The sequence below is a fragment of the Pseudophryne corroboree genome, chromosome 3, assembly GCF_028390025.1.
Source record: "Pseudophryne corroboree isolate aPseCor3 chromosome 3, aPseCor3.hap2, whole genome shotgun sequence".
Taxonomy (NCBI): domain Eukaryota; kingdom Metazoa; phylum Chordata; class Amphibia; order Anura; family Myobatrachidae; genus Pseudophryne; species Pseudophryne corroboree.
Window position 1 is genome coordinate 534,978,071 of NC_086446.1, and position 72,089 is coordinate 535,050,159.

General features: G+C 43.9%; 1 protein-coding gene and 1 pseudogene across 2 annotated transcripts; one reads left to right on the forward strand and one right to left on the reverse strand.

Moving 5' to 3' along the window:
• Positions 1 to 21,103: 21,103 nt before the first annotated feature.
• LOC134897850 (5S ribosomal RNA) lies at positions 21,104 to 21,222 on the reverse strand (annotated as a pseudogene).
• Positions 21,223 to 28,217: 6,995 nt separating this feature from the next.
• On the forward strand, positions 28,218 to 54,000 carry SSTR2 (somatostatin receptor 2). 2 transcript variants are annotated; one of them, XM_063961156.1, is made up of 2 exons: positions 28,218 to 28,659; positions 50,743 to 54,000. In XM_063961156.1, the coding sequence occupies exon 2, from the start codon at positions 50,824 to 50,826 to the stop codon at positions 51,928 to 51,930; it is 1,107 nt and encodes a 368-aa protein (XP_063817226.1). In that variant the 5' UTR covers positions 28,218 to 28,659; positions 50,743 to 50,823; the 3' UTR covers positions 51,931 to 54,000. The 2 variants fall into 2 exon arrangements, with proteins under 2 accessions (XP_063817226.1, XP_063817228.1); XM_063961158.1 differs by lacking the exon at positions 28,218 to 28,659 and adding an exon at positions 33,942 to 34,020.
• Positions 54,001 to 72,089: the final 18,089 nt, after the last annotated feature.

Sequence of the window (72,089 nt, forward strand, 5' to 3'; positions counted from 1 at the left end):
ATATGTGGATATCACCTGTCGACTATGTGTGTCATTAACTGAAGGTTGTAGAGATGAAGATAAGACACATATCTAAAATACATTCACATAACATTTACATAAACATTCTTGGGTAGGGCTGATGTCTTTTCCGGATGGGTGTATCTAGGCAGAGGGGGAGACAAAGGAAAAACGGATGAAAGAAACAGGCCATGGAATTCATTTGCAATCCTTATCATAACTGTCTCTATGGATGGGTCGTAAATTAAATCTGCTGCTATAACAATGCCCTCGCTCTTTAAACTCATTAAATTTGTGCCGTGCTTGCGCCGCATCAGAATTCGAACACACCTAAATATCAAGCCAATAATTATGACGACTCCCAGGATACAAAGGAGAAACTTTCCTACACTCAAAATAACATTTTGAGCCCACTCTCCTAATCCTGAGAACCAATTTTGTGGGTTCAACCATGAGACCCAGCCGGTCAACTCATTACCCACAGCGGTTAGGGTAAGGTTGTGTCTCCTCCGGAACTCCCACTTCAACTGCAAGATATCGTCCATCTTTTGATCGATGATCTCCGTGGGGTCGTCAGTGCTGTTCGTGATATATGTACAGCACTTCACACCATATTGAGTTGCTAAAGTGACACAGTACCCACCCGTCACAGCTGTGATATAATTAAGGACCATCCTGTGCTGAATCAGTTCCGTCTTGTAAGCTTGTAACTCCCTTCCCGTATACCTGAAGGTGTCGTCATACATCTCAGTGATATTATCTATCAAGTTCGCTAGCGCATGGATATACCTATAGTTTATAATTCCTCTGGCAGTACGGGTGATGTCTAATGCGAGAAGGAATTGAATCCCGGTGGATTCGTGGATCAAATCAGAGGCTACATGCTCTGTCCTCTCTATGAGGTGTCTCTTGATGATGTGTTCATAGTGAGTATGAGTATAAGGAGCCTGAGCACTGCGGTGAACATCTTTCATCTTATCATGGGTTATGGTCATGACCTCTTGCAACACTCTTCCAACATAACACAATCCCTCTGAGTTCGGGGCAAGCCACTTATACGCCTTCCTCCCACATATGAAATAGGCATCATCGGGGAGAACATAGGGGACAGAATATGACATTACCATATTACAAACTTTCCAAGTGAAAAACCCAATCCCTAGTTCTCCCATCTGCTCAGTACAAGTATCAGGCTGGATGATATGAGCACAGTACTCTGGTGATACTTCTCCAACCCACATGGTCTTGCTTCCTCAAGTATACCTATACCGAAAATACCTTCCACTGTTGGCTATTTGGCGTACAAGTTCAGAGTCTATGGGTATCCTATCAGCTCTGTGCGAAAAGGCCATTGTCTGTTTATTCCACGTCACTTCCCAATTTCCCGGTTTTCGGTAATTGGAAATATTGAAACATAATAAGGATCTATCTACATGATACTGGTGGAGCTTCAAACTAGGGGGCCTAGAAATATTGAATTTCTTGTCCACCGGTCTCCCACCCCGTAATTCGAGTACCTCATCTATTGCTAAAGGGTACGGTACTAATCCTGACTTGCTCTGACCTTGAGGTAATTGTGAGCACACCCAGCATTCTGTCTGGTTTAAGACCTTTACCCACTAGTGAGTGGTAATCACTCAATGGATGATGGTCCATGTTGATATTAAGGCTGGACTGACATCTCTGGATGCACCCATCCTCGACTATGTTCTCACAATTCCTACAAATGCAATTTTCCTCAGCCAATAACCCTTCACAGTGCCTCCGAGCTCCCTGACTACCAGATCGCTTTCTGATACTCGCCTTTGCTTGAGTGATGTGTTGCTCTTGAGATTCTACAAATCCATCCTCGCCATCAGAACCCATTCCAGATCCTTTCTCGACCTCTCTGGGACCCTCACCGAAACAGACTGTCCTGGTCAACAACAGGATTAACAGGAAAACCCGCAGTCTCTTAGGGTAAGTCCATCTTGTTAAGGGAAGAGAAGGGAAACAAGTAGGGGGAGAAAGAGAAGGAGAGAAGGAGGGTAGTGGGGGATGGAGAAAATAAAAAAAAACTGGTGCGACAACCGCCTCTGGTCTTGTTGATCTCCGCGCTCAGGTGCCGTCTCAACAGTACTGCCTCTCAGCTTTCCCGAAACAGACACTCCAGTGATACGATGTTCTCTACACTCTGCTCTTTGTCACGGGTTCTCTCCGGGTCAGCGACCTTTCTGTAGGGAACATAAATCTTGCATTTCAATGTGTTTAACTGTTGTGTATTATCAGTTGTGTGAAGTAAACCATCTGTGGAAAGTGAAAAGAGAGGGGAAATAATAAAAAGAAAATTTGTCAGATTCGCGTTCACCATCAGGCTGTCACACCATCATGTATATCGGTATCTATGCACAGTCTCCCTTCACCAGTATTCCCACCCTTTGTGCATGACCAGGCACACTGATACTGGTGTCCCTATGCTGGTGAGATATACTGGGTTTGGGCAGAACTCTGAAAAGACCGAGTAGGCATGTGACGTTTGAACTGTAATCCTGTCGGTGAACGTAAGAGATGAAGAGGAAACTTTGAAGACAAATCACAGAGTTTAGTAACAGATAAGTTTGTAGAGGCAAAGAAGATTTTACAATGTTTGACATCAGGATTGGGCACTACGGGGAATGATTCCCTAATCGGTCTGTTCCCCTAAAAAAAATTCTATGTGTGTTATATCTCTACTGGGACTATCCCAGCCATCAATCCAGTGTCTTGTCCATTCTAAGTTCATAGGGAACCCGGTATCTTTGAGATAATTTCCTCTACCTGTGATGTACATGCATCTAGATCAATGAAATGCAACATTAGTCATCGTGGGTATCTAACATATTTTGTGCTTCCTGGGTGGGAGCACTCTATATGTATAACATCTCTAACAAATCTCCTGTTAAGTTACTTAGAGGTCACTTCTGCTAGAGAGAGAAGCAGAAGTTTAGAGGCCTCCTCCTAACCCCAGTAAGTTCTATAAAAAGGGTAAAGTTGCATTTATTCTGTTCTTCCTATTAACCAAATCTGTTTTTTCTATATGTCTCGTGATTCCTTACTATATGTCCCTTGATCCCGATTATGTGAGTAGTAGTGTGGTTCGTATTCTCTGTCTAGGGTTCTATCTTGGTTATGCGCTCTACCAATCCTACAGTCTTTGGCAAAATGCCCTTCCTTCCTACAAATGTAGCATGTTCTAGGTCTGTTCCAAACAACAGGGGACCGGGTTTTCGGCTGATGGGGTTTTGCCGCAAGGGCCTGTATACTTACCGTCATCAGTTTTCCCCCCTGTGACTCCCTGTGTTTAATGATGTTCCTATCATGCTCGACAGCGGACTCTCTAAATGCAGCCACTGAGATACCTCTCCAGTTTGGTAGAGAGGTCTGTACCCTTGTTCTGAGTGCCTCCTTCAACCCGTCCATTAATACTGAAACAGCTACCTCCCTATGATGTGCATTGTCTCTAATATCCTCGATCCCAGTGTATCTAGTCATTTCCTGCAGTGCTCGATGGAAATATTCGGATGCCGTTTCACCTTCCTTTTGTCTTCTGGAAAAGATTTTATTCCATTTGACAACAGTAGGGAAATATATTCCTAATTGCAAATTGATTTGTCGTACCTTCTCCTGAGTGTACTCATCAGTGATAGGTACTTCTTCGTCTAAATTGCAATCAGTTATGAACTTCGCGGGGTCAATATTGGAGGGTAAACATACCCGTAGCACTGTTCGCCAATCTTTGTTTGTGGGTTCGGTGGCGTTACCTAACTCTTTAATGAACCTCTGGCTTGCGACTAGATCCTTTCTGGGATTGGGAAATTCTGACATAATTGACCTCAATTCTGTCCGGGACCAGGGACAATGCATGGCAATGTTCCTGATGGTAGTGACTCCCTGAGCGTCAGTCTTCCCATTGGGGACTGCAATCACCCTGACAGGATTTTATTCAATTACATCCTTCTGGGTTGATTCTACAATGTGGGGTGCTATGGTTTCTGCATAATGTACGGTACCATACTTACCTGTGGACACGACCTCACTTATCCCTCCGCTAGGGGGCCTGACTACTGCTCTTGTTGGTTGGGCCGTGCCCACCTGAGTGTCTTGTATGGTGGCTGCTAGAGAGAGTGCCAATATCGTGCTGGGCTCATCTTCTTGTTCGCAATCCTGGGGAAAATTTAAAACCGGGTACAACTGGCAAGGGTTAGGGTTAGTACATTTTGCAATTACACTCTTATTCTGTACCAATGTATCATTGCCTGTAGCCATTTTCTCCCCAACAATATATGGTGGTGGTGCCGTCGCCATTGTTTTCCCGCTAGGTTTGGAACCTGCTGCGCGAGCTAATTCCTTTTGCATATCCCCCTCCTGTTGCCATACATTTAAACAGTCTGTATGTTTAATCCTTTGTTTCTTGAATTTTATCAGACATATCCTTAACCTTAAGTTCTGTAATACCTCTGGTTCAAAGCTGCCCACTCTAGGGAATGGTACCCTATCATTGTTGGTCATACATTTCCACTCATTGCATAAACCTTCTGTGTGTGATCCATATTTTTCACACATGATAAACCTTGCTGAGCCTTTTGGCCACAATTCTGCCTGAACCCTGTCTAAACGTCTCTTACTTGAGCAACTGGCTCCCATATTTGTGGGTCTCTTCTAATACCTTTAAAAAATTCCCACAAACACCAAAATACTCAATATAAGTAGACGGTGGAAGTATACCTGAGCGCCTTCCACTCGCTCGCGCCCACGCTGGCCAATACAACGATACACTGTTGATAGCGGATCGCAATGTACCCAACTTAGGGCTCCTATCAGACCTTACACCGTAATTTCTTTCGGTGGAAGTTCTGTTTGGAATATTTTCCTGAGAGAGGCAGTGAAAATTTCCTTTTCGGTATCTTTCAACTGGAATTGTTTGTAGGGTGAAAAACAGAGAAATTAGATAACTATCCTTCACCCTTTCCAGTGAAGCCCACCAGGGAGATTTCCCAAAGTTATCAAAGAAAAACCCCTTTGTCTATACAATCACATCTGCGCATGCTCTTCCACAGCAAATGTGACACAATAATATCACGTTGCGCTATGCAGAACAAATGGACATGTGATGCAATAGCACAGCCTATAGATACTAGTTATCTATATGCCCTATGATTGTTGTAGACCACCTAGTAGACCACCTAGAGTTGTATGGGATACCACTCAGTCCACCAAGACCAGCTAGTCCACTTTTTTTTTAATAACGCAGGGTTGCGAACCCTACGCCACCGGGTCTCTACTAACCCAGTGTGTACACCTAGACCACCTAGCAGTCCACCTAGTCCACCTAGTTCTTAGGTTCAGTATCCACTCACTCCTGCACTCGCTCACTCAGATACACTTTATTTTTCTGTACAGAAAATTATCATTCAGACAAGCAGCTTTACTCCCAGAGGCAATACAGTAAATAAGGGTTTTATACTAAACTTTGGAAACTGGGCAATCTTGTGTTATTGTGGCGTGGCTACTATCCCACCTTTAAACTATATGAACTACCGTGTGGTTTTATTATGCGCACACAATGCTACGCAAGCTTGCGTAATTACGCAACCGTGCGTACCTTTATGCCACGTGTGCGGCCTTGCGCTACGTGCACGTTTTGTGTACGCTGTACTCACGTTCCGTACCACGTGTACCACTGTGCGGACGCAATAAAACAACTCACACAATTTCTATAAATGTGAGCAATATTAAATATAATCGCTCACTTAACACGCCACACAGTTAGTTTTCTGTTTAAACCTTTATAACTAGGCCAGACTGCGTTTGTGTTTTACACTTACTTCCTTAATATTTATATTATGAATCTAGTAATATGAATGTTATGGCAACAATGTGGGAGAGTATGCACAGAGTATGGGTGTACGCTTTTGTTGTGTACGCATTTGGCGCCAAAAATAAATTCACAGATTTTAAATAGCTTTTTTCCTGCTTACCTTACGAGTTCTTACCAGCATCCCTACAAACCATACAGAGCAGACACCATCTAATGAGCAATAAAGAAGGGTTTTCAGTGCATCCACCGACCAAGAAAAGGATACGTAGGATCCCTGTCCACCCTTATGCTGATAGATTATGTCTGGTTGTGACCTGTTAAGCAGTAAAAAATGTGGAAAATTGGACGATGCCCCCAATTGATAATGCTGATTATCTTTACAGGAATAAAAGCTATACCTTAAACACACTGTAAATACACTTTAAACATCTAGCCGCTGCGGCCGCTATACTTAATTCACACTCTACGCACCTTTTACGCTATTAGCGTACAGAGTCCCGTACAGTGTACGGACTTTGCGTACACACGCCGCGCTGACGGTACAAAGTACTCACAGCGTGTACACACCCATAGATACACTTTAAACCTTCTACAGCAATGCAAGGCAATAATAATAATACACTTTAAACCTTAGCAGGGCAATGAGCACACGACACCAATTGTGATTTTACCGCTGGGTTCCGACACCACAGTGGATTATTTCTCAAACGAGGTTTACAATACAAATTATACACTACAATACAAGACAATATATAACAGAATAATGGCTACAGGTCAATGTACATACGTGAGTATATTCGTGTGCGCTTCCCGGTCCGGTCCTCCGTCATCAAATAGATAACGTTGTGAGTCTTGTGTGTGGCCGGGCTGCAGCAGGCTTTATTTATACAATTCTTCCAAAAGCTATACAATGGATACTGTAATCCCTTTGTCCATTGGACACAGGAATGCACTTTTACAGTACAGGAGAGGTCATAGGTTGATTTGAAAAGGTAGGCGATGTCTTTCTCAACTGCTCTTGTGGGTGGTCTCCTCTGGATTCCCGCCGCATACATAATATACAGAAAATACAGTTTATATCTATATTCTGCTTCTGCACATAACTATCCGCAGGAACATGCGATCTTCCGCAGACCAACACCGGAATGTTACCCTTAAAATACTCTACAGCTGGATACCAAATACCACCTTATAACCTTAGTCTGTCCCCTCTTATCCTGTAAAGGTGAATCCCTTTGTTCTGCAACCATTTAAACAGCTATAACTTTCTGATGTGGTGCAAGGAGACTATGTGTACAATGTGCACTATTTGGATTAAATATGTAATGTGTTTTGATGGCTCTCCATGCGTACATAAACTCTGCCGTAAATACCCATACCACGCGCCGATGCGCAGGACCGCGGGAGCGACCATACACAAATTGCGAATATGTGCACGCACGGCAGAACAAGTGCATGCGCAGTGGGCATGTGTGTGCAGTTTGTACGTGCTGTGTGTTCTGCAATATTTTTCGACTTTGACAGTAGTGTCTGCCAACAGGTTATGGGACCTTGCTACAAGTATGCCCGGACACCAGCATGTGCATGTGAAGAGTGAGGATATCAAGAATACAGCTGCAGCAACACGGAATAAGAGGATCTGAGTGAGTATGGAAAATCCTTTTTTTCAAATGGGTGAAAATGTACAGTGCATGGGCCAGTATGAGCTTTGCCAAGTTAGAAGATTCAGAAAATTGCACCACAGGTTTGTAAATGAGATATAATTAAAGCGGGAGAAGCTGTGTAAAGTAACCAATCACTCAGGTTATAATCCTAACACATATGAATTGGAAAGAGCCATGGGAACAATAGGCTTAGCCGTGGAACAGCATGTATACTGTATTATTCACTGGAAGGTAACTGCATGTTATACTGTATGTGGAGGGCGTCTTACGAAGACAAAAGTCTAATGAGATGAATCAACTTGAGATGTACTTTATATGGCACAAAGGTCAATGCATGCAAGAATATGAAAGAATATAGATATAATGTTGTCTCTCTCTCAGCAATTGACTTCAGCAGGCGTACAAGTAGATGAGGAGGAGGCTGCAATGGCGATACTGCAAAACCTTAATACCAGAATACGATTCCTTGGTAGTGGCTTTGGACAATTGTGTTACAAAGTTATCTATGGAGACTGTACGGGACAAGCTACTGCAGTTTCAAGAGCTCATACCTGTAAAGACTAATACTGAAAATTATATTCTTCTGATGAAAAGCACTAAACCGAAAAAGCCAAAATATAAATGTTTCAAGTGTCACAAGTTGGAACAAAGGCCTTAAAGTGCAGATTGAGTGAACCGAGTGGCACCTCATCAAATAAGCATGATAGAAGGAATGACTCAGCACTGCATGTTGAAGACAGTCACCCAACTGGATACCCCTCTAACAGTCCAAGTTTTAGTGATATATGCATGCTTGAGCACAGTTGGTATAATTAAAATAACTGATGTATTAATTAAGTTACCTGTGCTCAAGTATGGTTATCCTTTTAAATCAGTTTATATGGTTTCCATAAAATTGTCCATCAAATAAGCATGATAGAAGGAATGACTCAGCACTGAATGTTGAAGACAGTCACGGCAAATATTTTTGTACATGGACTCAGGAGGCATGACGCACTTTAGCTGTAATGAGAGTTAGTTCAAGTCCCCATGAAATTCAGAATAATTACTGTAAACGTACAAATTAAAGTCAAAACAGTTGTCACAGACATAAAAGTTGTACTATTAGTGCCTGATCTAGAAACCAATCTGATTGCCATCAGTGTACTGGAGACGTGATACAAAGTCCAGTTCACAGAGGGTCAGTGTGTTGTGTACAACAAAAGAAGATCTGTAATTGTGGCAACAACCCAGTGTCACAACTGTATATACTGGACACTTAAGAGTGTTGTGTGATGACAGCTTCTGACTTCAAACAGTCCATGGAGCTGTGGCATAGAAGACTGGGTCACTAGTGTAAGACAGTGTACAGAAGCAGCTAGTTGGCATGGTGACAGTGATTTCAATGAACAATCCTAAAAGAACAGAGTGTGAAAGTTGCATGAAAGGAAATCAAACACATTGCACCTTTGCCAAGTCAGCATCCAGAGCTAAAGCACCACTGGTATTAGTGCTTACATACATATGTTGACCAATGAAAGTGTAATTCACAAGTGGAAATCGATAATTCATGACACTCATTGATGATGCTACGTGGATGACACACGTTTACTTCCTGAGAAATAAAAGTAAAGTTACAAGCAAGATCATAGAGTTCAAGAGTCTCGTACAAAATCAGATGGGCCTGAAGACTAATGTATAGAGTAAAGAGTTCCAACAATGCTGGAGAATATGAAAGTAAAGATCTAGCCATCTGCATAAAAAATGGCACACAGCACCAACCAACTTTTAGCTACACACCAGAACAAAACAGCGTGAGTGAAAGGGCAAATTGAACATGTGTCTTTTCCTGTTGCTGTGTCTCCTCCTTTGCTCCCTCCTATTTTCTCTTTTTCTCCTGTTTCCCTTTTTAGTCTCTCCCAATGCTGGTGACACCTGAGGGGCTCCACCTGCTTGGCTGGAACATAAGGGGTCTCAACAACAAAATAGGATTTTAATACCTACCGGTAAATCCTTTTCTCCTAGTCCCTAGAGGATGCTGGGGACTCCAAAAGGACCATGGGGTATAGACGGGATCCGCAGGAGACATGGGCACACTAAAAAGATTTTTACTGGGTGTGAACTGGCTCCTCCCTCTATGCCCCTCCCCCAGACCTCAGTTATTGGAACTGTGCCCAGGAGAGACGGACATTTCGAGGAATGGATTTTTGTTAAACTAAGGGCGAGAAATATACTAGCCCACACCACAAACATACCGTACAACCGGATTAGCAGGAAACCAGATAACAGTATGAAGTAACCACAGCAACAAGCTGAATATAACTGATACACAAACCTTGTGTAAATGAAAATAACCAGTAGCAATACACCTGCAAGGAACAGTCCGCACTGGGATGGACGCCCAGCATCCTCTACGGACTAGGAGAAAAGGATTTACCGGTAGGTATTAAAATCCTATTTTCTCTTACGTCCTAGAGGATGCTGGGGACTCCAAAGGACCATGGGGTCTATACCAAAGCTCCAGACCGGGCGGGAGAGTGCGGACGACTCTGCAGCACCGATTGAGCAAACATGAGGTCCTCATCAGCCAGGGTATCAAACTTGTAGAACTTAGCAAAAGTGTTTGAACCCGACCATGTAGCTGCTCGGCAAAGTTGAAGTGCCGAGACCGCTCGGGCAGCCGCCCAAGATGAGCCCACCTTCCTGGTATAATTGGCCTTTACTGACTTCGGCAACGGTAACCCAGCCGAAGAATGAGTGTACTGAATCATATCACAAATCCAGCGTGCAATAGTCTGCATAGAAGCAGGATTTCCAATCTTGTTGGAAGCATACAGGACAAACAGAGCCACTGTTTTCCAAGTAAGAGCCGTTCTGGCGACATAAATTTTCAAAGCTCTTACAACATCAAGAGATTTTGGGACTGCCACAGCATCCGTAGCCACCGGTACCACAATAGGTTGATTTATGTGAAACGAAGATTCCGCTCTATCCACATGAAAAATCAAATATGGGCTCTTGTGAGACAAAGCCGCCAACTTGGACACTCGTCTGGCAGACGCCAAAGCCAAAAGCATGACCACTTTCCAAGTGAGAAACTTTAACTCAACCTTACGCAAAGGTTCAAACCAGTGAGACATAAGAAACTGCAACACCACATCAAGATCCCATGGTGCCACGGGTGGCACAAATGGAGGATGGATATGCAGCACTCCCTTCACGAAAGTCTGAACCTCAGGAAGGACGGGCAATTATTTTTGAAAGAAAATAGATAAAGCCGAAATCTGCACTTTGATGGAACCCAACTTCAGGGCTGCATCCACGCCTGCCTGCAAAAAATGGAGGAAACGACCAAAGTAAAAGTCCTCCACAGGAGCTGCTTTGGTTTCACACCACGACACATACTTTCTCCAAATACGGTGATAATGCTTCGCCGTGACCTCCTTCCTAGCCTTAAGGAGAGTGGGGATGACCTCCCCGGGAATACCCTTCCGATCTAGGATTTGACGTTTAACTTCCACGCCATCAAACGCAGCCGCGGTAAGTCCAGAAACACGCAGGGCCCCTGCAGTAACAGGTCCTCTCTTAGAGGAAGTGGCCAGGGATCTTCCACTAGTAATTCCTGAAGATCCGGATACCAGGCCCTCCGTGGCCAATCTGGAGCGACGAGAATAGCCTGAACCCTTGTTCGTCTTATGATCCTCAACACCTTTGGATTGAGAGGAAGCGGATGGAACACATACACCGACTGAAACACCCATGGAGTAACCAGGGCGTCCACCGCACAGGCTTGGGGGTCCCTCGACCTGGAACAATACTTTGGAAGCTTCTTGTTGAGGCGAGACGCCATCATGTCTATCAGAGGAATTCACCAACACCTTGTCACTTCTGCAAATACCTCTTGATGAAGAGCCCACTCTCCTGGATGGAGATCGTGTCTGCTGAAGAAGTCTGCTTCCCAGTTGTCCACGCCCGGGAGGAAGACTACTGACAGAGCGCTCACGTGCTGTTCTGCCCAGCGGAGAATTCTTGTGGCTTCCACCATTGCCGCCCTGCTCCTTGTTCCGCCTTGGCGGTTTACGTACGCCACCGCTGTTATGTTGTCCGACTGGATCAGGACAGGGAGACCCTGAAGAAGGTTCTTCGCTTGTAGGAGGCCGTTGTAAATGGATCTTAACTTGAGAACATTTATGTGGAGACAAGATTCCTGGCTTGACCATTTTCCCTGGAAACTTCTTCCTTGCGTGACTACACCCCAGCGTCGGAGACTTGCATCTGTGGTCAGCAGGACCCAGTCCTGGATTCCGAATCGGTGTCCCTCTAGAAGGTGAGAGCCTTGCAGCCACCACAGGAGAGAAATCTTGGCCCTGGAAGATAGACTTATTTTCCGGTGCATGTGCAGGTGAGACCCGGACCATTTGTTCAGCAGATCCCACTGAAACACTTGGGCATGAAACCTGCCAAACGGAATGGCTTCGTAAGTCGCAACCATCTTCCCTAGCACTCGAGTGCATTGATGAATCGACACTCTTGTCGGTCTTAGAAGCTCCTTGACCATGGTCTGTATTTCCAGAGCTTTGTCCTCCAGAAGAAACACTCTCTGTAGCTCCGTGTCTAGGATCATGCCCAGGAAGGGCAGCCGAGTTGTCGGGATCAACTGGGACTTTGGCAAATTTAGAATCCAACCGTGATGTCGCAGAACCGACAGGGAGAGTTCCACATTTACTTAGCAATTGTTCTTTTGATCTCGCCTTTGTCAGGAGATCGTCCAAGTATGGGATAATTGTGACTCCTTGCTTGCGAAGGAGTACCATAATTTCTGCCATAACCTTGGTGAAAACCCTCGGGGCCGTGGAAAGCCCAAACGGCAACGTCTGAAATTGGTAATGACAATCCTGCACCGCAAATCTCAGAAAGGCCTGATGAGGAGGATATATCGGGACGTGTAAGTAGGCATCCTTTATGTCGACTGACGCCATAAAATCCCCCCCTTCTAAGCTGGAGATCACAGCTCGAAGAGATTTCATCTTGAACTTGAAAGTTTTCAAGTATGGATTGAGGGATTTTAGGTTCAGAATCGGTCTGACCAAGCCGTCCGGCTTAGGCACCAGAAAGAGGCTCAAATAGAACTCTTCCCCCCGCTGGGATGGGGGAACCGGCACAATGACCCTCGGTTGACACAGCTTTTGTATCACAGCATTTACTACTACTCTTTCTGGAAGAGAAACTGGTAGGGCCGACTTGAAAAAGCGGCGGGGGGGCATCTCCTGAAACTCCAGTTTGTACCCTTGGGACACTATGTCTAAAACCCAAGGATCCAGGGCCGATTGAAACCAGACCTGACTGAAGATTCAGAGATGGCCCCCCACCGGCACGGACTCCCGCAGGAGAGCGCCAGCGTCATGCGGTGGACTTGGTAGAGGCGGGGGAGGACTTTTGGTCCTGGGCGCCTGATACTGCAGGCGACCTTTTTCCCCTTCCTTTACCCTTTGAAGCGAAGAAGGACGAGCCCTTTCCTCTTTTGTATTTTTTAGGACGAAAGATCTGCATCTACTGATGGGGCACCTTTTTCTGTTGTGTGGGAACATAAGGAAGAAAAGATGACTTACCCGCAGTAGCGGTAGACACCAGGTCAGCAAGGCGGTCACCAAACAAGACACTACCTTTAAAGGGGAGAGCTTTCATATTTTTCTTGGAGTCGGCATCAGCATTCCATTGATGAATCCACAACGCCCTCCTGGCCGAGACCGCCATGGCATTGGCTCTTGATCCCAAGAGGCCAACATCCCTCGACGCATCCTTTAGGTAATCTGCAGCGTCCTTAATATAACCAAGAGTCAAAAGAATGTTATCCTTATCAAGGGTATCCACATTAGAAACCAAATTATCAGCCCACTTAGCAATAGCACTACTCACCCATACCGACGCCACAGCAGGTCTGAGCAATGCACCAGTATTGACGAAAATGGCCTTCAATGACGTCTCCAGCTTGCGATCTGCTGGATCCTTGAGAGCAGCCGTGTCAGGAGACGGAAGCGCCACCTTCTTGGACAATCGGGACAGAGCCCTGTCGACATTGGGAGACGACTCCCATTTCTCCCTGTCATCAGAGGGGAAAGGATATGCCATAAAAATTCTCTTGGGAATCTGCCACCTTTTGTCCGGCGACTCCCAAGCCTTTTAACAAAGAGCATTCATTTCATATGAGGGGGGAAACTTCACCTCAGGCTTTTTTCCCTCAAATAGGCAAACCCTTGTGTCTGGAACAGCAGTTTCCTCAGAGATATGTAAAACATCCTTAATAGCCACAATCATGTACTGAATACTCCTAACTACCCTTGGGTGTAAAGTAGTCTCATTGAAATCGACATCGGAATCAGAGTCCGTGTCGGTATCTGTATCTACCATCTGGGTAAATTAGTGTTTTTGTGACCCCGAGGGGGTCTGTACATGAGCCAAAGCATCCTCCATGGATTTCCTCCATGTTTGTGTCTGAGAATCAGATTTATCCAGCCTCTTAGACAATAAAGCCACATTTGCATTCAGTGTACTCAACATATTCACCCAATCAGCAGTCGGCTGTGCCGACAGAGTCATTCCCAAATCCTTTTCTGCGCCCCCAGTAACTTCCTCTGGGGAGGAACACTCAGCCTCAGACATGTCGACACGTAGCACCGACACACCCCCACTTACACTGGCCAAATCAAGGGGACAGACCCACAGGGAAACCTGCAGAGAGAAACACAGAGGGAATATGCCAGCTCACACCCCAGCGCCCATATACTACAAAGCAATAATATATGTGGTTAGCGCTGCCATCTAATCATAAAAAGCACCAAAATGCCTGTGCCCCCCCCCCTCCCCCCCCCCCCCGATTTGCTCCCTTTTACTTGGAAGGAGCTTGGAGGTCCGGGCCAGCGTCTCTGCAGCGACTGTGGAGAGAGAGAAACTGGCGCTGGTGAGCTGTGCGGCTAAGCCCGCCCCTTCCCGGTGCGCTGTAGTCCCACTAAAATTTGAAATTTTTATACTGGCGGGGGTATAGTATACGGTGCCCGGGCACCGAATATGCCTTCTCCCAGTTAAATCTGACCCCAGTAACTGCTGCCCAAGGCGCTCCCCCCCAGCGCCCTGCACCCTGTAAGTGCCGTTGGTGAAGTGTGTGGGAGCATGGAGCGCAGTGCTACCGCTGCGCTGTACCATTACTGAAGTCTTCTGCTGTCTGATGTCTTCTGTTCTTCTAATACTCACCCGGCTTCTTTCTTCTGGCTTCTGTGAGGGGGGTGACGGCGCGGCTCCGGGAACAAGCAGCTAGGCGGACCAAGTGATCGAACCCTCTGGCGCTAATGGTGTCCAGTAGCCTAAGAAGCAGAGCCCTTAACTAAGAAGAAGTAGGTCTGACTTCTCTCCGATCAGTTCCACGATGCAGGGAGCCTGTAGCCAGCATGTCTCCCTGAAAATAAAAAACCTAACAAATGTATTTTCCAGAGAAACTCAGTAGAGCTCCCCTAGTGTGTGTCCAGTCACTCCTGGGCACAAAGTCTAACTGAGGTCTGGGGGAGGGGCATAGAGGGAGGAGCCAGTTCACACCCAGTAAAAGTATTTTTAGTGTGCCCATGTCTTCTACGGATCCCGTCTATACCCCATGGTCCTTTTGGAGTCCCCAGCATCCTCTAGGATGTAAGAGAAAATAAAGAGAGCGCTGGTCTTATCGCAAGTAAAGTATAAAGCGGATATTGTATGCTTTTCAGAGAACCATCTTACTGGCGGCAGGACGTTAGCTTTGAAAAAAACGTGGGTGGGATGGTTAGGGAGTAGTGCTAATTAAAAAATCTGTAAACTTCCACATATACCACAGTCAAATAAATCAATATGGCCGCTTCATTTTCCTTAGGGCCTTTGTTAATTCTACCCTTTTGAACATTCTCGCAATATATGTCCCCCCCCCCCCTTATAATAATGATGTTTTGAGACAGGCTGTATCGTTTATTACATTGACACCATCCACTTCCACTATTTGTATTGGTGACTATAATAACGTAATGGACTTAATTTTAGATAGTTGGAGAGAAATCCCCCACGCTGATCTCTCTTCCTCTTCCCCGACCTCCTTCTCTAAACTGGTGTCAGAACTTGGACTAATTGATGTCCGGTTCCCCCAGGAATGCCAATACTCTTTTAATTCGGCCACCTATAATACATTTTCCCATATTGAGTTGGCTCTTTTATCCTCGGATCTGGTCCCTAAGGGGGTTCAAGTTAGCTACTTACCTAGAGGGATTTCTGACCACTCACCTGTTTTATTAATACTAGATCATCTGGCTCCTCAGGATGTTAAATTCTGGAAACTTAACCCATTCTGGCTATCGTTAGTGGGAGATGGGGCTGACATGCTTGCTGATTGGCGAGATTTTCAGGTCCATAATGCTTCTTGCACTGCCCCTACTGTTAAACACAACACAGCTTGTATTCATGGTTCCCTTATTAAAAAAGTGGCAGCTATTAAGCGATCTAGTAGAGAGGAGGAGAGTTGTCTTGAATGAACCTGTTGTCCAGTGGCGGAACTACCACCAGTGCAAGCAGTGTCTTGCACTGGGGCCTGCAAGCTGTGAAGGGGCCCAAAGCCAGCGGCATGTAATGAGTCAAACTGACTCATTACATGCCGCCTGCCGCTGTCTGCTGCCGCCGGAGAGGAGGAGAGCACAGGGACGCAGCCATGGGGGGAAGGAAGAGGAAGGAGGGGGACTTCGGAGCCGCAGCAGCGCTATGTAATTGGTGGAGGCGCCACTGCAGCTGTCCCTCTCCTTCCACATAGGCTGGCCACCGCCGCTGTGAATGCTGGGATGCGCTTCCCTCACCACAGCGGCGGCGGCCAGCCTATGTGGAAGGAGAGGGACAGCTGCAGCGGTGCCTCCACCAATTACATTGTGCTGCTGTGGCTTCCTCCTCCTCCTCCCTCCTCCTCCTTCAACCGAAGAGCCTGTGAGCCAGCGGAGACAGTAAGTATCATCTGTTCTTTCTGTCTGTCTTTCTACTGTATCTATCTATCTATCTGCCATAATGTGTAAAAAGGGGACGCTGTCTGCCGTAATGTGTAAAAAGGGGATGCTGTCTGCCGTAATGTGTAAAAAGGGGACGTTGTCTGCTGTAAAAGTGTAAAAAGGGGACGATGTCTGCCGTAATGTGTAAAAAAAGGGATGCTGTCTGCCGTAAAAGTGTAAAAAAGGGGACGCTGTAGGCCATAAAAGTGTAAAAAGGGGACGCTATCTGCCGTAATGTGTAAAAAAGGGGACGCTGTCTGCCGTAATGTGTAAAAAAGGGGACGCTGTCTGCCGTAATGTGTAAAATAGGGGACGCTGTCTGACGAAAAAGTGTAAAAAGGGGGACTGTCTGCCGTAATGTGTAGGGGACGCTGTCTGCTGTAATGTGTAAAAAAGGGGACGCTGACTTCTGTAAAAGTGTAAAAAGGGGGACTGTCTGCGTAATGTGTAGAGGACGCTGTCTGACGTAAAAGTGTAAAAAGGGGGACTGTCTGCGGTAATGTGTAAAAAGGGGATGCTGTCTGCCGTAATGTGTAAAAAAAGGGGACGCTGTCTGCTGTAAAAGTGTAAAAAGGGGACGCTGTCTGCCGTAATGTGTAAAAAGGGGACGGTCTGCCGTAATGTGTAAAAGGTGGACTCTGCCGTAATGTGTAAAAAGGGGACGCTGGCTGCCGTAATGTATAAAAAAGGGGACGCTGTCTGCCGTAATGTGTAAAAAGGGTGGACTGTCTGCCATAATGTGTAAAAAAGGGGACACTGCTGTAATGTGTAAAAAGGGAACGCTGTCTGCCGTAATGTGTAAAAGGTGGACTCTGTCTGCCGTAATGTGTATAAAGGGGATGCTGTCTGCCGTAATGTGTAAAAGGTAGACTTTGCCGTAATGTGTAAAAAGGGGACGCTGTCTGCCGTAATGTGGCCACACCCCTTCCCCATGAAGCCACGTCACTATATGTTTTGCGCGTGCCTACGGCGCGCACTGCCCCTATTTTGCATAAAGGGGGGCGCTGATGCCGTTTCTTGCATACAGCGCTAAAATGTCTAGTTACGGCACTGTTGCTAGGTATCCATTTCCCTGGCCCTGAGCAGGTCACCCTCACCAGATCCTCTGCAGCACAGTGCCCCCATCGCATCCAAATAATCACCCCCCTCTCCACATCCTAAATCTCGAACACATCCACATCCTAAACCTGAACGGTATAAATATATATATATATAGAGAAAGCAATTCAGAGGGGGCACTCACCAGACTTCTTTATATTTTACCAAATGTTCATTTATTGAAGATAATACTTTACATGATCAGCAATTCCTCAAGCGCTTTCGGTCACACAATTTGACGCTAAGTCGCCAGCCATTAGATCATCACTAAGGAAGCACTGGCCTATCTTAAATTCAGATCCGAAATTTAAGAAAGTTTTGGAACATCCACCTATGCTAGCATTTAGACGTGGCCGAAACCTGAAACAGCTGTTGATGCACCCTACAAGACAGACTGGTGACTCGGCAAAGAATTGGTTACACAAAACAAGAAAAGGCTGCGTCAAATGTTTGGGTTGTGTGACATGTCGCTCAATGCTGGTCGGAGATAAGTTCCCACATCCGTTGAGTGGAAAACCAATTACCATCCGTTACCGGTTACACTGTCGGATGGACCATGTTGTCTATATGTTACTATGCCCATGTGGACTGCCATATGTGGGAATGACCACCTGTTCATTCAGGGAGCGAATGGCTAACCACCGCAGCTCAATTCATCAAGCGCTACAAACAGGCAGTACCGACAAACCGGTGGCCTTACACTTCCTGAAGGAAGGACACCAAGTGGCATCTTTAAAGTGCAGAATCATAGATTGGGTCCCCATCCCCACTAGAGGGGGAGATCGCTCACTCCTCCTTAGAAAACTTGAAGCAAGATGGATACACAGACTTGGTTCCGTAACACCGAATGGTCTGAATGAGTCCAACCCGCTTAATATATTTTTACGTTAGATTCTACTCTTAGGCCTTTTTTGCCCGATGCATGCTTTTTTATTGCTTTTTCTTTTGTAAAAAAATTTTTTATATATATTTTTTGGTGTTATTATACACAGTGTCAGTATTATAATGAATATTCCCACAACAGGGACACTGTATTGTGCTTATATAGATATATAAAAAACACTAAAAAATCTGTTTGGTTTTAATCATGCATGTTTGATTTGATCCCCTTGGTACAGTTTGAAATCTAGAAGGGTGCATTATATTACGGATTAGTAGCCCAGGAACGGGTGTATAAATTAATTAATAATAGCGGTGTCCGTGTTTTTACTGTACCTTGAGGATCTGGACAAATATGCATGTTGTCTGTCTGTTGTTGATGTGTTTATGTGATTTTATAATAGGAATCCTCTATTCTGCACTGCCTGGCTCTAGTACCCTACGGGTGCATGTCATATGCACTGTATCACTTATAGACGCTATAACTTTAATTATACCCAGTGGATTGATTTGGAATCAAATTCTGATGTGGCTCAGTGGTGTCCGATAAAACGGAACTTCACTTCCTGTTTGCGTTCCATAGGCACACTTCCGGCCGTGCGACATGTGCGTTTCACAGACCGGAAGTGGCCGCTCCAGAGTCCCGGCGGTGCACGATGTGCTATGGTGGCATCCTTTGATGCTCCAGACCAAGCGGACATGAGCCTATTCACCTGTGTCTTGTGTTGGGGGTGAGTTTAGTTTGTTGCATCTTTTTCCCTTATAGGGTTGGGTAATTACACAGTGGAGAAACCTTGTGTCGCTCTCTGATGACATCATATTCGGTTTTGGCGCTATTTTCAAGTGATTGGGGTATTTAGGGCCAGTCAGGCAGAACCAGTGTTGCTGCTGGATGTCTGGATTCATTGTTCACGGTTGGTGGAATTGGTGATCTTTATACAGTACCTCCTGAGGAAGGCCCTTGTTTTGGGCCGAAAGCGCTTGAGGAATTGCTGATCATGTAAAGTATTATCTTCAATAAATGAACATTTGGTAAAATATAAAGAAGTCTGGTGAGTGCCCCCTCTGAATTGCTTTCTCTATATTTGGATGCCTCGGTATCCGGGTTGACACCCCAGCGTATGCATAATTGGAAGATGTGAGTGCAATCATACATTGGATATATATATATATATATATATATATATATATATATATAAACCAGGAATATGGGCACAAGCGACCAATGGTGTCTATAGTGAAGGAATATAAAAGATTTTTTTATATAAAAAATGCATATTTATTTTACACGATATAAAAAAATAGTAATACACTTTTGTTTAAGAAAAATGCTCAAGCATAAAAATTCATATAAAATGGAAAAGGTTAAGGCTAAAAAGAAAAATAAATATAAAAGTACAAGGTACGCATCGATTTGTAGTATATGTGTATAAAGTGCTTATCTTAGGTACAGGAGGTTGGTCTGGGAAAGGTCATGGAATGCCCAACGCGTTTCGGCCTTCAGGACTTCATCAAGGGTAGTGTGGCATTGGGACAGGGCTCATATTTATACCTCTGTCAATTAGAAGACTATGTATGACATCACTTCCTCCCACAGTGATGCTTAGGGAAAACAATAATCTTAGTATGTTTCATATTTGAATAAAGTGGATGTGTGTGATATAAGTGTCTAAAACAAAGCTGATTCTTATCACCAAGTTACAAAACGAGTGGTTTGGTGAGTGTAATAGAGTGTTTGTTCACGAATGTGCTGGCAACATGTGCTTCCGCCCCACTTCCTGTGGTGTGGCGGGCTCTTCTGCGCTTGCGCCCGCTCTTGTATTCAGACTCAGGTGCCGGAAGTGGCTTCACGGGCCCATCTGCGCTTGCGCCCGCTCCCGCGTTTGATGTCAGGTCCCGGAAGCCGCGTCACTTTCGCCGGACGCCACGTCATCTCGTCACGTGTGGGAACCCGGAAGCCCTGTATGCCGTGGAACGCATTCTGGAGTCGGAACTCATCTCTGTCAAGCCGCGCGTCACTTCCTTTGGGAATTCCATTCAGCAGATGATATCCGGAGTTTAATACAGTCTTGAGACGCACGTGAACCGCAAATGGTGTTTCTGACAGCATTCTTTCAATAGTGGGTCCCAATGTTAAATCACTGTTTCTTTTAGGATTAGTGTCTGTGACTTCTTCATTTGAACAATATATGAATATATAGTTTGGTGTTATGCCAGTCTTTGTCCCAGAAGACATATGGAGGAAATTAAAAAATATATACATTACCAGAGAATCATGGACATCTTTAAAAAAGACTATTTATAACCAGATATGTATTAATTTCAATTAGAAATATTGCAAAAAGTTACATAAGTAATAAATATTAATAAAAATTAATACAAATTAAAGTGCCTGTGCTAAGTCTCTCGTGTCTCTTATTATTATTAATTTATGAGAGAGTGTGAGTGATACGTTGATGTTTCTTGTGAGTAGTGCATCGAATTATATCCATTCATCATGAGAAAGAGGTGAAGCCCAAGGGTGTTTAGGGGATGTGTGAGTGAATGGTGATAAAGTATTTGGTTTACAGCTGTTTCACTGGTTTAGGAACTCTCATGTGCATGCACTGTTTCTACAGCACCTAGTCTTCTCCGGAGGTCACCCTCCTTGATACTGGCCAGGCCCATAAAATGCTTAGCTTCCACGATCGGACGAGAGTGGGTGTTCCATTTTGGTATGGCTGTAGTCTACTTAGCACCAGTTCACCAGAGGTTTTTCACAACTGAAATATAACCTAGAAATGAGAATAAAACACCATTCCCAAACACCACAGTGTTTATTAAAGGGGGAGGGGGGGGTGGTGGTGGTGGCGGAAATCAATATTTAAAGAAAAGGAGAGATTTCGTAGCTTTCATTGAAATCAGCCGGATGCATCGTCCTCAATTGGAATATCCAAAACATTTCCCTTCTGGATAGCAGATTCGCCAGGTCGCCACTTCTTTCGCCGAGTGCAACATGTTCTATGGCCTTGTATGTTAAGGCCTCAGGATTAGAGTTATGGTGTGACAGGAAATGTTTGGAAACTGCATGTGTTTCCACCTTATTTTTAATGTCCGAACATGTTCTTGGATCCTTGTCTCTTCGTCTTCCCAATGTATTTTTTACCACAATCACATTCCAGAAGGTAAATCACGGAGGTTGAATTGCAGTTCATGTATTCTTTGATCTTGAATTCCTTCACATCACCTGTTGCAGAGAAAGTCTTCCGATTTGGGTGTAAATACTTGCAGATATTACAGTGTCCACACTTGTAACTACCTACACACCTGACGAGGGGTTCTTTCTTGTTGGTCACAAATCTCAGCATGCTTGGTGCCACTAAGTCCTTGAGATTTTTGGACTTCTTAAAAATGATTTCAGGTTGCGGTGGTAGTATGTCTTTTAAAACAGGGTCCATCAGTAAGATGTTCCAATGGGTTTTCATTGATTGTCGGATGATTTTCTGTAAGTCGTAATGAAAGCAGTGGAGTCTTTTTCGTTTCCCTGTTCTTGTACATTAGAAGGTCGTTTCTCTCCAAGATTCTTGTCTTAGTGATCGCCTCGTCGAGAATGTTGGTGGGATACTTCTTATCCAGGAATCTGTTTCTGTATTTCTCAAGTTGGTCATTACATTCCTCTATTTTGCTGCAATTCCTTCTAATTCTATGGAACTGGGAATAGGGGATATTATTTTTACACTGTTTTAGGTGATTACTCCTGTAGTCCAAGTAGCTGTTGGTGTCTACTGGTTTGATGTAATTCCTTGTGACGATTTTGTTTTCTTTCCCCACAAGAATGAGATCCAAGAATTCAATTTGTACCTTGTCCACTTTTGAAGTGAATGTGAGATTCAGATCGTTATGTGCCAGATATTTCGTAAAAAAGTCATTAAAATCTTCCATTGTACCATCCCAGATCATCAGAATATCATCAATGTACCGCTTATAAAACACAATAAAATTCTTAAAAGGGTGATCATTGTAAATGTAAGTTTCTTCCCATCTTCCCATAAATAGATTTGTGAAACGCGGCGCAAAAATAGTTCCCATAGCGGTTCCGCAGCTTTGTAAGTAAAAATTGTCCAGAAATGTAAAATAATTGTGGGTTAAAATGAAGAACATGATGTCACAGATGAATTGTCTATGGGAGTCAGTCAGGGAAGGGTCATTGTCCAGATATTCTTTACATGCTGCTACACCCTTTGAATGTTCAATGCATGTATAAAGTGCTTGTACATCGATTGTGACCCACAGATATGTTGATTTCCATTCTATGTCGTTTACCAAATTGAGTACCGCGGTTGTATCCTTAAGATATTATGGTAACTGGTTCACATATTTCCTGAGAAAACGTCTGCATATTCAGAGAGATTTGAAGTGAGAGAGTCTATGCCGGCTACTATTGGTCTGCCTGGTGGATTTGTGATTGATTTGTGGATTTTTGGTAAAAAGTAAAATATAGGGGTAACGGGGTAGGACTGCATTAAAAACTGGTACTCCTCCTTTGTTAAAATGCTGGTACGTAGTCCATTTAAAAGTAATGATCGTAGATCCTCTAGAAAGTCCTCTTTTGGATCTTTCTGTAGGATTTTGTAAGAATTAGTGTCGCCCAGTAATCTCTTGGCTTCTATTACATACTTCTCTCGATCCATGATCACTAGACCCCCCCCCCCCCTTTATCAGCTTGTTTGATAATGATCTCTGTATTCTTTTGTAGTTTCTTTAAGGCCTCGCGCTCTTTATTGGAAAGATTCTTTTCCAGGATGGGTTCTGTTTCTGAATCACAGATGTCCTTTTTTACTAAGTCATAAAAGATGCTAAGATGGTTCCCCTTGGACTCCAACGGGTAGTACTTTGATGGTGGTTTTAGGCCCGACTTTGATTGAGTGGATGTGTTGTCATAATTTCTGAGAATGGCGTCTTCTTTCTTTAAAAAATGTCGTTTCAATGTTAATTTTCGTACGAACTTGTTAAGGTCTATGAAGGTTTCAAACTTATTTATGCCGCTGGTTGGGGCAAAGGATAGACCTTTATTTAGCAAGGAAATTTCCGGTTGTGAGAGAGTGTGTTGTGAGAGGTTGAAGATGTCCTTGGTTAATGGTTTTGGTGTTGAAATGTCCGCTTTTTGAGTTCTGTTCCTCCTGCCGCCCCTCCTTCCTCTTCTTCTATAAACCGTCTTTTTAGGGGGGAGGCATGTCTGATATCTTCCTTTATCTGGTTCTTCATATTGTCCTTTGGCCTTGTGCCTGTACTTGGGGATAAAAAATCATTATCACTCTGGGATCCCCTTCCTTGTAGTAACGAGAACCGGTTTTTAGTTGTTGTTCTAAATTTTAAATCATATATATATATTATACCGGTGCATGCAAAGAATCCCTAATTTGGAGTTGAGGGTGAGGGGCTGGACTTGGACGGGATGAGGGGGGGGGGGGCCCAAAGCATTTTGTTGCACCTGGGCCCACTGCTCGCTAGTTCCGCCACTGCTGCTGTCAATTAGAGGCTGAATACATTATGCTCAAGTCCCCCTCTGTGCATGACCGTTGGGATGTGGCCAGAAAGGAATGGGCGATGTTTTTGTTAGATAAGTCCAAACGTAGGCTGTTATTCTCCAAACACACTCTGTATTCACAGGCTGAGGTGGGGGGCAGCTATCTTGCCTTTCTCTCCAAGGAGGATAGGGGCAGTATATCTGTTCAACAAATATATGATTCTCAGGGAGATTTGAAACACTCATGCCCTGATAATAATGAGGTGTTCTTTGCCTATTATTCCTCATTGTATACTTCTAGAGTATCCTATACAGCGGATCAATTGGGTGATTACCTCTCCCACATTCATTTGCCGCAATTGTCTGCAGAATCTATTGAATTATTGGACTCCCCATTTATGGTTGAGGAACTGGACGCTGCTATAGCGTTATTCCCGAACAACAAGGCCCCTGGGTTTGACAGAATACCCATCGAACTATACAAACAGTTCAGAGACTTTTATGCCCCATATCTAGTTGAGTTATTTAATGCCCTTTTTGAATACGGTTCTTTGCCCCCCTCAATGTCTGAGGCCATTATAATTGTAATTCTTAAGCTGGGTAAGGACCCCACCTCCCCAGACTCCTACCGCCCTATCTCCTTACTCTCCACAGATGTTAAGATTTTGGCCATTGTTCTAGCCGTCCATTTGAATACTGTAATCACATCTATTATCTACAGCAACCAGACGGGTTTTATTCTGGGGAAGTCTACGGTATAAAACCTCCACAGACTCTTTTGCCATTTGCAGAGAGGTGACCGACCCAAGTCGGGGGCAGTGGTGGTGTCCTTGGATGCTGCCAAGGCCTTTGACTCGGTGGAGTGGGTATATCTATGGAAAGTACTTAATAAATTTGCATTCAGTCCTAAATTTTTTCGGTGGGTTCAGTTGCTATATTCTTCCCTGGCTGCTCATGTCTCAGTCAATGGCCATGTGTCGAGACCCTTTTCACTGGAGAGGGGTACAAGGCAGGGTTGCCCATTTTCTCCGGCCCTGTTTGCCCTTGCCATTGAACCTCTAGCTAGCTGCATACGTATGTCTTCAGACACTGAGGTTATTAAAGTTGGGGACCATATTGAGGCTGTCGCACTTTATGCTGATGACCTGCTTTTGTTCCTTAATGACTCTGAGAACTCATTACTCTCTATGCTACAGGTCATCAATCACTTCGGAACCTATTCTGGCCTACAAATGAACTGGAGCAAGTCCAATATTTACCCAATATCTGGTACACTCCCCGATGTGCCGGGCTCTCGTTGTCCGTTGCAGTGGACTCTGCAATTTAAATATTTGGGAGTTTGGATCTCTCCGCGCCATCAGGACTATGTTGCACTGAATGTGGAACCTTTAACGAATGACTTTAAAAAGAAAACTCATTTGTGGAAGAAACTCCCTCTTACTGTTATGGACCGTATTAACTTAATCAAAATGTCTATTCAACCCAGTTATCTATACTTATTGCAACATTCACCTGTATATATACCCAAATATTTTCCACCATTGACAGTGTTATATCCTTTTTTATTTGGGATGGTAAAGCGCCGGGGGTAGCCATGAAAGCCTTGGTCAGGTCGAGGTTAGATGGAGGGCTGGGTCTTTACAATATGCAAGTATATTACTTGGCCTCTCAACTGGTCCATCTTTCTGGTTGATCCTGGGTACAGGTGGCAATACGCTGGCGGGGTTCTATGCCGAGTGGGTGGAGTCTCCTCTCTCCTTACTCCAATTTCTACTGTCTGGTTCTGTTATTTCTGGTCTCCCTCCTATCCTTCGACAGGCTCTCTTGATATGGCGTATGACGCACACCTTTTTTGACTGGCATGACCTTGATGCAGATACACCCTTGTGGTTCAACGCTTCATATAAAGACTACTTCCTTTGTCCCCGGATAATTTATGGTTAAAGGTGGGAATTACAACAGTCACTTAGCTCTATGATAATGGTAACTTTAAATATTTTGACCAGATACGCCATGACTATGATGTTGCTAATTCTGCCTTCTTTCGCTACCTTCAGCTGTGCCATGCCTCGCAGGCGCAGTTTGGTAAAGCGCCCCTAGTTATCTCAATGTCTCCAGTCAAAAAACTGCTTCTTAATTTGGGCCCAAAGGGACACATATCTATGATCTACGCCACAATAAATGAGCGTGTCAATTTACATCTATTTGACCCTTTAAAACTCAAATGGGAACACAATCTCGGTGAACTCTCTCCTGAACAATGGACGCAAGTTTTGGGTTCCATTAGGTATACTACCCCATGCGTTAGATACCAGAAGGTATACTTTTATATCATGCATAGAGTATATCGTAATCCAGTATACCTGATACCTGCTGTCCAAAGTGTGGTGAGGAAGGGGCTTATTTCTGGCACCTATTGTGGTCATGCTCAAAGATAATACCCTTTTGGGTTGCAGTTTGGAGCGATATTACCCTTACAGAACCATCCCTACCTATGTTGGACCATAGATTGTGTTTATTTGGGCTGGATATTGAAGAGACACATTCCCTGGTTTTATACCAATATGTTTTATGTTTAACCACCATGGCGAAGGTATTAATAGTAAGAAATGGTTTTCCCTTGAAACACCCAATATCTCTTACTGGAAAGCTTTAGTCAATGAAGTCTGTGGACACGAAAGAATGATGTTTATATCTAGAGGTACGATGTCTAAATATTATGATAAATGAGATAGATGGAATACGTCAGTTTTTGGAACAGGATTGCTGAGGTAAGGGGAGGGTTGCACGGCATCTGATATTGGACCTCAGGGATTTGCACTCACCTCATAGCTAGATAGGCGATATACCCTTTCTTTTCTGCTATTTTGTCTGTACTCTGATGTACCATCCTACTATCTATAACAAGTGATGCTCTGCAGTTACCTACAATTATACTGAAGATCTGATTATGATGCTACATATGATATGGCATACACTTAACTGACCAACTCTCATGTTTTCTCAAGTTAATAGCTATATCTGTTTAATTTCATATTGTGCTACATGCTTTATACGAGAATGTTTTTTTTCTTGTCTTTGTTTCGTTGTTGTTTACGTGTCTGTATGTTTGCAGAAAAACTTTCAATAAAAAAATACAGAATTAAAAAAAAGAAAGGGCAAATTGAACAATAGTTGATAGAGCACAAACCATGTTTTGTCTGGATAAAAGATTCTGGGCAGATGCAGTTCAATTAGCTGTTTATCTGAAGAATCCAGAACCTACAGTGGCAGTCAAAGACTAGACGGCACTGAAGACATGGACGGGGAAAAGGCCAAGTATCAGTCATTTACGTGTATTTGGATGCAGAGAAAGAAGACGCAAGTTGTTAATTTAAAGATATCTACCTACCTTAGTATGCTACAAGAGCAGGCGCTTTAGCTGAGGCTACGGCATTGTTCCTTTACAGGAATATTGCCCCCACACCTGCTTAAATGTAAACATATAATGACATCATTTATTTTCTGGGACACACTGCACCTGGGTAAATGCATCTGACCACTGAATAGAATCATAACTCAATACTGGTGTACTTTAACGTCTTCAATACAACATAACATATACAACACCTATGATGGCCAAAAAAATGCTTACGTTATAAACTGAGACAAAACATTATTCTTGGAAATTAACTAGCAGAACGTAGAAAGTTCATATATCAGTAAGTTTCATATACTCATATTCAGCAATGTGCAAGACCGCAATCCCGTGTACACACACAAATTAGCAAGCCAGACGGTTTTTAGGGACTGCATCGCTGCATCCCCAAGAAGCTGGTAAGGGCTGCCATTAACAGCAGGAGAGTAGCTGCCCATGGGAAGCGCACTCTACTATTAAGTCTGGACTGGATGTCCTAAGGGGAGAAAACACCACCCCCTGGCACTGCCTGACCAGCTGTGATTGGCATGGAGTGCTTCCAATGGGAAGTCACTGCCACTGCTAGGCAGTCCCTGCGGGTGGCTTATTTTACTTGGGTGTAAAATTTACCACTGCATCATCTTTTTTCTGTATATCAACAAATGTGTACACAAAAAAAGTAGCAAATGACTAACTTTACATCAGGCCCACTGTGTAAATTCAATTGTAATACAGTATATACGAAAAGCTATAGAGAGAGACACAAGCAAAGTTATTGACTGCTATCAGTGGTGACGCAGGAGGGGGTTCTATGTTCAGAGAGAGAGAGAGAGAGAGAGAGAGAGAGATGCTGTCTTCATCCTAGCATGCAATACACTTCAGAGAGATCGTATAGCTTGAGCACCATCTGTGTGTGAGCAGGAGGAATTCTGAGAGAACTCTCTCTGCTCCTGGATACAACCTCAGATGCAGTGGGAGCTTCAGACTGAGCACACATAGACTGGGAGAGCTGTGCCACTTAGGGCCAGCTGAGGGGGAGTCAATTTACAAATACATCAAGAGCTGTTCTCCATCATATACACAATCATACACCATCATATATTCAAGAAATATCCTTTAATGATTTAAACAATATTTGGAACCATGCAGTACTGATTTGCCACAGGTGGAAAACTTCAGAATGTTGAACTTTGTCCGTTTTACTACTGAAGAAAACAGTGGATTATCTCATGGTTCTTAGAAGCTGCGTTTATCTTGCACAGGTATGTATGTTTATTTCTAATGTATTTAAAAATTGTTTTACTAATGCTTCCACTCCTGCTTTTCACACTTACATAAAACAGATTGCATATATATAGAGTTCCATTTATCTATTCACAGCATAAAATGTGTAGATTAATAATAGATAATCTTCTTCCATCATAAATGTCACTTATTTGTGTATATGTGTGTGTGTGTGTGTGTGTGTGTGTGTGTGTGTGTGTGTGTGTGTGTGTGTTAGTGTGCATACTGTATATATATATATATATATGTAATATATATTTTATCCTGCTTCCAAACTAAACTGAATTCTAAATTCTAGGATGCTTTTATTTGGAATTCTTCCCAGTCTTTTTGCTCAAAGTACATTGCAACTTCTGGCCAAATATTCTCTGTAAAGCGCTGCGGAATATGTGTGCGCTATATAAATAACTGGTAATAAATAAATACTAATCTTACCAGTGCCCTTAATGACACAGAGTGGGGATCTGTTTTGCTAGGAAAAGGGTGTACTAGAATCATTATATCTGAAAGGATAGCTTGCAGACCTCAAACTGTGGGTAAAGAAGATTTGTGATTTTACCCAGAGGCTCTACAATAGTAAGCCAGCTGTGCAATATGTTTGGGATGCAAAGAGTAACATACTATAGCAGTAAAGCACATCCTTCACAAATAAATGTATTACTGCACTGAGGAATAAAAACTGTGCAGGGTGTGAAAATGTGCTTTGCTAGCTACCTAAAATACATAGATGGTGAAAACATCACTGACATTTAGTATATTAAAGGACCAGTCTGTTGTTTGCTGCACAGAACATGCAATCTAAGTGCTAACTGCTCAGTCCTTGCTTCCCGTGATGCGAAGAATTATCAGTCACTTTTTCAATTTAATAATTTCTACTAATTTAGTAATTCAGTCAGGATTAGGCAACTGGTGGCTCAACAGCTATTGTGGAACTACAAGTACCAGCCAGCCACTGAAGACTGGGCATGCGAGGATTTGTATGCATACTGTGTGTGTGTATACACACACACACACACACACACACACACACACACACACACACACACACACACACACAATCAGTCCTTTTATTACACCGAAAAATAAGTACTTTTTCATCTTAGACATTTTGCATCATCCTTTTTCAATTGACACAACTGACAAATACACTTTCTGGGAAGACAAATGTCTTTGGAGAAATAGTAATGAGAACTAGTTGCCACATTGTACTGCTGTGTATCTAATGAAATTATACAGCTCTAAATAGAAAGCAGCACACATAAAATTATTTTATTTCTTTATTGGGTCCCTGTTAAAGAAAGGGTGGGAGGCAATGTAACAAATGAACAATCCTGAGTGCTAATTAATGCTTTTCAAAACTAATATTAAAGTTTTATTATTCACAACATAAGTGTACATTTCCTTGTTAATGGCTTCTATTCCATTCATTTTAAACCCTATGGAAAAATAGCGTACAAAGCACAGTCCAAAGATGCAGATGATTTAAGAAAGCTTTTGGATGGATTGTGGATTTCCACTGTCAAAGTGTACCTAGCCATAACACAGTGCAGACAAATGCTTGTATGGTACACGTTAGTGGCTGGAGATGAAGTCTTTTAACAATAGCAGGATTTACTAAAGTGTTTGAAATGTTTCCTATTAGAGCAATAACGTGATACAAAATCAATAGTCTTTCAGTGAGCTGGAAATAACAGATTGCTTTCTGTATCTGCCAGACCGATGTAGAGAGACTGAGAAATCAGAAGTGGCAAAATCTCTCTGAAATATACCAATATTAGTTTGGAAGTACAACCGGGCATTAGAAGTGCAAGACTAATCCCTTGGTTATACGATGAAGTTACATGTAGTTATTATGGTAATGCAAGTTACATAAATTTCAATGGCAGGATGAATAAAAGGAACATCTTATATGGTGTAATGTGAGCATACATTATTATTATTATTACCAGTTATTTATATAGCGCACACATATTCCGCAGTGCTTTACAGAGAATATTTGGCCATTCACATCAGTCCCTGCCCCAGTGGAGCTTACAGTCTATATTCCCTACCACATGTACACACATTCACGCTAGGGTTAGTGTCTTTGGGATCCAATTAACCTACCAGTATATTTTTTGATTGTGGGAGGAAACCGGAATACCCGGAGGAAACCCACGCCAGTACAGGGAGAATATACAAACTCCACACAGTTGGGGCCATGGTGGGAATTGAACCCATGTCCTCAGTGCTGTGAGGCAGTAATGCTAACCATTACACCATCCGTACATAAAGAGGCAACCATTAGATCTACAGGAAAAAATGCTTGTCCAGGGTTAAATATAAGTATCAGATGTTGTTTGAAAGGTTATGAGAGCATATGAAAGGGTTCAATTGCAACTTTCTAACAATAGCAAAAGCACCATATTCTGCGAGAGAGAGAGAGAGAGAGAGAGACCCAGCCAGCATTGCTTTACAACCTGTAGATTGTAAATCACTTGCAGTCAGCACAATGGTTAACAGGATCAGAAATCCTCTCTGGCCCAATTAAATACAACTCATTGTGACTATAAATGTCATGGTATGTGGGGAATGAGAGATACAGGATAGAAAAGATTGACTTGTGTCATAATTGTGTGGGCACTAATTAGGCTGTTGCAATATTATGTAACAAAAAATTTCAATACATGGAACTGACGACTTGTCCTGATAAGCGAGGAAAAATGTAGGATGGGCTAGTAATAAACATAAGAAATAGGACACGAGGAGGAGGAGAGACTGATTTAGGAAAAGAGGTGGTTATTATTTACCTGATTTTTCTATCTGTGTCACTTTTTGTCACCTTTTCCAATCTTAGCATTCTTCAGTCTATAGAAGCTCATATATATATATATATATATATATATATATATATATATACAGTAATTTGAAAAAATAACAGTAAAGCATGTTTAAAGCACTCTTTGCTGTATGTATATACTGATTGCTGGCTAATACAGTGGATACTTTAAATTCATGTTTGCACACATAACATACATGCACATTAGCACCACTGAAAACATCTGTTGTAAGGCAATAAGACATTTGCCTTCATCAACCTGGGTTGCACAAACCTGATCTAATGTCTGCTTGGTTGCTATGGCTTACTGTCTATGATGTGATGGTTCTGTTGTGTTATTAAACAAGCCTGAGTGAAAGTACAGGGTAATGTTAGCCTAGGAGAAAACTTGCCACTTTCAGAGTCTGGAAAAAGGTTAGTGAAATTTGTGGCTCTTTGTTCCGATCTTTGGTTAGCCTTTTCCCGGATGAGTGATGGGCTAATTAAGGAGATTAAAAGTGAAGTGCTCATAGAGAAACAATTGGCACGCAGTGATAGACATCACAATACACATTGTAAAACAACAATGGAGAATAGTTACCACTGATCTAGGGGCTGATTTATCAAGGGGTTTATCATATGCAATTTATGATAAAACCTGTAGATAAATCAGTCAGCTAGTTCGTTGCTAATCAGAAATGACTAATATGAAATCTTTTGTGAAATGGCATGGAGGTAGTTTCAAATCTCTTCATTACTACATGCACTGGATCCAAAACATATCTACCCACTGTAAAACATATCACTAATCAATAACAAGCACTAGATGTGTCATCTCGTGGGAAGTTTTCATTTATTCTAGAAAACTAGTTTTATTTAAAGGTAACAGTAAAGTAACCTAAAATACCACTTTACATACTCCAAATACAAGAACAGGAACCATAAAACAGTATTGTAATCATGTTCTTCTTTGAGAATTGTTTGATAGTCAAAATAAGAGAAAATGCATACCTTTTTTTTAATACTGTTTTGTACATTCGTTTTTAAATAAGCACCTATTTTACTTTCCATTGTTTCATAAGGCAAAGCTTACCTATGCTTTTAATTACCAACAGCAATTTTGGGCCTGCATTTAAGTCAGATGGATCTGTGTGCAAGGATGAAAGCGTAGAATTATGCCCAGGAACAAATGTACAGATTTTGCGAATCTCCATTGTATTCTGAATTTAAACGTATATGGGGTGGGAACTTGGTGGTAACAATGTGATTACACATAACCACCCTGACTTGTGGGAGAGCCATGTGAGTTTCATGGAAGTGTCAAAGGCATATATCAAAAGCACAGTGCATATGGGGAAGGGAAGCCTGTTTCCAATGTACCTCTTGTGAATCAATGGGTGGAACGGGTTTACGCTTATAGATGTAGTTGCGGGCTGTAGCCAAAACCTAATTTACTACCTTATGCCATTACGAGAATCCATTCAACTAATACAGGGTGGCTGCATTAATTGAATAGATTCTTACATTAACAAAGGGTAGTAAATTACGCTTCGGCTGCCTCCTATAACTACAGCCACTATGCATGTGGCCAGGGGTGTTTCAACAGAGAAGGCCCGTGTGCAGACTCCGGGTGGGCCCCCTCCTCTCTGTGACGCAGAAGGCTCCGGTATTGTGCCGGAGTCTAATGCACATACGCAGGTCTTCGGAAACATGGCACCAGCTATGTTCCGAAGACTAATTTCACTACTGCCCATGCGCGGTGGCCATTTTGGTTGCAGTTTTTGCTGTGGCTGCAGCTCCCAACGTGGAACTCAAGAAAGGTAAGTGTTTAAAAATGGGTACATTGTGGCCCCCCTTGGACCCAGGGGCACTGCACACATTGCACCCATTATAGAAATGCCAATGCGAGTGCCTCAGAATCAGTTGCATTACATTTATGTGGCCATATCACAATTCTGCTCCAAGGAGGCACTTAATTTCTTATGAGGGACTCTAGTCCCCAAAGCTAAGTGTGAATGAGCTATTCATTTACTTCCTGTAACTAGCCCTGAGGTTGCACTTATTGTGGATCGCTGCTTGCACACTACTACACTCCTGAGGTATGAGCAGCAATTCGAGTTAAAAAGGACTTTGAGACAAGACATACATTCACAACTACATCACGTCCGGCACTTAGCTTGGGAGCTGCAGCCTAATGCAGCTAACTCCAGGCATTATCACAGGAAATAGTGGCTGTTGCGAGAAGTAGTTGAGTAACTCCCAGGCACTGAATCGCCCCTTATGTTAGTTAAACCTAGGATACCTTTTTACTAATAGTTCTACACCTATTTGAATTAAGCAATGCTTTTTCACCAGAAACAGGCTTTTTTGGAAGGTTTTAGATTATTATTTAATATTTATATACATTATACAGGTCCATATAGTACTTTTTATCAAATAATTTAATTGTGTTTCTTTTTTTAAAGTAACAAAAGTATTCTCGGAAAAAAGAGGCTGGATAAGAATGGAGATGGGGGGAATCAGTTATTACATCCTTAAACAGGTATTGTTATAATGGGAAGAGGAAACAGAGTAACACGTATGCACAAATAATTTACTATTATCAACCACTATAGGACTCAGAGTATGGATTTGGGTGTGGTATAGCTCATAGACAGTTACAAGACAGACAGTCATTAGTTAGACACTATGTGGTCGACAGTCAAAAGTCAGACAGGGTCAAAAGTTAGACAGGGTCAAAAGTCAGACAGTCAAAAGTCAGACAGGGTCAAAAGTCACAGTCAAAAGTCAGACAGTCAAATGTCAGACAGTCAAAAGTCAGACAGGGTCAAAAGTCACAGTCAAAAGTCAGACAGTCAAAAGTCAGACAGTCAAAAGTCAGACAGGGTCAAAAGTCAGACAGGGTCATAAGTCAGACACACAAAAAATGTACATTTTTAACCCAAATTTGGGGAAATTTGTTCCCTCGTGGGCTCGCTGCGCTCGCCATACTTCGGGCTTGGTGTCTCGCTTCACTCGCCACAACTTTACTAAAAGGTAATAGTTTGTGACATGGAAAGTAAATGAGGCAAAAGTTGTCAGAAACACAGAAATTTTTTTTTTTTTATTTGTGTCTGACTTTCGCCTGTCTGACTTTTGACCCCGTCTGACTTTTGACTGTCGACCATATAGTGTCTAACTAATGACTGTCTATCTTTTAACTGTCTGTCTAAAGACAGGAACCCATGGATTTTGTGTTGCAAGATACTTAGAGGCTCTACTTTGAATGTATTGTTATATATCACTGAATATGAATATGAGATTTTCTATATTGATAGAACAATACCAGGCTATAGTGATGTTGCCGGTTAATATGGTCATAGCTAAAACCCAACTGAGCAAGGTGGGGAATTAGTTTTAACATAGAAACATAAGAAACAGATGTTGAGGTTGAAAAAAGACAATATGTCCATCGAGTTCAACCTACATCGTTTTGGTTTTATTATTAATGGTTGTATCCCTAGATTTCCTTTTCTGCTAAAAATGTATCTTGAACTTTTCTATTGACTCAGCTATTACAACCTTCTCCGGCAGAGAGTTCCAAATCATTACACCCTCACAGTGAAGAACCCCTTCCTATGCAGGGTATTGAAAGTCCTCTCCTCTAACCTTAGTTGCTGTTCTCTGAACTTTTTAAAATTCCAATATGTCTTTGTGTATAATAATGAGGTGCCCAGAACTCTACACAGTATTCTAAATGTGGCCAGAGCCGGCCATAGGCATAGGCAAACTAGGCAATTGCCTAGGGCATTTGATATGCCATGGGGCATCAGCAGCTTCTGCTGATTAAAATGATATGCGGCATTCCTATATTCTCTTTGTAGCATTTCATATGCAGATACAGCCACAGTCTCACACAGTATATAGGCATGCTGCATATCATTTTAATCAGCAGAAGCTGCTTGTGCATCCTAGCCACATAGCAATGCAAATAAGATGCATTTTCATAAAAAAAAAAGGTGCCCGACGTTAGCATTGAGGCAAGATTTATGAGGACACATCTGTATCCAAGCAGAGGCAGTGGTCACAGTGTTAGTGGCAGTGTGAGTGCTGTCTGCATGTGAGTGGGTTGGTTGTGCAGTAGTGTTCAGAATATGTTTAAGGAGCATTATGTGTGTCATATAAAAATGCAATAATAATGTACAACATATGTGTAGGGGGCACTATGTGTGTCATTATGTGTACAAGGGCATTAATAATGTACGGCATATGTGTAAGGGACATTATGTGTAAAAGGACATTAATAAAGGTTGTCATAATGTGTAAGGCGTATTATGTCTATAAGGACATTAATAATGTGTCTCATATGTGTAAGGTGCATTACTGTGTGGAATTATGTGTATAAATGCATTACTAATGTGTTGCATTATGTGTATAAGGTGCTCTACTATGTAGCGTTGCGTATAGAAAGGGCACTACTGTGTTACCTAATGTGAATAAAGAGCAATATGGTGTGGTGTAATGTGAATAAGGAGCAATTCAGTGTAATGTAATGTAAATAAGGGGCTCTACTGTGAGGAGTAACGTTTAAGGTAAAGTGATACTACTGTGGGATGTAATATGAATTATGGACACTATCACATGATCAAATGTGAATAAAGTTGCAGTATTGTGTGGCATTGGAATTGGGGTTACTATTGTGTGGCCATGCCTCTTGCCAGCAAAAACACACCCCTTTTTGGGCTGTGCGTCAAATGTGCGAACTGTTCCTATTTAAAATATAGAGAGTACAAACACCAAAATAAGGACTGCTATGGGTGAGGGGTGATGGTGCTGGGAAAGAGGTGCAAGGTTAGAGGCGGAACCAGCGGTGGTGCTAGGGGGCACCAGCCAAAATCTTGCCTAGGGCATCATATTGGTTAGGGCCGGCTCTGAATGTGGCCGTACTAAAGATTTATATAATGGGAGGATTATACTTTCCTTTCTTGACTCAACCCCCTGTTTAATGTAGGGGTGTGCACCGGGCTATTTTTGGGGGTTTGTGTTTTGGTTTTGTATCTGGATCTCCTTCGTGTTTTTTTGATCTGTATTGGTTATGCCAAAACCGCCATTGCGGGTTTTGGTTATGAATCTGTATTTTTTTATTTATCATAAAAACAGGTACAATAACAGAATTTGAGGTTGTTTTTGTTCTTACAGTATTATTAACCTCAATAACATTAATTTCCACTCAATTACAGTCTATTCTGAACACCTCACAGCTCACAATATTGTTTTTATCCAGTTTAGGCCAAAAGGTTGCACCAAGGTAGCTGGATGACTAAACTAAACGACAGCAGTGGGCAGCAAACACGTGGCAGTTAACAGTGGGCCTAATTCAGACCTGATCACTCGCTAGGTTTTTTTTGCAGTCCTGCGTTCGCATAGTCGCCGCCCATAGGGGAGTGTATTTTCGCTTTACAAGTGTGCGAATGCATGTGTAGCAGAGCTGTACAAACAGATCTTGTGCAGTCTCTGCGCAGCCCAGGACTTAGCTGCTGCAAACACTTCAGCATGTCCTGGACTGGAACTGACATCAGGATCCCTCCCTGCAAACGCATGGACACACCAGCATTTTTCTAAATACTCCCAGAAAACGGTCAATTGCCACCCACGAATGCCTTCTTCCTTTCAATCTCCTTGCGAACGCCCATGCGAACGGATCCTTCGCACAAACCCATCGCTGAGCAGCAATCCGCTGTGTACCCGTGCGATGTGCCTGCGCATTGCGGTGCATATGCATGCACAGTTTAGACCTGATCGCCCACTCTACGAAAACGCAGCCTAGCATTCAGGTCTGAATTAGGTACAATATATTTTTAAATGCTGTAGTCATCTGTTAAAATGATTTTAAAATTAGGATCAAGTTCTTCTGTTCCTCAAAGATATATTTGATATGCAGAAGCTTTGTTATACAAGTGTGGAGAGTTTAGTTATATTAATTTTATTAAAATGTAGTTCATTTATAATTATTATTACCAACGCAGCACCCTGAAATGGACGGAGCACACCTGGATGTATACTGGGAAGATACAGCACAAAATATATTTTTTTTAAAGTATGTATTTAAAAAAACCAAGCATTAGGCAAGGTTCAAGATTTCAGTTCACAAAAAGATGATTAAGGCAAGGAAGAATAAAAAAAGACAATATTTTAGATGCTGTAATCATGATTTTAATTTATTTTGGATTAAGTTCTTCTGTTCCTCAAAGATATATTTGATATGCAGAAGGTTCACTATACAAGTGTGGAGAGGTTAGTTATATTAATTTCATTTAAATTTAGTTAATTTATAATTATTATTATTATTATTTTTTGTAAACAATTTTATTGAAGGAAAAGGCACATAGGCGGTTACAATTTTGGTTGAAGGCTTAACATACACAGAGATATGACATACAGATATCAATGCATAACCGTCATGATAAATATATAAAATGTACTTTGAAATACATATGAAAATAAAGCGAAACACGATTATTACAATTAAAGTGTAGTCTGGTTCGTATAAAACGCTCACCCTGTATGTGCGGGAGATCTCTGTCCAATTAGATGGTATAAATAGATCCAACTTAATACAAAGAATCGCTCGAGGTACATAATTGTGTGGGAAGTGAGCGTGAAAGTTCAGAATATCAACCATTTTTGGGACTAAATGTAATGGTAGCCTTTCCTCTTTTTTTAATTTTCTAGGTAATATAGGAGATTAGTCTAATAGAAACATTTTAACAATAAACGTGTGCAATGGGGATAAATTTATAATTATTATTAATATATTAATTTGAATTGATCACAATGTGGTGATAAGAAGAGTTATGAAAATAGGACAATAAGTTATAACATAAGAATATGAGTTACAAACACAACACCCTGAAATGGACGGAGCACGCCTGGATGTATACTGGGAGAATACAGCACAAAATAAAAATAAAAAGATGTCTTTTCTTTTGTGACAAAACACCCCTAGATGAACGGAGCAGCTGCAGTCCCTGGATGTATACTGGGATAACACAGCACAAAATATGAAATTAAATAAAAATATATATATTATTTTTTATATCACACTCTACGGTTACAGTTGTGCACAAATGAGTCAAAAATGTGTATTTTATTTCCTATCACACAGCAGCAGTTACAGTGTTGCACAAATGAGTCAGAAATATATATAATTACACACTGCGGTTGACCTTCCCCAACAGCGTCGAACAAATGAGTCAGAAGTATGTAGAAGTATTTTTTATATCACACACCGGCGGTTACAGTGTCACACAAATGAGTCTGAAATAAATATAATTGCACACTGCGGTTGACCTTTACCGACACAATATGTGTATGAGTAGGAAATAATACACTGTGGTCTGACCGGCAATGTCACAGTACTTATGAAAATAAAATAAAAGTTGTATAGTACACTGGAGTACAGCACAAACAAAAAAAAGATTTATTTTTTTATAATTATAATTTTAGGCTTTTTGTTTTTAGCTTTTATTATTTTAATTTTACATTGGGGCGGAGCACCTGGATGGACGGACAGATCACTCCTTTCAGATACAGCAGACAGAGCACCCCTTTTTCAGATACAGCAGACAGAGAGAGCACCCCTTTTTTAGATACAGCAGAGAGAGCACCCTTTTTTTTAGATACAGCAGACAGAGTGAGGACCCCTTTCAGATACAGCAGACAGAGAGAGCACCACTTTTTCAGATACAGCAGACAGAGAGAACACCCCTTTTTCAGATACAGTAGACAGAGAGAGCACACATTTTTCAGATACAGCAGACAGAGCACCCGCCCCACGTCACGCCAGACAACACAGTACTGGATACAGACATACGGCCGGAGTGAAGACAGCGCCAATGCACAGGGACTTATATAGAATTCAAAACCCACAAGAATCCGACAGTGGGAAGATGACGTTCGACATCGCTTTTGGATCCAAGTAAGGTGGGAAGTCCCGAGCCGGACTCGTATCCCGGCTTGGAACGCAATGTTCGGGTGGGTTTGGTTCCCCGAGAATGCAAGCCTTTGCTTCTGCATATTCACACTGAACACTGCTACCGAGTCTGTTGTCAATGAGCACACCCAAATCTTTCTCCGTTACTGACCCCTACCATTTCCCCATTTAGGGTCTAATTCAGTAAAGATAGCAAATTCTACTAATTAGCAGAATTTGCTATAATTTTCCTAGCATACTGGGGGCCGCCCATGCTGACCGCTGCCTCCCCCTTTCAACAAGCAAAAATTGTGATCATACCGCAATATCTGCTTGTTAGCAGAAACAGAGGACGGTTCCTGCCGGCGCAGCTTAGCTGCACCCGCAGGAGTCCTGCTGCCACATTCTTAATCTTGGCGGCTGTGTGTGATGTCACGCAGCTGCCGTGATCACGCCCCTGACACATCCCCATTTGTCCTCCCCTGTTTGCGCCACACCGCCCCCGCAATGCTCCATCTCCTCCCTGGAAATGGAGCATTGCGAGCCCACCCCCATCCCGCGACCGCCTCTGCCTGATTGACAGGCAGCAGCAGTCGCATTTTCATGCGCCCGCAGGCCAATCGTAAAAATTCTGGTTGGATCGCGATTTAAAATCCAACCTGAAGTAGGCCCTTAATTCGTAAATTGCATGTTTGTTCTTAGTCCCAAAATGCATGACTTTACATTTTTCGATATTACACCTCATACTCCACTTTGCTACCCAAGCTTCCAGTTTGATTAAGTCATTCTGAAGACAGTCAAATCTCTACCTGATTTAATTATTCAATAAATTAGCAAATCTGCAGCTGAATAAGGTTCCTTGTTCTCAATAATGGTCAAACTAGGCACAGAATCGGTCCACCAGAATTGCCCAATAGCCACTTTAGTAGCAAAGAAGATACATATCTCTCCCCTGGCCAAAAGGAATGTTGCCTGTGCAATTATGAAAAAGAACCATTAACGAGTTAGGGAACAATGATACTCCCGTAACTCTTTTAGGCAGTCACAAAATATATGGAATATTCTTCCCACTTTACCACATATCCTCCAACAATATTTAGAAGTGATGGGCCATATTTTATGTAGAGATGAGCATGTCCGGTTCAACGAGAACTGGACCTACCCGAACATTGCAAACCAAGGTGGAATCCGAGTACAGCTCAGGTTTTCCCGCCTTACTCGGATCCCAAATTGAAGAAAAATGTGATCCTTCCGCTGTTGGATTCTTGCAGGTTTGGGATTCAATATAAGGTACCTGGTGATTGCGCCATTTTATTCCAGTTGTGGAGGTTGTAGTGAATAGATGCATCCGTGCGGTGTTTGTCCAGGGGTGCTCTGTTTTTTTCCATCAAGGGGCTGGGACTGCTAAAGGGGTACCTGTGTCCTCCAGGGGTGCTATGTTCCATCAAAAAATAAAAACCACTAAGGCAGTAGAACAAACTGTGAATTCAGAACCATCACACATTCCTGAGAAATGTTTAAGGTTGTCCACATCAGCTATGTCCTTATAGTGATGACTCTTTCACATCTTTCCACCAGTTCTACACCGTCTGCACATGTGGGGAGCAGTACAAGTAAAGATGGTGATGATGAGGGCATAATAGAAATTGAGGATTCGTGTGGAAGTGGAACAGGATGAGGGGGATATGTGTGTACTACTAGCTGACACTGAGGAGGATGTTGATGATGTTGTTTGTGTATGTCCGCCACCAGTGGCTGCAGTTCTTGCCCATGATAAAAAGAAAGCCATTGTGATACATGGGCATACGACCAAAAAAGACACCTCTTGGGTGTGGGATTATTTTTACCCAAATCCTGACAATGTTTGTGAAGGCATCTGCTACATTTGTGAGGTCAAAGTTAGTAGAGGTAGGGATGTTAGCCATCTAGGCAACTCCTCCATCTTACGTCAGTTCATGAAATTTACTGTATAAGATTATAATGGAATTAATGCCCTTTAACCTCCTCATCAGTGATCGGAGATAGTCCATCCAAAATTGTTTTGTGGGGGCACAAACAAAGCAAGCACTTCAGCCACAAAAGTGTCAGTCCGTTTTGCTGAAGTGCTTGGTTTGTTACATTGTGCATGTTCTTTTTAATAGCCAACATAAAGATGAAAGGGAGGGCCCAGGGACAATTCCATCTTACACCAATTTTTGCATTTCTGCACTGCTGTGTGGTAATGTTTCATAGACGTTCTATAAACTGCAGCGTGTTAGTAACCAGCCGGCTTGCTGCAGTCTTTGGCCTAAAATGGATGAACACAATATTGTGAGCTGTGAGGTGGTCAAAATTTACTGTAAATGACTGGGAATTAATATTATTGTGGTTAATAATACTGTAGGAACAAAAACATGCCCAAAATCTGTAATTTTAGCTGGTTTTATGATTTTTTTGTCAAAAATACAAATACAAAAATACAAAACCAAAACACACAAGGGTGGTTTTGACCAAACCAAATACAGGTCCAAAACATGAGGGAAATACAGATCAAAAACCTAAACACGGGGTTGGCGCACATCACTAATTGTATGTTGAGTTAAATGGAGTCTAGGTAACTAAAAGTAGGAGATTGCCAGGCGTATTTATATACTGCAATTCTAAAAGCTTTGCAGACAGGATGTAGGAAGGTAGTGCCTCAAACAAACAAATCTTATGTGTAAATCCACATATACTGTGTAAATCCACATATACTGTAGTGGGACCATGAATAGAGTCTGTGCATCTATTTTTTTGAGTGAAAGGTTCAATGGCCAGTGAAAAACCAAGGGGGCAAGCAGACAGCCCTGGCATGTACCATTAGAAATGTTAAAGATGGAGGAAAGAACCCCATATACTCTTGCTGAAGGGGAGGAATACAGAGCTAAAATAGAATATTAAACATCTACCCAGAATCCCTAAATGCTGGATTATGCATTCAAGTAGCCCCAATGGAACCTTTTCATCATCTAGCAATAATAGAGGCTCCTTCCATGTCTCACACCTCTCTAAAATGTTATACACTCGAAGAGTATTATCTGTCAATGACAAAACCTACCTGGTCTGATTAAACTAAAGAAGGGCCCCAATCTATTAGCAACCATTTTTGCAGAAATATTGATGCCCGTGTTAAACTAGACAATAGGACTATAAGTATGGATAGAAGTAAGTCTCTTGCCAAGCTTAGGGAGAGCTACAACTAAAGCTTCAAGCATCTACTGAGGCAGGCGTCCCATTTCAGAGGCCTTGTTAAACACGGCAACCAAGACAAGGGTCAAATCGCACATGAAGATTTTGTAAAAATTATTGATGCAACCATCTGGGCCAGAGCTTTATCTAGAGAATAGAGTCAATAGCACTAACAACCTCTTCCTCGCACCAAGGAAAATCTAGGGACAACTTTATATGAGAGTCAAGATTTAAAAACATTGTCAATAGCCTCTGCAGTAGGTTGGGGACTGTTGGGATCCTCTCTAAGATTATGTAATTAAGCATTCAATTAATATAATTGTATATTAAGCAAAAACATTTGCTACCTCCAAAGGATCAGGGTTTTTTTTTAACCTGCATTGTTCCAAAAATTTGTCATCTTACAGTTACTGACAGCAACTGTAAGCTGACAAATCTTTGGAACAATTTCATTGATATGTCAGTTTATCAGTTACTTGAATATTCGCTGTACTCTGCTGTGGAAACGATGGAGGTCATTCCGAGTTGTTCGCTCGCAAGGCGATTTTAGCAGAGTTGCTCACGCTAAGCCGCCGCCTACTGGGAGTGAATCTTAGCATCTTAAAATTGCGAACGAAGTAATAGCAATATTGCGATTACACACCTCGTAGCAGGCCCTCATTCCGAGTTGATCGCTCGGTAAAAATCTTCGCATCGCAGCGATTTTCCGCTTAATGCGCATGCGCAATGTTCGCACTGTGACTGCGCCAAGTAAATTTGCTATGTACTTAGGAATTTTACTCACGGCTTTTTCATCGGTCTGGCGATCGTAATGTGATTGACAGGAAATGGGTGTTACTGGGCGTAAACAGGCCGTTTTATGGGCGTTTGGGAAAAAACGCTACCGTTTCCGGAAAAAACGCAGGAGTGGCCGGAGAAACGGGGGAGTGTCTGGGCGAACGCTGGGTGTGTTTGTGACGTCAAACCAGGAACGACAAGCACTGAACTGATCGCAGATGCCGAGTAAGTCTGGAGCTACTCTGAAACTGCTACGAGGTGTGTAATCGCAATATTGCGAATACATCGTTCGCAAATTTTAAGATGCCAAGATTCACTCCCAGTAGGCGGCGGCTTAGCGTGAGCAACTCTGCGAAAATCGCCTTGCAAGCGACCAACTCGGAATGAGGGCCGCAGTTTCTGAGTAGCTTCAGACTTACTCGGCATCTGCGATCAGTTCAGTGCTTGTCGTCCCTGGTTTGACGTCACAAACACACCCAGCGTTCGCCCAGACACTCCTCCGTTTCTCCGGCGTCCTGCGTTTTTTCCGGAAACGGTAGCGTTTTTTCCCACACGCCCATAAAACGGCCTGTTTCCGCCCAGTAACACCCATTTCCTGTCAATCACATTACGATCGCCAGACCGATGAAAAAGCCGTGAGTAAAATTACTAAGTGCATAGCAAATTTACTTGGTGCAGTCGCAGTGCGGACATTGCGCATGCGCATTAAGCGGAAAATCGCTGCGATGCGAAGATTTTTACCGAGCGAACAACTCGGAATGAGGGCCGATGTGTATAAGAATAATAATTGTGGCCCTCATTCCGAGTTGGTCGCTCGCAAGGCGATTTTAGCAGAGTTGCTCACGCTAAGCCGCCGCCTACTGGGAGTGAATCTTAGCATCTTAAAATTGCGAACGATGTATTCGCAATATTGCGATTACACACCTCGTAGCAGTTTCAGAGTAGCTCCAGACTTACTCGGCATCTGCGATCAGTTCAGTGCTTGTCGTTCCTGGTTTGACGTCACAAACACACCCAGCGTTCGCCCAGACACTCCCCCGTTTCTCCGGCCACTCCTGCGTTTTTTCCGGAAACGGTAGCGTTTTTTCCCACACGCCCATAAAACGGCCTGTTTCCGCCCAGTAACACCCATTTCCTGTCAATCACATTACGATCGCCAGACCGATGAAAAAGCCGTGAGTAAAATTACTAAGTACATAGCAAATTTACTTGGCGCAGTCGCAGTGCGAACATTGCGCATGCGCATTAAGCGGAAAATCGCTGCGATGCGAAGATTTTTACCGAGCGATCAACTCGGAATGAGGGCCTGTATACAATACTGCTGTTTTGCTGTTGGATGCAACAGAATTTATGTTTGCAGCACAAATACACCTAACTCTAACTGTGGCCCCATACATATATATACATATACAGTACGTACTTTATGCAATGTTTTTAGCAACTTTAAGACTCAAAAATCAAGGGTATAACTTACTATTTAGGGCTTCCCTAATCACTAACATACAGCCCCTGACAAGTTTCTACAATAAAAAAGTCCTAATTTTTGAGTAAAAATTGTTTGATTTGTAATACAGAATGCTATTTTATAATTTGGTCAAATTTTATTGGCTATGGATATGATAATTTATTGAACAGGAGTATTTAAATGCAAAACATTATATTAAAACAAAGTTCAGTCTACAAACTGTATCATAATAAGGATTGTGATGTAGAAACAGATTATATTCTGTAACTATGAAGATTTAAGATTTAAAATGTTGGCAGATATGCACCATACAGCTGTAGGGAGGCATATGATGTCGGCATAGTTTTAGTAGAACCTGATCCTACACTAGATGACATGCGACAGGGCCGGTGCTACCAATAGGCAGCTGTCTAAGGTGCCAGCCACTGGAGGGTACTGCTGAGCCACCTAACAAAAAAAGAAGAAGGATGTCTATTGACTGAGACACAAATCAATACATCCATCCGTCTACATAATGCCGACAGCAGCTGCAGCCAGCAGAACTTTCAACTCCCCCCCTTCCCCACCAAGACCATCAGTGACAGACCAAAATGTTTTTTTTATCCTCACCAGAACCACCCGAATTTTAAGCCCCGTCCATCACTGTAATACACACCATATATATCTATCTTTATCTTGTACCTGTGTTGTCACTCTTCCCCTAAACTACAGCCTTCCTGTGGTCCCTGCAAAAGTCATGCTTAGGGAGGTATTCAATTACTTGCAGTCAATGACCTCTGATAAGCAAGCTCTTATCCCTGATGCCGGCACATATAGCAGATTAAGCTTCGTGTGCATTATCCGCGATAAGTGCCCCTTAGATTTGCAATAAGTGAAGTGAAAATACATAGGTCTCTAGCTATTCGCAGGACCTATGGCCCTCATTCCGAGTTGATCGGTCGCAAGGCGAATTTAGCAGAGTTACACACGCTAAGCCGCCGCCTACTGGGAGTGAATCTTAGCTTCTTAAAATTGCGACCGATGTATTCGCAATATTGCGATTACTAACTACTTAGCAGTTTCAGAGTAGCTTCAGACTTACTCTGCCTGTGCGATCATTTCAGTGCTTGTCGTTCCTGGTTGACGTCACAAACACACCCAGCGTTCGCCCAGGCACTCCCACCGTTTCCCCGGCCACTCCTGCGTTTTTTCCGGAAACGGTAGCGTTTTCAGCCACACGCCCCTGAAACGCCGTGTTTCCGCCCAGTAACACCCATTTCCTGTCAATCACATTACGATCGCCGGAGCGATGAAAAAGCCGTGAGTAAAATTACTTTCTTCATAGTAAAGTTACTTGGCGCAGTCGCAGTGCGAACATTGCGCATGCGTACTAAGCGGATTTTCACTGCGATGCGATGAAAAATACCGAGCGAACAACTCGGAATGAGGGCCAATGTTTTTCATACTACCTAATTGGATAGGGGTGAAACAAAGAGACAAATGCGAAAAACACCCATTTTCCGTGCCCGTGGCTCTATTGCAGGTAATTGGATAACCCTTTAGTGTCTATTTTACAAAAAAAAATTGTAGTGTACATTCCCTATTCAACAGCGGCAGCTGTGAAACTTCTAAAATGCCACCTTCACACTTTAACCTGAGGGGCAGCAGGTGGAAGGGGGGTTTGGGGAAGGTGGTGGGAGTAGTTTTGACTAGGGTGCTATGAAACCTTGCACCAGCCTTGTATGCTGAGTACAATTAAATCTTGTTTATATTGTATTTTGTTAGAGCGCAGGGCATCATTTCAGCGATCAACGTGGTGGTGACATCATATCAGTTATGTCCTAGATTACAACTCCAAAAACGCTTTTATATGGGATACATACGATATCCTGGCAGATGGGATGCCGGCTGTCACTATACTGACAGCGGCATCCTGTCTGTCGGAATCCTGACAGCGAGTCCCCCTGCAGACTCTCTGCGCTCGCCACTCATTGGATCACTGTGCTTGCCACAGGTTCTGTTCCCACTTGATTGGTGGCATGGATCCACCAACCAAGTGGGAAATTTCGGGTCAATGTCGGGATTCCAGTTGTCGTTTTACCGGCGGGTGTTAGAATTCCGGTGTCAGTCTCCTGAACGCCGGGATCCCGACAGCCGGTAAACTGACCGCATCTCCTTTTATATGCATTGAGCACAGCATTCACACACAGAAACAGACGTTTTCCCAATGGCATAAAACGCTAAGTATAATGCTACTTTAATACAAAATATTGAAGACACAACTGAGGCCCTTTTTTGGTCACCATAGAAACCAGGGAGAAGGACATTATTCGCATTGGGGTGATCTATAGACCACCAGGCCAGGGGCAGGATTTGGACAGGAACCTTTTGTTGGACATCACTAAAATGGCTTTAAAGGGAGAAGTCATAATCATGGGAGACTTTAATTTACCTGATGTAAATTGGGAGGGGTCCTTTGCAAGTTCAGCTACAAGTGGCAAATTTCTAAATTCCTTACAGGGTGCATTTCTCAAGCAATTGGTGAGGGAGCCCACTCGCAAAGACTCAATATTAGATTTAATTCTTACAAATGGTGATAGGATATCCGACATATATGTGGGTGAGCACCTGGGATCCAGTGATCATCAAGCAGTATGGTTTAGTATAAAGACAGGATCCAACTCCTGTCACACAAAAACAAAGGTGTTGGATTTTAGAAATTCTGACTTTGCAAAAATGGGGAGATGTTTAAGTGTTTCTTTGGTGGACTGGAGGAACTTGGAAGGAGTGCAGGAGAGGTGGGAAAAACTGAAAAGTGCAATACTAAGTGCAACTGACCTTTGTATCAAAATGGTTAGGAAAAGCACCAGGAAAAGGAAGCCAGTGTGGTTCACAAAAGAAGTATCAACTAGTGTGAAAGCAAAAAAGATGGCTTTTAGGAAATACAGACTCAAAATAATAATGAAAAAGAGGTGTATCTTGACAGACGGAAGGATGCTAAGAAAGTGCTTAGACGTGCAAAGGCTGAAGCTGAGGAGAAAATGGCCCTGTCAGTAGATAAAGAGGGCAAAACTTTTTTTTAAGTATATAAGTGAAAGGAGAAAATCAAATGGAGGAATAATAAGACTTAAGACAGAGAGTGAGCATTTGGTGGAGGGAGACAAGGCAATAGCAGATCACCTAAATAATTATTTTTGCTCAGTATTTACTACAGAAGAAGGGATGTGGCCACCGTTAAGTTGCAAGGACATTCATAAAAATAAGGTAGATTAAAGTACATTAACAGAGGAGAAGGTCCTAACAGAACTTTCAAAATTAAAAGTGGATAAATCAATGGGACCAGATGGGATACACCCAAGGATACTCAAAGAGCTAAAAGATGTGCTGTTTACACCTTTAACAGAATTATTTAACCAGTCACTAAATACAGGTGCTATTCCAGAGGACTGGAAAAGAGCAAATGTAGTTCCACTGCACAAAAGTGGAAGCAGGGAAGAAGCAAGTAACTACAGACCAGTAAGCCTTACATCAGTAGTATCGAAAATAATGGAAACACTATTAAAAGAAAGAGTTGTGGAATATCTTAAATCAAACAACTTACAGGATCCAAAACAGCATGGATTTACTGGTGGGAGATCATGCCATACAAATCTTATTGTCTTTTTTGACTCTGTGACAAAAATAATAGATCAAGGGGGAGCTGTAGATGTAGCATATCTAGACTTTAGTAAGGCATTTGACACTGTCCCACATCGCAGACTGCTAAATAAACTTGAAAGCATGGGGGTGGATTATAAAACAGTTAAATGGATAAAAACCTGGTTGCAGGATAGGAAACAGACAGTTGTAGTTAATGGAGTGCAATCTATGGAGGGAAATGTTACCAGTGGAGCACCCCAGGGATCTGTACTTGGTCCATTTCTCTTTAATATCTTTGTTGATGACATTGCAGATGGTATTGAAGGGAAGGTATGCCTTTTTGCAGATGATACAAAGATATGCAACAGGGTAGACACACTGGGAGGGGTAAAACAAATGATTGATGACCTAGCTAGGCTTGAGAAATGGTCAAGAACGTGGCAACTACAGTTTAATGCTAAAAAATGTAAAATCATGCACTTGGGTCTCAAAAACCCAAAGGCTAAATATAGTATCAAGGGTACTATAATGGAAACTACTGAAGAGGAAAGGGATTTAGGAGTCACTATTTCAAGTGACTTGAAGGCAGGAAAGCAATGTAACAAAGCAATGAGAAAGGCAAGTCAGATGCTCGGTAGTATAGGGAGAGGAATCAGTAGCAGGAAAAAAGAAGTGATAATGCCACTGTATAGGTCATTGGTGCTGCCCCATCTGGAATACTGTGTCCAGTTCTGGAGACCATATCTCCAGAAAGATATAAATACATTAGAGAGCGTACAAAGAAGGGCAACTAAAATGGTGCATGGCCTACATCACAAAACTTACCCGGAAAGGCTAAAAGATCTTAACATGTATAGATTGGAGGAGAGAAGGGAAAGGGGGGACATGATAGAAACTTTCAAATATATCAAGGGTCTTAACAAAGTTCAGGAGGGAAACATTCTTCAAAGGAAGAGAAGTATTAGAACTCGAGCACATACACTGAGACTGGAGGGGGGAAGGTCCAGGGGAAATTTAAGGAAAAATTACTTCACAGAAAGGGTAGTGGATAAGTGGAATAGCCTCCCATCAGAGGTGGTAGAGGCTAAGACTGTAGAGCAATTTAAACATGCTTGGGATAGGCATATGAATATCCTTACAAAGAATTAAGGTTCAAAAAGGGTTGAGATTGCCTAAAGGATTAAAAAAAGGGACAGACTAGATGGGCCAAGTGGTTCTTATCTGCCGTCAAATTCTATGTTTCTATGTTTCTTAATGCGGGCATTCCCATAACATAAAGTGTATGAAATACTGTCTATTTGGATTTTGTATCCTCTAAACATTACCTCTTGCAAACAAAAATGTATAAAGTATAGCTGTTGCCTACAGCTGTGGAGGCAGCCATTTTGTGTGCCAAACCAAAATGCAGCCTGTCACTTCACTGGTAACTAATAACATAACTAAGGTATGAAGTACAAAGTCCGCTGACCATGCATTTGCAGAGATCCTTGCTGTAGAGGGTTCAAGACAAACCCTCTCCTGATAATTATTGCAGAGTGTGGCCCATGCGCTACAATTTTCTCCCCCAGTCAGCACACAGCACGATGTGTGCTGAGTGAGGGGGGCGCTCATTTCACCCAGCGGTGAAATGAGCTATGTGCTAGATTGAGCCTGCATGCAGACCAATTTAGTACCGGTGATAGCGACGCGTGGGGCCGCGCATCGCTATCGCTGGGGGGCATACACACGGAGAGATCCGTGCTTAACTTTTTAAGAAATTAAGCACGGATCTCTCCGTGTGTACCCCCCTTAAGGAAATGCCTTAAAGTAATTTGTGTACAATCCAAAAAATATTGACAGGTTGATACAAGTTAATGGGGCACTTTAGGTAAATGGTGTGTTAAATTTGGAAATAAGGACAAGTTTTGATAAGTAATGTATTGCAAACGTCACATCATCTAGGGAGTATATTTACTAAAGGTTGATTTTTATTGATTTTAAACCAATCAAATTCTATCTAAATCAATGTTGTGTTTCTGGGTCTAAAACAAATATTTACTAAATCGTCTGTTAGTAAATGTGTGTTTCAGTCCTTGAAACACAACTTCCATTTAGAATGATTTTTATAGACAAAAATTGATAAAAATGGCCATTTGGTAAATAAAACCCTGGGACAGAGAAGATTAGTAAACCAGTTGCATCCTACAAGTATTGTCTTATATAATAACTTTGTGTAATGACTTATGTTTGTTTGTGTTTCATTTTAGCATTCAATAGACTACGCAAAGCATCCAAAAAACTGTCATGAACACTAAATAGACAGAGGCTCCTTACTACACACCAGCAAGATGGATTACTCAGACTTACCCAATATCACAGAACTATACTTTTCTCCAGTATCACAGGGTTACAATATGGAGACAACAAGCAATGTATCTATGAATGAAACGTCACATTATTATGATATGACAAGCAATGCTGTCCTCACATTCATATACTTTGTAGTGTGCATTATAGGACTGTGTGGAAATACACTGGTTATCTATGTCATACTCCGATATGCTAAGATGAAGACCATCACCAATATCTACATCCTCAACTTAGCTATAGCTGATGAACTTTTCATGCTTGGTCTGCCCTTTCTGGCTATGCAGGTAGCTTTGGTACACTGGCCATTTGGGAAAGTTATTTGCAGAATTGTCATGACAGTAGATGGTATCAACCAGTTTACCAGCATCTTCTGCCTCACAGTCATGAGCATAGACCGGTATCTGGCAGTGGTTCATCCTATCAAATCTGCAAAATGGAGGAGACCGAGGACTGCTAAAATGGTCAATGCAGCTGTGTGGACTATCTCACTTTTGGTGATCATGCCCATAATGAATTATGCTGGTGTGCAAATGTACCGTGGAAGAGGCAGTTGCACAATTATCTGGCCTGGAAACTCTGGCAACTGGTATACTGGTTTTATAATCTATGCTTTCATTTTAGGATTTCTGGTTCCACTCAGTATTATCTGCCTCTGCTATCTCTTCATCATAATCAAAGTGAAATCATCTGGAATAAGAGTTGGCTCCTCCAAGAGAAAACGATCAGAGAAGAAAGTGACAAGAATGGTGTCCATAGTGGTAGCAGTTTTTATCTTTTGCTGGCTCCCTTTCTATATCTTTAATGTCTCATCTGTGTCTCTCTTGATAGTGCCAACTCCAGGCCTGAAGGCCATGTGGGATTTTGTTGTGGTTCTGAGTTATGCCAACAGCTGTGCCAATCCCATCCTATATGCCTTTCTTTCTGATAACTTCAAAAAGAGCTTTCAGAATGTCTTGTGCTTGTCCAAGGTCAGTGGCATGGACGAAGCAGACAGAAGTGACAGCAAACAAGACAAGTCCAGATTAAATGAAACCACAGAAACACAGCGCACACTGCTTAATGGCGATCTCCAAACTAGTATCTAAGTATAAGAGGTTTAAAGCATTAAAAAGGAGAATATTAAGATGTATATATGAGCAATTTCCCCTAACTACATCTAGACTGAATACAGGAGCAAACATCTAGAAGGTGAACAAATCTGCTCATTGCTGAATGTCTGCTGGATGTTTTACTTTAGCTCTAAGACATATGTCTTGGTTGCCAAGTGCTTGTTTTGACCAATGGTATTCTGGAAATTACCATAAAACAGTTTTATAAGTCACAGACTTCATAGATATTTGTGCTGTTTTATTCTAGTCTTCAAATCTGTTGCCTCCATCTATAAACATCTCTGCCAGATCTTTTGCCAAGGGTCTAGAATGTTATTTAGTAACTATTCACATTGTAGTAACTGAACAAGTCAACTGCAGACCATGCTACGCAGGATACATTTTTAGGAATTACAATTTTGGATCTAACGTGTTAAAAAGATTAACTACTTTGATTGCAGCGATTTGCTGTAACCCTCTATTCAAAGACCAATAATCTTTTGTGGAATTATTTTTGAAAATTAAAGTTCTTTCCAAGAAGTAAAAAGTATCTGAATTAGACATGTACCTATATCCACATACAGTGGTGACTGGACTGACTGTACAAATGCCATTATTTTACATCTATCCACCTTACAATGCTCACATTCTAAACAAGCTACGGAATATACCACGTTTGCATTTTGAGAAACCAGTGGTGTTGGCTGCCTTTAATGTTTTACGATGTGCTTAGTATCCCTGCAACTGTCACCACTGACTTATCTTGATCATAGACTCTAACAGCAGCTAAGAACCATTTGGTCCATCTAGTCTGTCCATAACATTTTTGCCCATATTTGATTTTGTTCAGATTTATTCAATTAGTTGGTGTAATTTACCAGGGCTAAATTAACCCTGAAGCCAGTACTTATCTGGGATTTTGTTTCACCTGCCTCAGGTAGGCAAAACCAAATCTGCAATAAGCATGCATTTTTGTCCCAATCGCGTCCGCAAAAACATATAGGTCCTATGTGTTTTCGCATGAAAATTTTAAATTATTCTGGCCGGAAAAACGGGAGCTAATTGAATAACTTGAAAAAAAATTGGTTCTATCAAATAAAAAAAAAAGTGGTTTTTTTGTGGTCAAAATTTTTGGGTCTGATTGGATACCCCCCTAGGATAGCCTTAAACATGTTTAAAATTCCCTAACAAGGAAGTCAGGGCTGACTTCTAACAGATATTACATTGTCAGACAAAGGATCAGTTACCAGAAATATGAATAATGTATATTTTTTTTATAGCTGTATGTATATATAATGTGTATATATAGGCACACTTACACCAAATGGTATATCAATAATTATTATTTTTTATTATTATTATTATTATTATTATTATTATTATTATCATCCTTTTTAGCACTATAAATAGTCACCGAAGAATAATGGCACAAAACCTAAGAGTTATTTTCTCCTAGAAGACCGCATTTCCCTTTTGGCATCAGAAAAGATAAATGTGCACTTTATTCACATATTGCACTTTAGCCTAGCGAACTGGCCCAAATTCTGTTTTTCCTGAGAACTGCAAAGAATATGCTCAAAGGATTCTATACCACAAAGACGAAAATGACTATAATGGAAAATGTTAATAAACTGGCGAGAAGGCTATAGACGTACAGTATATATTTTATTTAATAAAACAAATGACTGTTTGCTTCTTGGTCTAATCATCAAGATCCCAATGTGGGAAGGTTGGTGATCAGCTTGCACAGACAAAAACAGACCATGTTCTTTAGACTACCACACAGCAAACTGTCTACTGTAATGCTGCAGGTATGATATAGGCTGCTCATTTCAACATGGCTAGTACTGTTGGCCACTTACATGTTCTCAATCACTAGCTCTAGATAGTGGAGATGTTTAATAAAAAGAGGGTGCATTTTGAACTTCACACACTGCACTGCTGGGGATCCCTATTTTATCTTTGCTTGAAAAAAAGAAAGCCCCCACAAAACACACAAGCAAAAAACAGTACAAATCTTGTATGGTGAAGTGATTGTTTGCCCAATATAAAGAATACTATTGAAGAGATTGTCTGTTATTTCTATACTCTTCTGCCTTATGTACTGACACAGGCACCCTCACCCATAGGTGCCGATTCTGTGGGTGCTCCCGGACCTGAGCACCCACGGAAAATGAGGAGCACCCACGGAACCAGCTGATGCCCCAGTAAAGTTACCACTAGCCTCCGCAACCCCCGCAGTGGATTGAGGCGCGCTGGGAGCTGCGGAAGCGCTTCTGTCCATTGCAGTGTAAAAAACCCACAAAAAATGTCCGCTGCCAAGGAGGAGACATTTTTGGTGGGTTTTTTACACTGCAATGGACAGAAGTGCTTCCGCAGCCCCCAGCGCGTCTCAATCCACTACGGGGGCTGCGGGAGCTAGCATTATACTTACTGATGCCTGCACCCACTTTCCCAAACTTTAATGGGGCAGCGGCCAGGAGAGCCCTGGCAACATGCAGGAGACCATTGGCAACGCGCATGAAACACTGGGCAATGCACATAAAACCCCTGGCAACGTGCATGAAACCCCTGGCAACACGCATTAAACCTCTGGCAATGTGCAGAAGACCCCTGACAACACGCATGAGAACCCTGTGATCATGGAACCCAGAGCATGAAACCCCTGACAAGAAGCCTTACTATGTGGCATAATTTGTAAGGGGCATTATTGTGTGTGGGGCATAAAATGGTGTCAGGGCCATAACTGTATGTGGCATAATATGTAATTGTCGTTACAGTGTGTGGCATAACGCATAATGGGTGTTACAGTGTGTAGCATAACGTGTAATAGACATTACAGTGTGTGGCATAATGTGTAATGGGCATTAGTCACTGCCGCGGTGTTATGCACACCAGTGCCTGCAGGAAAGTACTAGTGTCAGAACTGTTATGCACTCCAGTGTCTGCAGGAATGTACTGGTGTTTGAACTGTTATGCAAAACAAATGGACTCACAGACAAACTGGGGAATATGACATAACGTACACAGAAGGTGATAGGGTAACAAAATACACACACAGTGAACAGAGAAGCCCAGAGGCTAAGGAACTGGGTATCTCCCTTGTATTAGAACTGCTCAGATGTAAAAAGCAAGATGTTGTGTTTTAATACGTAGAGAACCCGAAATGCTGTTGCTAAGGGCAACAGCAAAACCCTAAAGGGTTACCAACGGGTGTGGCAGTAAACTCCTTGGTCAGAGATGGAATGATAGACACAAGGAGAGCCTCCACAATCCTGATTCTCACTTGCAGTGCACAGGTTTAAGCTTACTGCCACTAAACTGACCCCTGACACCTAGCACAGTGAGACAGGATTAGACAGGCAAGTGTTAGAATACAGCCGCAAACTTGCTAAGTTCACAGAGTAATAACAGAACCCCAGCAAGCTAAACGACTGACTCCAGTCTTACTGCTAGGTCTGGATTGGCAGAGTGTAATACCAAATTCCCAGGCCTATTTGCAGTAAGCAACAAACAAATACAAAGCTACACAGTACTGGCTAACTTTCATGAACTGACTAACCAACAGAGATTCAGCAGCATCTGCTTACCCTGAAAAGAGGCCTTATAAAGCAGGTGCTGTCCACGCCCCACTCAGACCTCACAGACTGTGAGCACAAAAACCAGCACCGGATCCCCTGCCGTGCACAGAGCCTATAACCACTGCACAGCAAAAGACCCGAACCGGAGTATCAGCTGCGCTCAGGTTACTCCACTAGCACTTGTCTCCCGGTTGCCATGACGACGTGGCAGCACAGGGCAGGAGACCCTAACAGTACCCCCCCTCTGACGAGGGGTCAAAGAACCCCTACCACCGGGTTTATCGGGGAACTGCGAGAAGAAAGAGCGTATCAGTCTGGGGGCATGAAGATCACAACTGCGCACCCACGACCGCTCCTCCGGGCCATACCCCTTCCAGTGCACCAAAAATGACAGCCGACCCCGAACCACCTTGGAGTCAAGAATCCTTTCAACAACAAACTCCCTCTGGCCACGTATCAGAAGAGGGGAAGGTCTTCCACTGGAAGAAGGATTACTAATCTCCCGTTTTAAAAGGGAACAATGAAATGTTTTATTGATACCCAAAGAACGGGGCAGATCTAACTGAAATGCCACCGGATTGATAACCCTGGTGATCTTATAAGGGCCGATGAACCGGGGCCCTAACTTATGAGATGGCTGTCTCAACTTCAAATTCTTGGTAGACAACCAGACGAAGTCTCCTAATTTGAAGCTGCAGGGTCTTTTCCGCTTATCAAAAACCCTTTTGGTCACTAATGACACAGACACAAGGGCTTTCTTCACTTTCCGCCAAATACCTCTAAGGACCGAAACCACAGAGGAACCACCAGGCGTGGAGTCCAGGGGGTCAAAAGAATTGGCCTTAGGATGATGCCCATACACACAAAGGAAGGGAGAGATCCCTGTAGCAGAGTGAGCCGCGTTGTTATAGGCAAACTCCGCCATGGACAGATGAGCAACCCAGTCAGTCTGACACTTGGAGACATAACACCTGAGGAACTGCTCCAAGGACTGGTTCACCCTTTCAGTCTGCCCATTAGACTGCGGATGGTAGCCTGACGACAAGCTGACAGAAATCTGGAGATCGGAACAAAATGCCCTCCAGAATTTGGCCACAAACTGGGATCCGCGGTCAGAGACCACATCAAGTGGCAACCCGTGGAGACGCACAACATGCAGCATAAATAATTCAGACAGGCGTCTGGCTGATGGCAGCCCAACCAGTGGAACGAAGTGCGCCATCTTCGAAAACCTGTCAACGACAACCCAGATGGCTGTCATCCCCGAGGATTTGGGCAAGTCCACCACAAAATCCATTGAAATGTGGGTCCATGGCTTAGATGGGATAGAGAGTGGATGTAATGGGCCAACAGGAACCCCTCTAGGAGTCTTATTTCGGGCACAGATGTCACATGCCCGAACCCACTGATCCACATCCTTAGCCACCGAGGGCCACCACACCGCCCTAGATAGCAACTCCCGAGTTCTGGCAATACCCGGGTGACCTGCCGACTTCTTGGCATGGAATTCCAGGAACACTCGCTGTCTTAACCTAGGAGGCACAAACAAAAGACCTACCGGAAGGTCTGGAGGAGCCTGCTCCTGTGCTCTAAGGACTAATGATAAGAGGTCCTGGGTAATGCCCACTTTAATACATGATGGGGAAACAATGGGCAACGGCTCCTCGGTGGTCTCCTGGATTGGAGCAAAACTCCGCGAGAGCGCATCAGCCTTGATGTTTTTTGACCCAGGGCGATATGTTATCAAAAAATTAAAGCGAGCAAAAAACAAAGCCCATCGTGCCTGCCTGGCATTGAGACGCTTCGCTGACTCTAAATATGCCAGATTCTTATGGTCAGTGAGAATTGAGACCACAAACTTAGCCCCCTCAAGCCAGTGTCTCCACTCCTCGAGTGCATCCTTAATAGCCAACAATTCCCGGTTACCCACGTCATAATTCATCTCGGCAGGCGAAAATTTACGGGAAATGTAAGCACAGGGATGAAGGCGATTATCAGACACTCCCATCTGAGAAAGCACTGCCCCAATACCCATCTCAGAGGCATCCACCTCCACCACAAAAGGACGCTCTGGATCTGGGTGTCGCAGCACCTTGGCCGAAACAAATGCCCTTTTGAGACGGGCAAAAGCCGCTTTAGCCTCACAAGACCAGTGAGCAACATCCGCCCCTTTCTTAGTGAGTGCCACCAAGGGCGCCACTATAGACGAAAATCCAGCGATAAATCGTCTATAAAAATTCGCAAAGCCCAGGAAACGCTGAAGCGCCTTCAAACTAGTGGGCTGCACCCAATCCAGGACTGCCTGTACCTTGGAACCCTCCATTTGGAAACCTTCTGGGGAGATAATATATCCTAGAAATGCGATTTGCTGAACTTCAAATTCGCACTTCTCCAGCTTCGCCCCAAGCCGGTGGTCTCTGAGTTTCTGGAGGACTAAGCGTACATGCTTCTGATGTTCCTCCAGGGAATGGGAGAAGATTAGGATGTCATCTAAGTATACAACTAAGAATCTATCCAAATATTCCCTGAGCACATCATTCATGAAATCCTGGAAGACTGCCGGGGCATTACAGAGCCCAAAAGGCATCACCAAATATTCATAATGCCCTGAGTGGGTATTAAAGGCAGTCTTCCATTCATCCCCCTCTCTTATTCGGATTAGATTGTACGCACCGCGTAGGTCAATCTTAGAAAAAATGGTGGCAGTACGAAGCTGGTCAAACAAGACCGAAATGAGAGGCAGTGGGTATGAGTTTTTAATCGTGATACGGTTCAATTCCCTGAAGTCGATGCAGGGTCGCAACGAACCGTCCTTTTTACCCACGAAGAAGAACCCCGACCCAACTGGAGACTGTGAAGGTCTGATAAATCCCTTAGCCAAGTTCTCCTGAATGTACTCTGCCATAGCCTGAGTCTCAGGACGTGACAGGGAGTACAACCTGCTCTTGGGAAGCTTAGCATTTGGCAACAAATCAATGGCACAGTCATAGGGGCGATGGGGAGGTAGTACCTCTGCAACTTTTTTGGAGAACACGTCCGCAAAATCTGCATAACACCCTGGCAATCCTGGCAAACTTAGCTGCGAGAGCCTGACTGGAAGGCTCAAGCAACTCCTGAAACAATCAGTACCCCAACTAAGAATCTCCCCAGAGACCCAGTCAAATTGAGGATTGTGGGCCCTTAACCAGGGTAACCCCAACACCAATGGGGCAAAAGTACAGACAGTCACATAAAAGGACAATTTTTCAGAGTGTGTGGCTCCAATAAACAAAGAAATCTGGCTAGTGCAAGAGGTAATTTTACCTTGGGATAATGGTTCCCCGTTTAACCCACAAATCTCAATTTCCGATGCCAAGGGTACTAAGGGAACAGAGTGTTTTAGGGCGAATTGGCGGTCCATAAAAACCCCGTCGGCCCCACTGTCCACAAAGGCCTCAGTCTTGACAGTTTGACCGAGGATCTTCAAGGTCACCGGAATGATAAAAGTCTTCTTGGGAAATTCTGACTTCTGGCCTGACAGGATATTTCCCATCACCCTCAGGCCCTGAAGTTTTCCGGCTTTTCTGGGCATGATACTACCACATGACCTTTATTCCCACAGTACAAACACAACCCCTGCTGTCTCCTCCGCGTCTTCTCACGCGAGGAGAGGCGGGTAGCCCCAATCTGCATAGGCTCCTCAGAAAATTCCTCAGAGTCTGAGGTTCCCTTGGGAAGGAAGGAAATCTCAGTCTCCCTTTCAAGCCTACGCTCTCTCAGCCGTCTATCCACCCGGATGGATAACTGCATGAGCTGATCCAAGCTATCAGGCAAGGGATATTGTACCAGTTGGTCCTTTATCTGGTTAGAAAGACCTCTTCGGTACTGGTGTCTCAGGGCTGGGTCATTCCACTGGGTATCATGGGCCAACCTCCGAAACTCCGTACAGTAAACCTCAACTGGCCTTCGCCCTTGCTTAAGGATCGAAATCTGAGCCTCGGCTGAGGCCGTCTTGTCAGGGTCATCATACAACATGCCCAGTGCCGTAAAAAAAGCATCAACACTTTTAAGCGACGGACAGTCAGGCTGCAACCCATATGCCCAGACCTGTGGGTCTCCTTGTAGCAAGGAAATCACTATGCCCACCCGCTGAATCTCCGACCCAGAAGACTGAGGCCTAAGCCGGAAGTATAGCTTGCAGCTCTCCTTGAAACAAAAGAACTGCTAGCGATCTCCAGAAAAACGATCCGGGAGATTTACTTTCGGCTCCTTAACCCCTGCAGGTGCTGCTGCTGCGGGAGCTCCGCCAGCAGCCTGGGAGGTGTGCATTTTAATGGACAAATCATTAAATTGTCGAGTCAGGACCTGCACCTGATCGACCACCTGTTGCAACGTATTTTGAGGGGTATGCTCCATATTCCCACAAAATTTCAACAGGAGTATTAGGCTGCTGAATATGTTATGCACACCAGTGCCTGCAGGAAAGTACTAGTGTCAGAACTGTTATGCACTCCAGTGTCTGCAGGAATGTACTGGTGTTTGAACTGTTATGCAAAACAAATGGACTCACAGACAAACTGGGGAATATGACATAACGTACACAGAAGGTGATAGGGTAACAAAATACACACACAGTGAACAGAGAAGCCCAGAGGCTAAGGAACTGGGTATCTCCCTTGTATTAGAACTGCTCAGATGTAAAAAGCAAGATGTTGTGTTTTAATACGTAGAGAACCCGAAATGCTGTTGCTAAGGGCAACAGCAAAACCCTAAAGGGTTACCAACGGGTGTGGCAGTAAACTCCTTGGTCAGAGATGGAATGATAGACACAAGGAGAGCCTCCACAATCCTGATTCTCACTTGCAGTGCACAGGTTTAAGCTTACTGCCACTAAACTGACCCCTGACACCTAGCACAGTGAGACAGGATTAGACAGGCAAGTGTTAGAATACAGCCGCAAACTTGCTAAGTTCACAGAGTAATAACAGAACCCCAGCAAGCTAAACGACTGACTCCAGTCTTACTGCTAGGTCTGGATTGGCAGAGTGTAATACCAAATTCCCAGGCCTATTTGCAGTAAGCAACAAACAAATACAAAGCTACACAGTACTGGCTAACTTTCATGAACTGACTAACCAACAGAGATTCAGCAGCATCTGCTTACCCTGAAAAGAGGCCTTATAAAGCAGGTGCTGTCCACGCCCCACTCAGACCTCACAGACTGTGAGCACAAAAACCAGCACCGGATCCCCTGCCGTGCACAGAGCCTATAACCACTGCACAGCAAAAGACCCGAACCGGAGTATCAGCTGCGCTCAGGTTACTCCACTAGCACTTGTCTCCCGGTTGCCATGACGACGTGGCAGCACAGGGCAGGAGACCCTAACACGCGGCCGCCTGTTCATTACCGCTGCCACCTCGCGCCGGGCACCGACAAGCAAAAACATAAATCAGCACCTATGCTCTTACAGAGGAACTGAAACCTCTTCACTGACATTTTATTTAATTAAGACAGCTAATCTAAGGTGTGGCATTAAATCACAGCTATCCCAAATTACTGACATTGGAAGGGGAGGAGCTTGCAATGAAGTGGGTGGACTGGAGACTGGAGGTGGGTTTGGTTGGAAAGTGTAAATGTTTAGGGGTTTGGGTGCAGTATTTGCATGGATAAGGGGAAGGGTTTATTTTGGTCTGGAGAAATATTTGAAGGTATGCAGCTCCTTGTGGAACAATCAGGGAGGTTAATGTGCCATGGTAACATTTTCCTTACCCATCACAACATTCCACTTGTACCAACACAATGCAATTATTTTCTACAGTATTTGCAAAGTCTGCACAGCACTGTTTCCATGTTAAAGAATTAAGCATTACTTTTGTACACCTTAACTCAGTTCAGATGTACCACTCCTTATATACAATGGGGACGGCTATTATGTGCGCTGAACCAATTACAGAGAATGCATCCTACATTCAGTGTCGGACTGAGGCATGTAGGGCCCACCGGGTGAATGCAGTAGTAGGGGCCCATGTTAGGGGTGTGGCCAATCTGCAGAGGGGGTGTGGCCAGCTACCTGATTGGTTTGACTAACCATTAGAGAGTACAACATCTAGGCCCCTTCATTAATATATACAGTAAATTCAGCTGCTGCATGCATGATAATGTACCAGATTAATAACAGATTAATAACAGCAATGCACTGTAGAAAAGACACCATAGTCCAGTATAAGGTAACATATGTATAATGTATAATTCAAGTGCACAGTCTGGAACCTGATTCTTAGAGCAGAAGGTGGGCCCCCAGGCAGTAGGGCCCACCGGTGGTTTACCCTGTACCCCTGTGGGCCAGTCCAAGCCTGCCTACATTATAAAGAACACCGGGGAAGCACTGAGCTTGGTGACAGTAAACATCTTTTAATGGGTTAAACTAATATTTCTGAAAATGTTGTGAATTCACTTCGACTTAAGGTAATTAATGATGTCTCTGGTTTCTTGTAAATTATTGGGCAATATATCTTAAAATAGCTTCCTTGTGCATAACAATGGCCCTCATTCCGAGTTGTTCGCTCACAAGCTGCTTTTAGCAGCTTTGCACACGCTAAGCCGCCGCCTACTGGGAGTGAATCTTAGCTTATCAAAATTGCGAACGAAAGTTTCGCAAAATTGCGAATAGACACTTCTTAGCAGTTTCTGAGTAGCTCCACACTTACTCGGCATCTGCGATCAGTTCAGTGCTTGTCGTTCCTGGTTTGACGTCACAAACACACCCAGCGTTCGCCCAGACACTCCTCCGTTTCTTCAGCCACTCCCGCGTTTTTCCCAGAAACGGTAGCGTTTTTTCGCACACACCCATAAAACGGCCTGTTTCCGCCCAGAAACACCCACTTCCTGTCAATCACATTACGATCACCAGAACGAAGAAAAAAAACTCATAATGCCGTGAGTAAAATACCTAACTGCATAGCAAATTTACTTGGCGCAGTCGTACTGCGGACATTGCGCATGCGCATTAGCGACTAATCGCTCCGTTGCGAGAAAAAAATACTGAGCGAACAACTTGGAATGAGGGCCTATGTAGGAAACAGGTAATCTAACAGAAATGTGCCATTTAACTATACAGATAGTATATATTTGCCATATTTACATTTATTTGTTATATTTCTCCGACGTCCTAGTGGATGCTGGGTACTCCGTAAGGACCATGGGGAATAGACGGGCTCCGCAGGAGACTGGGCACTCTTAAAAGAAAGATTAGGTACTATATCTGGTGTGCACTGGCTCCTCCCTCTATGCCCCTCCTCCAGACCTCAGTTAGAATCTGTGCCCGGCCAGAGCTGGATGCACCCTAGGGGCTCTCCTGAGCTTCCTAGAAAAGAAAGTATTTGTTAGGTTTTTTATTTTCAGTGAGATCTGCTGGCAACAGACTCACTGCTACGTGGGACTGAGGGGAGAGAAGCAAACCTACCTGCTTGCAGCTAGCTTGTGCTTCTAAGGCTACTGGACACCATTAGCTCCAGAGGGATCGAACACAGGGCCCAACCTCGATCGTCCGTTCCCGGAGCCGCGCCGCCGTCCCCCTTGCAGAGCCAGAAAACGGAAGAACCAGGAGAAAATCGGCGGCTGAAGACTCCGGTCTTCAATAAGGTAGCGCACAGCACTGCAGCTGTGCGCCATTGCTTCCACAGCACACCACACGCTCCGGTCACTGGTGGGTGCAGGGCGCTGGGGGGGGGGGGGCCCTGGGCTGCAATTAGATTACCTTTTGGCAATAAAAACACACATAATACAGTCTAGTACTGTATATGTGTAAAAAACCCCGCCATTAAAGTACATAAAAGGACAGAAGCCCGCCGCTGAGGCCTTCTTTCTCAGCACACCGGCGCCATTTTCTCTTCACAGCTCAGCTGGAAGGAAGCTCCCCAGGCTCTCCCCTGCAGTATCCTGGTACACAAAGGGTGAAAAGAGGGGGGTGCACATAAATTTAGGCGCAAAATTTGTATATACAGCAGCTACTGGGTAAACACTAGTGTAATCCCTTGGGTTATATAGCGCTGGGGTGTGTGCTGGCATACTCTCTCTCTGTCTCTCCAAAGGGCCTGGTGGGGGAACGGTCTTCAAATAGAGCATCCCCTGTGTGTGTGGTGTGTCGGTACGCGTGTGTCGACATGTCTGAGGTAAAAGGCTCATCTAAGGAGGTGATAGAGCGGATATGTGTGTGGGAGGGTGTCTCCGTCGACAGCGCCGACACCTGTTTGGATATGTGTAAGTGCTGAGGTAAAATTATTGCACAAAAGGTTAGGGAACAGAAAGGAAATCTACCCTGGTCTGTCCCTATGTCACAGAGACCTTCAGAGTCTCTCTATGCTCACTATCCAAAATAACAAACACTGGTATCGACACGGAGTTTAACTCCACTGTCGACTATGATAATGCAAAGTTACAGCCAAGAGGGCTAAAAGATATTCAATATATGATTATTGGAATAAAAGATGATTTGCATATCACTGATGACTCATCTGTCCCTGACACGAGAGTACACATGTTAAGGGGAAGAATGCTGAGGTAAATTTCCCTCCTCTCATGAGGAAAAAGAGCGGGAATCTTCTGACAAGAGACGGCAGCTTCCCACAAGAGAATTCTCAGGCTGTATCCTTTCCCCACTAGGGCCAGGATGTGTTGAGAATCTTCCCCTTGGTGTCCTGTTTGCACTAGCTATTCTCAGGGATCCTGCAGATAGTGTGCACATTCTAGTATACTACCCAGACCGGCGATTGTGTCGGCATGGGTTTATAGCGCTGTGGCAGCGTGGACAGGTACCTTATCAGCAGAGATTGAGACCCTAGTATGCATATAAAATATATTAAGATGCTGTCTTAAGTGATAGATATATAATTATAAAGCATGCCCAAAGGGACATGAGTATACTGGGTCCTAGAGTCAAAGCTATGTCGATTTCTGCTTGACGTGTCCTGTAGAATATACATTGGACAGATGATGCCGACTTAAGAGGCATATAGAAGGCTGAGGATTGTGTGGAAAAAGGTTCTCGGGCCTGGTCTCCACAGCTATAGTTGGTAATTCTGCTAGTTGCCCTATATTCCTGCACAGCCTAGGAAAGCACGACATTATTAAATGCAGCTTTTCGAATAAAGAAACAAGAAAGTCTGAGGTGCGTCCTTTCTTGTCAGAGCTGGGGGCAAAGGAAAGAAGCTGTACAACACAGCTAGTCCCCAGGAACAGAAGTCCTCCCCGGCCTCTACAAAAATCCACCGCATGTCGCTGGGGCTCCACAGGCGGAGCTAGGCCCGGTGGGGACACGCCTTCGTAAGTTCAGCCACAAGTGGGTTCACTCCCTGTTAGATCCCTGGGCAATAGAAATTGTATCTCAGGGATACAGGCTGGACTGTGAGAAGATGCCCCCTCACCGATGACCCGGCGGGCTTCCCCCCAAGACAGGGAGCCAGAGTTAACTGCAATTCGCAAATTGTATCTTCAACAGGTGGTGGTCAAGGGTCCCCTCCTTCAACAAGAGGGTGTTATTATTCGACCATGTTGTAATCCCGAAACCAGACGGTTCGGTTAGACCCATATTGAATTAAAATCCCTGAACATATACCTGAAAAGGTTCAAGTTCAAGCTGGAATCGCTAAGAGCGGTCATTGCAAGCCTGAAAAGGGGGAGACTTTATCGTGAATCGGGACATAAGGGATGCATACCTTCAGGTCCCCATTTATCAACCTCATCAGGCGTACCTCAGAATTGCGGTACGGGATTGTCATTACCAATTTCACCAAGGTAATGGCGGATATGATGGTGCTCCTGCGGAAGCAAGGTGTCACTATTATCACATACTTGGATGATCTCCTCATAAAAGCGAGATCAAGAGAGCAGTTGCTGGACAGAGTATCACTTTCTCTGGAAGTGAAACGGCAACACGACTGGATTCTATATATTCCGAAGTCGCAGTTGGTTCCTATAGCTCATCTGCCTCGCCTAGGCATGATCCTAGACACAGACCAGTAAAGGGTTTATCTCCCGATAGAGAGCTCAGGAGCTCATGACACTGGTCAGGAATCTATTGAAAAACAAAACAGGTGTCAGTGCATCACTGCACTCGAGTCCTGGGAAGGATGGTGGCATCATACGAGGCCATCCCCTTCGGCTGGTTCCATGCAAGGACAATGGAACTTACTGGACAAGTGGTCCGGATCACATCTTCAGATGCATCGGTTAATCACCCTATCCCCCAGGGCCAGGGTGTCTCTCCTGTGGTGGCTGCGGAGTGCTCACCTTCTCGAGGGCCGCAGATTCGGCATTCAGGACTGGGTCCTGGTTACCACGGATGCAAGCCTCCGAGGGTGGGGGGCAGTTACACAGGGAAGAAATTCCAAGGTTTGTGGTCAAGCCAACAGACTTGCCTTCACATCAATATCCTGGAACTAAGGGCCATATACAACGCACTAAGTCAAGCGGAGTTCCTGCTTCGTGACCAACCGGTTCTGATCCAGTCAGACCGCAGGGGCTCATGTAAACCGCCAAGGCGGCACAAGGAGCAGGGTGGCGAGGGTAGACGCCACCAGAATTCTTCGCTGGGCGGAGAATCAAGTAAGCGCACTGTCAGCAGTGTTCATTCCGGGAGTGGACAACTGGGAAGCAGACTTCCTCAGCAGGCACGACCTCCACCCGGGAAAGTGGTGACTTCATCAGGAAGTCTTCACGCAGTTTTGCAAATTGATGGGAACTGCTTCAGGGGGACTAGATGGCGTCCCACCTCAATGAAAAGATAAAAAAGGTTTTACGCTGGGTCAAGGGACTCTCAGGCGATAGCTGTGGTCGCACTAGTAACACCGTGGATGTTCCAGTCGGTCTATGTTTTCCCTCCTCTTCCTCTCAGACCCAAGGGCTGAGAATTGTAATAAAAGAAGGAGTGTGAACAATATTCTTTGCTCCGGATTGGCCAAGAAGGACTCGGTACCCGGAACTGCAAGAAATGCTCTCAGAGGACCCATGGCCTCTGCCTCTCAGACAGGACATGTTGCGACAGGGGCCCTGTCTGTTCCAAGGCTTACCGCGGCTGCGTTTGACGGCATGGCGGTTGAACGCCGGATCCTAGCGGAAAAGGGCATTCCGGATGCAGTTATTCCTACGCTGATAAAGGCTAGGAAAGACGTGACAGCAAGACTTTTTCACTGTATATGGCGAAAATAGGTTGCTTGGTGTGTGGCCGGGAAGGCCCTACAGAGGAATTCCAGCGGGGTCGATTCCTGCACTTCCTACAGTAGGGGTGACTATGGGCCTAAAATTAGGATCCATAAAGGTCAAGATTTCAGCCCTATCCCTTTTTCTCTCAAAAAGAACTGGCTTCACTGCCTGAAGTTCAGACGTGGTTACAGGGGTGCTGCTTATTCAGCCTCCTTTTGTGCCACCAGTGGCACCTTGGGATCTTAACTTTGTGTTGGATTCCTAAAATCCCACTGGTTTGAGCCACTTAAGACCGTGGAGCTAAAATATCTCACGTGGAAAGTGGTCATGCTTTTGGCCTTAGCTTGGACTAGGCGTGTGTCAGAATTGGCGGCTTTGTCATGTAAAAGCCCATATCTGATCTTCCATATGGAAAGGGCAGAATTGAGGACTCGTCCCCAATTTCTCCCTAAGGTGGTATCATCGTTTCATTTGAACCAACCTATGCTGGTGCCTGCGGCTACTAGGGACTTGGAGGACTCCAAGTTGCTGGACGTGGACGGGCCCTGAAAATTTATGTTTCCAGGACGGCTAGAGTCAGAAAAACTGACTCGCTATTTATCCTGCATGCACCCAACAAGCTGGGTGCTCCCGCTTAAAAGCAGACTATTGCTCGCTGGATCTGTAGCACGATTCAGCTGGCACATTCTGCGGCTGGTCTGCCGCATCCTAAATCAGTAAAAGCCCATTCCACAAGGAAGGTGGGCTCTTTCTTGGGCGGCTGCCCGAGGGGTCTCGGCATTACAGCTTTGCCGAGCTGCTACTTGGTCGGGTTCAAACACATTTGCAAAATTCTACAAGTTTGATACCCTGGCTGAGGAGGACCTTGAGTTTGCTCATTCGGTGCTGCAGAGTCATCCGCACTCTCCCGCCCGTTTGGGAGCTTTGGTATAATACCCATGGTCCTTACGGAGTACCCAGCATCCACTAGGACGTCAGAGAAAATAAGAATTTACTCACCGGTAATTCTATTTCTCGTAGTCCGTAGTGGATGCTGGGAGCCCGTCCCAAGTGCGGACTCTCTGCAATACATGTATATAGTTATTGCTTAACTAAAGGGTTATTGTTATGAGCCATCTTTTGAAGGAGGCTCAGTTTTTTGTTCATACTGTTAACTGGGTATAGTTATCACGAGTTGTACGGTGTGATTGGTGTGGCTGGTATGAGTCTTACCCTGGATTCCAAATCCTTTCCTAGTAATGTCAGCTCTTCCGGGCAGTTTCCCTAACTGAGGTCTGGAGGAGGGGCATAGAGGGAGGAGCCAGTGCACACCAGATATAGTACCTATTCTTTCTTTTAAGAGTGCCCAGTCTCCTGCGGAGCCCGTCTATTCCCCATGGTCCTTACGGAGTACCCAGCATCCACTACGGACTACGAGAAATAGAATTACCGGTGAGTAAATTCTTATTATTTTCAGGAAGTGCTCAAATTTAAACAATGCTTGTGGTGACATTAAACCCATACTGTATGTTACACCTTCTTTCATAGTGGAGAGTTGTATTAACAGAAGGTTCAGTATCACCGCACTAGCCAGCAATCCCTGAAACAAATTCATGATTTGCTGAAGGAATCTACTGTGCGTTGAAAGTAGAACTTTGTAGGATGTGTACCTGTATGATTAAATATAATTGATCTTTGCAATTTATTTAATGAGAGAAAAAAATACTGTTTTCATGATTTTTTTTTCTTTGTTTTGATATGTCGCTTCTATTTATAATTTCGAGGTGTCAGTTTTAATAACTTGCAGGTGTCATCATTGCCACCGTGTTCTTGTGGTGACAAATTACACTTTGCACAGCAATGTAATAGATAGGAGAAGCATAAAGCAGCAATAAAAATATCAAATATAATCAAAAACGAGTTTTATGGTAAGAACTTACCCTTGTTAAAACGCTTTCTGCAAGGTACACTGGGCTCCACAAGTCTGGACAATGGGGTGTAGAGTAGGATCTTGATCCGAGGCACCAACAGGCTCAAAGCTTTGACCTTCTTCCCAAGATGCATAGCGCCGCCTCCTATATAACCCTGCCTCCCAGCACAGGAGCTCAGTTTAGTTAACCAGCCCAATGCAGTAGCAGGAAAAGAGACGACAACGGTTAGTAGCCACATACACACCACACTCTCACGACAAGAGAAGTGTCAGCGGCTAATGCCATATCCACCCAAAGAAGCTAAGTGCGTCAGGGTGGGCGCCTTGTGGAGCCCAGTGTACCTCACAGAAAGAGTTTTAACAAGGGTAAGTTCTTTCCATAAAACTCGTTTTCTGCTGCGGGGTACACTGGGCTCCACAAGTCTGGACAATGGGGATGTCCTAAAGCAGTTCCTTATAGGAGGGAATGCACTGTAGAGGGCACAAGAACCCGGCGTCCAAAGGAAACATCCTGGGAAGCGGCAGTATCGAAGGCATAGAACCTTATGAACGTGTTCCCAGAGGACCATGTAGCCGCCTTGCACAATTGATCAAGGGTCGCACCACGTTGGGCCGCCCAAGAAGGTCCAGCAGACCGAGTAGAATGGGCCGTAATGTGAACAGGAGCTGACAGACTAGCGTTCACATAAGCATGCGCAATTACCATTGTGATCCACCTGGCCAGGGTCTGCTTGTGAGCAGGCCAGCCACATTTGTGAAATCCAAACAAAACAAAGAGAGAATCAGACTTTCGAATAGAAGCAGTTCTCTTCACATAGATACGGAGAGCCCGTACCACATCCAAAGACCGCTCTTTGGGAGACAAATCAGGAGAGACAAAAGCTGGAACCACAATCTCCTGAATAAGGTGGAACGAAGAAACCACCTTAGGCAAATATCCGGGACGAGTCCTAAGAACAGCCCGGTCACAGTGAAAAATCAGATATGGGGAACTACAAGACAAGGCACCCAAATCCAACACTTTTCTAGCAGAGGCAATAACCAACAGAAACACCACCTTAAGGGAAAGCCACTTAAGGTCAGCTGAACCAAGAGGTTCAAATGGAGAGTCTTGTAACGCCTCCAAAACCACCGACAAGTCCCAAGGAGCCACAGGCGGGACATAGGGAGGTTGGATACGCAACACACCCTGAGTGAAAGTATGAACATCAGGTAAAGTTGCAATTTCTCTTTGAAACCACACCGACAAGGCAGAAATATGAACCTTGAGGGAGGCCAGACGCAGGCCTAAATCTAGGCCCTGCTGTAGAAAAGCCAAAAGTTTGGCTGTACTAAACTTGGAAGCGTCATAATGGTTAGATGCGCACCAAGCAGAGTAGGAATGCCAGACCCGATGGTAAATCCGAGCAGAGGCCGGTTTCCGGGCCCGCAACATAGTTTTAATGACCTCTTCAGAAAAACCCTTAGCTCTTAAGACGGAAGCTTCAAGAGTCACGCCGTCAAAGACAGCCGGGCTAGGTCCTGGTAGACACAGGGGCCCCGAACGAGGAGATCTGGGCGTTGTGGAAGTAGAAGTGGACGCTCTGACGATAGGCCTTGCAGGTCTGAGAACCAGTGCCGTCTGGCCCACGCCGGAGCTATGAGAAGCAGATTTCCTTTTTCTTGCTTGAACTTCCGAAAAATTACCCTGGGAAGGAGCGACACCGGAGGGAACACGTACGGCAGCCGAAACCTCCACGGCACTGCCAGCGCATCCACGAATGCTGCTTGAGGATCCCTTGTCCTTGCTCCAAAGACCGGAACCTTGTGATTGTGTCGAGACGCCGTCAGATCCACATCTGGAAGACCCCACCTTTCCACGAGGAGTTCTGGATGGAGGCCCCACTCGCCGGCATGCACGTCCTGACAACTGAGAAAGTACGCTTCCCAATTCAGGACTCCCGGAATGAATATCGCCGATATTGCCGGTAGATAGCGTTCTGCCCAACATAGAATCCGTGAGGCTTACTTCATTGCCAAACGGCTTCGAGTGCTGCCTTGATGATTTATGTAAGCCACTGTGGTGGCGTCCGACTGTACTTGAACAGGACGGTTCTGAATCAAATGCTGGGCTAGGTTCAACGCATTGAAGACCGCCCGCAATTCCAGAATGTTGATCGAGAGGAGAGATTCCTCCTTAGTCCACCGACCCTGCAAGGTGTGCTGCTCCAGCACCGCACCCCAACCTCTTAGACTGGCATCTGTCGTCAACAGGACCCAGTTGGATATCCAGAAGGGACGGCCTCTGCACAATTGTCGGTCCTGGAGCCACCAGAGCAGCGACAGACGGACCTCCAGAGTCAAAGAGATCATTTGAGACCTGATCCGGTGAGGTAGGCCGGCCCACTTGGCAAGAATCAGCTTCTGGAGGGGGCTAGAATGGAATTGAGCATACATCACCATGTTGAATGCTGATACCATGAGGCCCAGCACCTGCATTGCCGAATGTATCGACACTTGCAGACGAGAAAGGAAGCAACGATTCCTGTCCTGAAGTTCCAGGACTTTCTCCTAAAACAAGAACAACCTCTGGTTGTGAGTGTCCAACAGCCCTCCCAGATGCACCATGCTCTGAGCAGGGACCAGGGAGGATTTCTTCCAGTTGATGAGCCACCCGTGGGCTTGTAGAAACCGGACCGTCATATCCAGATGACGCAGGAGAAGATCTGGGGAATTTGCCAGGATTAACAAGTCGTCCAGATACGGCAGTATCCTGACCCCTTGATGGCGGAGTACCACCGTCATCACCGCCATAACTTTGGTGAAGACTCGCGGAGCTGTTAAACCAAAAGGTAATGCCCGAAACTGGTAATGGAGGTTGCCAAATAGCGAACCTCAGGTATTGTTGATGTGACACTGCTATAGGAATATGCAGGTAAGCATCCTGTATGTTCAGGGAGACCATGTAGTCCCCAGGTTCCAAGGCCAGAACTATAGAGCGAAGGGTTTCCATAAGGAACTTGGAAACCTTCACAAACTTGTTCAGTGCCTTGAGGTTGAGAATGGGCCGGGAGGACCCATTCGGTTTCGGGACTAGAAACAGCGGAGAATAGCACCCCCGGCCCCTCTGAGCAAGAGGCACCTGTACTACGACTCCTGTATCCAGGAGGGTCTGTACCACCGAATGCAGAGTGTTTGCCTTTGTCTGGTCCGACGGGACGTCTGTCTGGCAAAATCAATGAGGGGGTCGATTTTTGAAGGCTATGGCATAACCTCGAGTGACGACTTCCCGTACCCAGGCATCTGAAGTGGTCTTCAACCATTCCTGGGTATACCCTAGAAGCTGGCGCCCCACCCTGGGATCCCCCAGGGGGAGGCCCGCCCCATCATGCGGCAGGCTTATCGGTCTTGGCTGCTGGCTGACGGGCAGCCCAGGCTCTTTTGGGCTTAGGCTTACCAGGTTTGGAAGTGCGGGCCTGCTTATGGTACGCCTGACCTTTTGCTTTAC

Bases quoted from the DNA above. Each gene is read 5' to 3' on its own strand.
- SSTR2 (XM_063961156.1), top strand. From the start codon at position 50,824: ATGGATTACTCAGACTTACCCAATATCACAGAACTATACTTTTCTCCA.